The sequence below is a fragment of the Maylandia zebra genome, linkage group LG18 (genome assembly GCF_041146795.1).
Source record: "Maylandia zebra isolate NMK-2024a linkage group LG18, Mzebra_GT3a, whole genome shotgun sequence".
Taxonomy (NCBI): domain Eukaryota; kingdom Metazoa; phylum Chordata; class Actinopteri; order Cichliformes; family Cichlidae; genus Maylandia; species Maylandia zebra.
The window spans coordinates 15757373-15813807 of record NC_135184.1 but is presented as its reverse complement, the minus strand read 5'-3'; the positions used below and the strand labels follow the sequence as shown (position 1 = coordinate 15813807).

Genomic DNA, 56435 nt, shown 5'->3' with positions numbered 1-56435 from the left:
TGTTTATTGAACCACTTAACACTAACCTATGATTCATTCAGGCATACAAAAGACACCTAACTCAAGCGATCAAGCAGTATCTACACCTACCAGAGAATTTAAATTTTAAATGGCATCTTTCGTCGTTTAGCTACTAGCAGCCTGTCACAAAAACAAATTATTGCTTCCCATTTCCTTAGATGAGTCTCTGAAAAAAAATAATGGAGACTGACATGCATAAAACAGAGTTTCTTCACCAACCAAGTGATTCTCCAAGAGTTATTATCCAAAAAACTTGGCGTGGTGTGCAGTGTGGCCTTAAAGGAGGAAAGTGGACAAGTCGAGAGTAAAATAAGGGATAGCAGACCCAAAACGCTCTCTATAGAAGATGAAAAGTGTATGCAAGTCAGGAAAAGGAAGGAACAGGAGAAAAAAAAGTCCTGACACATGACCTGAGAGATGCATCTGGCACTTTAGTTCATCCATCTGCAGTTTACTGAAGCCTCAGCAGGAACGATCTCAGCTGAAAGTTGGCTGTCAAGAAATAAGATAAGGAATAAAAGGCTGAGGTATTGCAAATTACACACTAACTGGACTAAAAACAATTGGCAACAGGTCTTATGGGGCGAAGAATCCAGATTTCAAATGCCTGCATACATAATCAAATGCTTGTCAATATTGAGAAGGTCAGCAGAGAGTACAACAGTGAGTGTCTACATTCATCTGAAAACACGGTGGAGGCTATGTTATGGTTTGGGGCTGCATTTTACCCAGTGGTAATGGGGATCCTTTGAAGGAATTACTAATGCTGGAAAATACTATCAGATTTTGATCCAGCATGAAATACCATGTGGAAAGTATAAGATTGGCAACGTCTTCATTTTTCAGGATGACAATGATCCCAAACACACTGCCAGTGCAGTAAAAGCACAGCTGGATAGAAAAACACACAGTGGAACACTATCAGTCATGGATTGGCCTCCCCAGTGCCTGGACTTCAACGTTATTTAATCAGTGTGGGATCATCTTGACAGAGGACAGAACAAAAGGCAGCCAGCATCCAAAGAAGAGCTTTGAATGTCCTTCAAAAGCCTGGAGATTTCTTTTATATAAAAAAAATCACAAGAAAGCTTGGACAAGAGAGTTCATGTTGTGTTGAAGAATAAAGGGGGTCACACTAAATATCGACTTTCACTTTGCGTGTTTGCAGGTGTTTCCAAGATTCGCTGCACCTATCTCGTGTTTTCATATCAAAATATAAAGAAATGAAAGGTGACTCAAGACGTCTGCACTGTACGGTATATTTTTATTCTCTGCATTTTCCACAGCAACAAAACAATGACTCAGTGTTTTTGCACTACTTTACTTTGCTGCTAAATAATTGTTCAGGATAAATCATCAGGATGATTTAGAGATTCACTTTAAAATTTTACACTTCCAGACATCACCGCTGATGGGTTTCACTTGTGGAAAAGAAACATTTTATTTAAAACTTTGCACGAATAAAGAATTTCATTTCAAAGAGTTTCATGTTGTGCATCAAAGTTTTTTTTTTTCTCAGATAGTGAGAAATATCCATACCTAAATACTTGTCCTTTATCATATCCTGACTTATATTTCTATGATTTCTTGTACTATTGTATAAATCACCCTGAAAATGAACACTGGCTGGAGGTGATTAATTGCAACAGTAGTTTCCTCATGGTGACCCATCGCTAAATCTCCACAATCTTCACACATCCACAAAAGTCTCAACATTAAAACCTTCACTGAAGATAATTTGTGCAGATCTGTCCATAATCTGAGCAACTGCCTCCTTAAATTCCGGCAACAGAACTTTTACTACTTTTTGATATGTTTACTTTGAGGCAGACTTGTTGCAAACTGTTGTACCCGGATGACTTAGAAGGCAAACAACAGAGTAAGATATGAAAAAGAAACAAGAAAGAGAACGAAAAATATTGTATTATTGTATTATATAATTGTATTATTAAGCAGCCATCTGAATGGCTTTCCATTTACGTTTACTGGTCCCATCTGGACCAAGATAAACCACAATACCTAAATCAAAGAAAAACAGAGAGCGAAAAAAGAAAAGAGAGTAGAGAATAAGGCTTTATTCGTGCAGTGAGTTTGTCAGCTTCATCTGTCAAATATTCTCTACTTTTTCACTATAAAAATGTCACATCTCATCCCACAAAAAGTTTGCTAGAAGTTTGGAGTGGAAGTAAAAAAAAAGTAGCATTAAAGCTTTCTTTATTTCAAATGTACTCCATAGAACTAAAGAAAAACCCAAAACAAAATCAAGTCCCAGTTTTACTTTTTACATACAACCACAGCGCAGGTGCTGCTGTTGAGATGTGACAACTGAGATTAGCACAAAAAGTTACAATGCAACTTGTCAACTTCATATTTTATAACTAGATATTGTCCCACAGGATTTAGCCAAGTCATATATCTGGAATTGGAGATAATCCCTTTCGCTGGAAAATTATAGCTTTGGGCTGAAAACAATATTGTCTGTGAACATCTGCAGACAAATAGGCAGAAATAAAGCTAGATAATCTGTAAACTTAAGGATCATAATAATACAGTGTTATCTTTTATTGAATGAGGATATTAAGTAAAAGCAGCAGAATTTATTGGATTGATCATAATATGCATTTACAACGTACCATGTAGGGAGTCGAAAGTACAGTAAAGATCCCAGAGGCAAACGCTAAATCCAACATACTCCCCGGGGAAAGCCAGCGGTAATATCCAACTGAAGGGCTCTTCTCTGTATTCCTTTTCGTCTTCATATCTCACTGGATACTGACAGCTGTGATGTGCGGACAGACGACTAGAAATAGGACAGTAGGGGGTTTATATGTTACACCCCCTCCCCGAAAGCACACACACAAACACGCAAACAAATTTTCATGGCATCATCACGCTTAACAGCTTTCTCCAACACATGCACAAACTTGCGCACACACATACACACATGTGCACTCTTTTTTCTTCTTTTTTAAATAGCCCCCCAAAAATCCCCTCTTTAATCATGTTAAATGTGTCCCTAGAAGACTTATGCCCTCCTGGGGGGCCACGGCTTCAGACGGGATAGATACAGTAGGACTCCAAGAAATGGCCTCTGTCTGGAAGGATAATATGCTTCATGTTTACTTCTGTGATGGGAATATGGACTACGTCTTCACCTATGAAGCATTATGGCCATCTCCGCCTGAGTCAGTCATTTCCAAATCAAAGTAATTTTAAGCTGATGAGACAGAAAGCAGAGCTCGTCTGCTGTTAGTGAATGGAAGATGGCTGCCAAGGGGCAAAACAGGCTTTGCACAAGGAAGTGGGTAAAAATCTCAGTAGGGGCCTGACTCCCCTCTGAGACGAGGCCTAGCAAGGATAAAAACGCTCAGTAAGGGGCTTGGGAACACTGATCTAGTGTGTGTGTGTGTGTATGTGTGTATGAAACAGGCAGAAAAAAAGAATGGGTGTGAGCATGCATACATTTCTATGCACAAGAGATGTTTTATTTGTAATCTCACGAGCCTTCGCATTGCGTTAACTAACTTATTTTGGACTTGGGGTTTTGTGTTGTGGGGTTCCATTAATCTTAATAATTGTGATAATAGTCGCACATTATGAAATGGCTCGGAGGCAACCAATAGACTGCTGTGTGAGTCGTACAAAGGAGTTGGTTTGGCTAAGCAGTGTTGGAACTCGGATGGACAGGCATGGGATACCTCCCTCTGCGTCTCATGTACTGGATTACGGGGGTGTGAAGCAGGAAACAAACTGAACATTATTACAACGACCTGCATCGTTGCCATGAGAGGGTCCATGCTGGCCTCTTCCATTGGCAGCAAGTACGACTGGGCACCTTACCCCACGCCTATCACAGTAGGGGGCGCCACAGAGAGAGACAGGCCGGGGCAAAAGGATAAATGTGCACCAGTGTCGCCTGCCAGTCACCTTTGTATGGCGATTGTCGGCGGCCTGAAAAGGTCGTTAAGGGGATTTACATAAAATTTTGCACTCCGCCCCGGGCATGTACGTAAATGTTCGATTCAATATTGAGTCAATACTACTTTAAGGTTGTTTGAGTATTTCACGGCACAGTTTCTGGAAACAAAGGTAATGAGGTGGCTTGACTGAAATGCATCAAAGCTCAGGTTTGGAAACATCAAATCTTTTTCCCATAAAACGACTTGCCCAGTGCAGAATTCTTCCTTCTTGATGTCAGAAAGTATTTGTAGTTTGGTCTTTTATTTTTAAAATATTCTTTTAGTTTTACTTCCAGTGTGACCCTTTCATTCATTCAGTTACCACTAGTGCAGGATATGTGGGAGCCAGTGGTGTTGATGGGAGATGGTGACATCCGTGACAGATGGCTGAGACAAGCTCTTTAAAGACGCACTTCCTCGGAAAGGACATGAATCCTCTGGCGTGGTAAGGGTGATGTAATAAGAATGGAAATTGCTGGCTCGAGTATGTGGGTATACTGGCAAGGTGTAAGAGTACACATAGAACACAACGTCCATGCCAGGGAACTGGATTTCCTGGTTAAGGATGACTTGGTCAGACGTGAGGTTACCATGGTCCATTTTTCGAATTCTAAGTGCCTTCTGATGACCTACCTCGAACCAGACATTTCATCACCTTCAGTGAAGCCAAAGGGCAGTTTGATGGATGTAATATCTGAAGCTGCCTCTTCTGCTCTCTTTGAAACTCACCTTAAGCATCCACATGGGCTATGACGAGCCATTGTAAGATGAAACAATAGTGAGGATAAAAGTATTTCTTTGAAAGACTTTTTTGTTTCCCTCAGTGGGTTGGTTTGAAGTTGATTCATGTTTGCTATGTATACAAGTTTTTAAGGGTTGTCCCACCCTTGTTCCCTGTTTAAATCCAGCTATATCCCATGTGAGGAGGCATCAAAGATTAGAGTGTGAACCTGTTGCACCTCAGGGTAGATAATTGGTTGGAATGCACAGCATGTTCTAGCAGGGCCTGAAGGACAACCAGCAACAACCAAAATCTGTGGCATCAGAACCGAGGCAGTTTCCAAATTTGGAAATTAATTTTTTATTTTTTTTTTACTTGTCATGTTGATCTGGTATTATTTGCAGTTCTCCGACATTCAGCTATCTGTGACTTTGACAAGTTGATTATGAGTGGCCCTTTGGCCTAACATGCTACCAAGGTGGTCCAGGCAGCATGTTTTGATTGCTACTGACAAGAGTTTTGTAAGCCCCCCCAAAGAGCATCTTTAACTGCATGAGTAATGATCTTGGATGCATTTCTAACACAGTCTTCAAGCATGGGCATTACAATTAATGAAATCATGCGGAACATAATTAATATTTTTGACAACTGATGCTTCCTCATGCATCGAGACTCTTACCAGCGTACCATTTGTCTGGTCACTTTTTTTTTTGATAGAAAGGGCTTCCTCGTGTGTGTATGCTTGGTGTGTGTGCTGCTTGACGGCGCACCTGTCTGCCTTGAGGCTGCAGGTAGAGGTACAGCCTCTCATTTCTGGCTGGCACTCGTGTGGTAATACATTAGAGGGCTTGTCATTGTGCTTTACTGAAGGGCGCTGACAAGCAATTTGACACTCTTGACAGGGTCAGGGGTGTCAGCATGCTCAGACTGACAGGGAGATGGTCACACGAGGGCGCAGGTTGCTGCCCGAGTCAATTGGAGGTTGTTGCCCTAGGGCACTTTACTGCCCTGCCAAACCAAGATGCATTCATGTTTGATTTACAGAAAATAGGATAAAAGCTGGTCATGTTTTGGCATGTACAGTCTATATAATCATGTCTTCATGATTATATTTGATGGCTATTGCACAATTTTTGGCCGTATCAACATCTGAGAGGGTTGCAAGTTGAGTGGATAATGACATTAGACATTTTTTCCCCTCAAATGCATGTTATTATAAAATGCACAAGACAAAAACAACACATTCTACCAAGTAATGTTAAATATTGTGTGTACACTTGCATTTGTAAAGATGTTAAGATGTTAAGATGTAAAGATGTCGGTAGAAGAACTAGAGACTTGTAAAGGCCAAAAAATGGCAAACAATTTAGCTGAAACTGCACAGGATGGAAATAATGGCACAATGAATTCTAAAGTCTCAAATCCTTGTTAAGACCCTCCATCTTTCAAACTAAACTGGATCACACCAAGAATCTCCTATCCCTTTATCCTGTTTAGATCCTCTAATCCCTCAGCCATTTTCCATTCTTTCTCTTTTTCTCATTTCAAATGGTAACTGTTTGGTTGTCCGGCATTGGAACGTTGAGAATTTGTCCTCTCAGTGAAAGGAAAGTAACTATACTGAAGAAAGGAAGAACAGCTTGACAGAGCCAAGAATGCTACGGATCTCTTTAAGTCCCATAATGAGATGTTTTCTCTGCTTGGAGCTTGTATTGACATGGAGACTAATGATTTCCACAAAGTAATAGATTGAGAGAGTAATGCGCAGGGGTGGGAAAGACAACACAAAGTGATTTAAGTCCTAGAATAGCCAAGATGCTCAGCTTCTTGCTTTGTATGAGATGTGAAGAACCTTAATAATATCACTTCTGTGGAGCAAACACTCAAAGAAGCGTTATTACAGAGTTTGTAACCAATGTGGAAGTCACAAACATTTTAAAAAGCTTGTGTTAATTGCTACAAAATAGATTTGGTACAGACACACAAATATGTGCACTCAAGAAATGTGAAGAGATCTTTAACAAATGAAGAAGAAGACATGAGTTGTATGAAACTTTCCTGAGGTTCGGGACCTTCCAATTAGGGACTAATGTCATCTATATTAACCCTTCGCCCCCTCCCTGACTTTGCTTTATTGAGGGAAGGGTAAGGGGGTTGTGGCTACCTCAATAAAAACAGCACTAAAAAGCAATTACAGTGCTGTGAAGAATGGGACTTGTCAGTAATTTGCTGTCTAAAACTGAGGAGATTGCAGGTCTGGGGCCGACAGGAATTCTGAGCCTGCAGTGCAGTGTGGGAAAAGCAGTGGGAAGGCAAGCACCACCCTTTGTGAGGTAATTACTGGAACTACCAGGGGCCAGCGCCAGTCCCTGCTAATGATAACCCCTCTCATCTCCCCTGCTGGTCACCTCGTAATTGATATACCCAATCTCACTTACCCGGGACATGTCCACAATAATGCAGAAAAATCTGAACCTTTTATCCATTTTTGCTTCAAACTGCACTGAGCAAATCTCAAACCCCTCCAATGTGAGTATTTATCTGGAGGATAAACTGATGATTAAATGCACCCAAAAAAAGGAAAGGAAGTCAAATAAGAAACAGAAATAACATTTTTGGCATGATTTACATTCAGATATTATTATACTCAGTGTTACTTGGAACCAGGAAGTAAGCTGGTTTTATTTTTCCACCATTGCAAGAAATGACAGTCTATCCTGAAAGTCTGCATTCATTTCAAAGACTTTCAAGGCACGTGTTTGAAACCCCGACACAAGCAGGAACCAACTCTCACAGTTTGCATGCTCTGAAAGCAGCAACTAACTTACCAACTAACTAAAATCACAGCTTTCAGACTTTAAAGTGACAATAACTGAAAACCATGATGCTGCAATGATTTCTATGCTGCTGTAGATCTTAAAATATGATTCCCCAGAAAGAAATGAATGCCAGTGAGAAAGATTGAGCCTGCAGCTGGAGACGCTCATCCTACCTGCTGAACTGCTTTGAGCTGCAAAGAGGTGAAAGGTGGACTAATGAGTGATTGTGTGGGCCTCCAGCTCACGCTGATCTGGACCCCTTGTTAACCTAGATGCTCAGCACTCAATTACCAACTCATCTTACAAAAGCAGATCTAAACACATGTGGCTTCTTCGACAAGCACTGATGAGGCAAAAGTGATCAGGGTTGGTATCGCATACACATGCCTGTAGTGCATTAGTCTCCCCATATCCCCCCCCCCCCCAATGTTATCAGCCCAGCTTGACTAATGTTCTCTTGTAAGAACAGAGGTGACAAAATTCCTTTGTGAGCTTCAACAATACAAACAGGCACTTCAAAAGGGGATGAGGCTGCTTTACAGCTGTCACATCTCTTCTCGTGAAGGCTGCCCTCTTTAGAAATCTCTCAGATAAGCCATCATCCTCATCGAATGCAGGTGACACGCATTCCCCTTCGGGTGTTGATGTTAGGATGTTTCAGCATGGGAACAAAAACACATTTTTTTCTGTAAAAGATGATTTTTCTCTTCTCGTGATTCGAACGTTTATCCAAAAGTGGCAAAAAGTGACTGCTATTGTGTGATACGCAACACGTTAAATCTTTATTTAGAATTTAGTGGGTGAGGTGTTGGGTGAGGTGTGAGTGCTGTCAGGGTTTATTTATTTAGAAAACAGAAGTGAGAGCCATTATCACCTCCAGGGCATATGAATACATTACTTAATATACATTTCAATAGTCTGTGATATCAAGACGAGACTTATGATGTGTGTCTTAAATTCATTCATTGGCTGTCAGGCCCTGTAGCAGTACACCACAAATGTTTCTAATATCCATACATATAAAATAGTTTAACGTCTGTTCTACATCCGCACGCGCTGCTATGTTAAATGCGTGAATCCAAGGGAGTGATCTGAATCCAGAGAGAAGAACACCCAGACATCAAAAGACCGGCTTCAAAGTCAGTTACATAATGAAGCGCCCACACACTTCACTCTTCTCTGTAGCTCAATTTTGGTCTGTCACCTCTGCTGTGTACGGCCTACAAAGAACAGCTTTGAGAATCATTCTTTAAAGCGACAAGCTTTGCCCCAGAACATTTCAGGTTCAAATTCTGATTTGCTAAGTTTCTAAGATTTAAATCTACCTTTAAATATATTTCAAGACAGATCAAAGATCAAATTGAGCGTATCACAATAAGGAGTAATAATCCCGACTTATAGCTGAGCATTTGTGATTCTTGTGTTGGAATAAAGATCAAACAGATGCAGAATGAGGAAAACAGAAACTGGCTGTAACCAAAGTGTGACTTCTGTGGGAGTATTTGCATTGTGTCATGAGAGTGTGGGCCTTTGCGCTGCTCCGCTGCATATATGTCGCTCTGGTCTCCTCACAACAACATGGCTTTATTGAGATGCATGCAGCGGTCTCGACTGAATGCCAGGGTGAAACTAAGGACAAAAACTAAAAAGAGGACACTGATTGCAATTAGGTCCATTGTCTTCCATTTATATGGTTATTGGGTGGCGGCACTTGCAGTCTGGTCGCGTCAAAGTTCTCACAGTCAGGATGCCATCTCACTCAGTGCAGCTTCTGCAGCCTCCTCTGACAACTATCTGCTAACAATGTTCATCTCACTTGTGTGACAAAGCAGCAAGGAGGGTCTGACTGAAGGGGCTATTTCCTTAAACGAAAGCACACTGTTGCTGCAGGGCCCGAGTTTCTGTTCATCCTGTGATGTGTTTCATGTTCTCTACTCATTCGCCTATTGAGCTGGTGTGAAAAATGTCAAAGGTTGCATTGTGGAATGAGCTGCCGACACCCTCCAGGCCGTTAGATAACTCCTGAACCTGGCTGGCTCCCAGGTTCATACACAACAGAGTTTTCAACTTGTCTTTATTCATTTTCAGTCATGGGGAGGGGTTTAGAAGCTGCAGCACTCTAATGAGTGTCTGAGTGCACCCGCGTAATGAGTTAAACTGGGACAGAAAGCTTAAAATATAGCTCGATGTGGAGGTGAGCACACTAGTAAATTCACATGAATGACAACGGAAGGGTATCACTTTTTTGTGGTGCTTCCACTCTGGAGGGGGTGTGTATCAATCTTTCTGTGTGATAATAGGGTTAGATAGCACTGAGACCTGGCCTCTGGTGGTGACATTGTTGCCGGGCTCAAAGACTATCAGGGGTCCAGCAGCTGAGCTGGAACACTGGTGGGCTCTATTCACACCCAACTCCTAATCTATCTTGAGATAAGGTCTTTCTCCTCAACAAAGCTCCATCTTATTCTAAACTCTCATTACTAAGAATTTTTTTTGCCATTATTGTTTCTTAAAAAGCACAGCTGGCCTCTGCAGTTTCTCAAAGGAATCAAATTATGAGTCCAGCCTTATTTTTTCTTCTTTTGTCCCACAACAAATCCAAAGCCTGTGGTTGGGCATTAGGATCTGAATCTATTGGTGTTTATGACTAACTCAACATACCAATTTTTAATTTTCTGCTTAAAAGATAAATCTATCTATCTATCTATCTATCTATCTATCTATCTATCTATCTATCTATCTATCTATCTATCTATCTATCTATCTATCTATCTATCTATCTATCTATCTATCTATCTATCTATCTATCTATCTATCTATCTATCTATCTATCTATCTATCTATCTATCTATCTATCTATCTATCTATCTATCTATCTATCTTTCACTTTTATCTTTGATAATGGGTTGGCATTTTCCCAAGGGCCAAAATGAGCACATGCCCCAATAAGTCTATGAAGAGATAAAATTAATCTAGAGAGTCCCAGTCCAATCTGACCCTTTGGGGAAATGAATTGGCCGCCCCTGTTTTAGAATAGAATAGCCTTTATTGTAGTTGTACATGTACAACGTAATTCAGAGTGCTCTACACCAGTTGTGCATGTTTTTACAGTTTTTCTCAGTCGCTTTGGTGCGTTCCTCAGAACACCACTAACATTTGCACAGCAGTTAGTGCATTTCCCAAAACAATTAGTGCAAACTGCAAAACCTAGTGGATAGCCTGCAAAAGCACGTCACATGCACAGAATTGATTATCCATACCTCAAAAGCAAGTATCCATGTCAATGAAACTGTCAGTGCCATCAAAATGAAAAGTCTTGACACCATCTTTATGAACAAGATAGTCAAATGGCATTGTCATGTTTCCACTATGACAGTTTATAATTTCAGTGTTTCCCATTGCAAAAACAATTGGTGACACCTGAAAATGCTGACGACAGCACTATGGCCTACCTGTACAGCCATCTGAAATGTGCAGTAAAGTCACTGTAGATGTTATGGGAGTCTTGGGAGTAACTGAGACACTGAATACGTACGTTTCACATTTCCATTGTGTAGAAGTGTTTGTAATCCTACAGAATTGTGCAAAAGAAAAATATGCTACAGTCACTTGTTCACTGTAGAATACATGTAAACATAAAATCACCCATTTGGTAGAGCTGTGCACTAATGTGAACAATAAACAGCACATGTAACAGTACAGTAAATCATTCTGGCACATCCAGACGTTCCTGTCTGTCTGGCCACATATTTTCATCTACATCACAACAGATGTTATCCCTCGCAATGCAGCGAGGAAAGTATCTCCTGGAGTGGCGAATCCATCCTCTGCAGGACCCTGCTGTGATGTCGTCACATGCTGCATCCATGGCTGCTAGCAGGGCCATTTGCTCATGTGGATGCCGGTCATAAACTTTCCACCTCCAGGCAGAGAAAAACTCCTCTATTGGATTAAGGAATGGGGAATATGGAGGGAGATATTCAACCAGAATTCTGTCATGTGCTGCAAACCACTCTCTGACCTGATGGGAGTGGTGAAAACGGACATTATCCCAGACAACAACATACTTGCTGAGTTGGCCTCCACCTCTCTCATTCTCAGGGACTAGGTCCCTGTAAAGAGTGTCTAAAAATGTCAGGAGATGTTGGGTATTGTATGGACCAAGAAGGGCGATATGGGTGAGGACGCCGTTGTCTGAGATGGCTGCACACATGGTAATATTCCCTCCGCGCTGACCAGGGACTTCAGTGGTTGCCCTCTGTCCAATGCGATTTCTTCCACGCCTTCTGCCTTTGGCCAGATTGAAACCTGCCTCATCAACATATATGAATGTGTGCAGTGTTTCCCTGGCTTCCAGCTCCAGTACACGCTTTAGAGAGAGACAGAAATGCAATGTCACAATATGCCTGTGTACAGTAACAAACAGTAATGCATGCATTTAGTAAAACACATTGTAGAGTATGTGCTGTGGAATTGCAAGTGTACTGCATGAAACTACGAAGTACTGTAAAACAGTTTGCAGTGCAGAACATAGAAGACCAGCTTTACCTGCACATACTGGTGACGGATCTCCTTCACCCTGTCACTGTTTCGTTCAAATGGCACTTTATACAATTGCTTCATGTGGATTTCATTTTTCTTGAGTACTCTGTCAATTGTTGAAATTGAAACAGATTCAATATTGCCAAATACCGTGTAATTCTCTATGACAGCGCTTTGTATGTCTCTCAGCTTTATTGCATTGTTTGCAATGACCATTGCACAAATGGCTTCTTCTTGCTGTGGGGTAAAAAGGGGCCCTCTTCCGCCTCCGCGAGGTTATCTTACAATCCTATGTGGTGCAGAGTGAACTTTTTGTGAAATTGCAAATACAGTACAGTAACATGTGATGTGTCTGAGATGGCACAGTACAGTACAGTGTATTACTGTTTGCATACCTGTTTTCCCTACGGAATGTTTGAATGATTGAACTGACAGTAGTTCTTCCAATATTGGGTTGCACCCTTCGACCAGCCTCCTCCATGGTGAGGCCGTGATTGACAACATGGTCCACAATTGTAGCCCTTATTTCATTAGGAATCTGCCTATTTCTGCCTCTTCTCCCTCTTCCCCTTCCCCTTCCTCCCCGCATCCTCACCCCTCTTCCACGGTGCTGACCTTCCATTTTGTGTCACAGAAGTGTAGAAATGGTACACACTAGCTCCTGCGCAGTTTATATATGCTTGCCAATTGGGGATTCACAGGATTCATCCATAATTGACAGTGAACAAGTTGTTTGTCATTGGTTACAACTAAACTTTCACACGCCTCCTCATGAGTGACAGCTGTAATTCACCTGAGATCAATTGTTCAATTTCGGAGACATTTCCAGGAAAAATGATACAGAAAGGTATAGGATTTGCTTGACAGATGGCCAATATTTGGCATGTGATAACTAGTTCAACAATTTTGTGTGTGATGACTCAAGCAATGGATGTATGACTATTAGTTTTATTGGGAACGACTATTCAGCATCCATAGGTATGATTACTTTTGACTGACATGACATAAGCAAATGGAAATGTCAGAAAGCAGCAGGGAAATGTATGGAAGCAACTGATTCATGTCCAAAATCATTTGAAGTTTGTTCAGAGAGAGGAGAAATTGCTACTATGATGTGCACAAATGACTGAGTGTTGTGGAGGTTGAACTAATAGTTATGAGAATTTCAATTCTGATCTGAGAAACGCACCAAAGCGACTGAGAAAAACTGTAATAAAAATCTTCAACCACAGAAAAAGAAACATTGTCTCTTTTTTTTCTTTTTTAAAATATATATTTTTTTTATTTTGGTGTTACAGAGTTAACGTTTAGAAATCTACTACAGGCAGTAGGACAAACACCTGTATCCAGTCAGTGGAACAACAGAGATGAGGTAAAAAGGCTACAAGTTACAAGTCACACAACACCATTTCAAAACATGTATTTCCGCAAATATATACTTTTAATTACTAATATGTACATAGCATAAAATAAATAATTATAAAAAAACATCGGCTTTTAGAAATTCATAAAAACACAGAACTAGTTTGTACAAAACTTTGGATTTAAAGACTTAACAAAAACAAATTAGAACGAACCAAATTATCCATACAGGCGATCACTCACAGAAAAAGTGTACTGTAACAGCTCTTTTAGTATGAATGCTGGTTGTTGCGTAGTTTGCTAAAAATGATCTAAAATGTGAAACTGGTTATGGCTGTTTATTGATATTTTCAGTCGTGACGTTATCGAATCCTGGGTGGGCATTTTTGAATTAAACGCGCACGCCTGAGACGTAGCATTACATTAGCTGTAAACATTAATGAGAAACTCTACACACTCCTCCACAGTGGAGGCGATCAGTGAAACGCACTTTTCATAAACTTTATGTAACTTTCTGTCTCAGCTTTCAGTAGTTTTATATTTTCCACGTAAGTAAAAAAAGAATTTTTATTTTGTATTTCTTCTCAAATTAAGAGAGCACAACGTGTTTCATCTTAGCCCTGGTGTTTTAGCATGACTACAAGGTAACAGATGACTAAAATAACATATTAAACTCTATTCTGGTCTATTTGGTTAAACTGTATGCAAAAATTAGTAAAACTTCACTTTTTTTTTTTAACCCAAACTACTTATAATAGATTTCTTTCACAGAAAGAATCAATACATGCCAAAGAATACACATATTAAACAGACAGACGAGGACAAACTGTGTGTAAGGACCTAAACACGTACACATATTATCGTAGCAGCATTAAAACAAAGGAAGTATTGATAGTTTCAGTGATGCTGCTTGTTGTTTAGTTTGGGAACAAAAAGCCACGGCTGAGGATGATCGCATACACACGTTTTGGTCATCACATTACTGCAAATTACACTGCAATATTGAGAGCTTATAAAATACAGCTTTGTCTGCTTTCTTTTTTTGCTTTTTTAAATTACCATTTGTGCTGTGTTTACCAGGGAGTATGCTTCTATTTGATTAAATATTATATTATATGTGTATATGGGAATACACCTTTAATAAATAACAGCTTTCCCCACACCGAGTCACGTGGCACATCACTAATACTGTTAAGAATAAGGAGAACATGCTTCATATTCATCAATGGTACTGACTATCACAGCCTCATGCGGTGGATGGGGAGGCTCTTTTCTGGTCTTTGGTCATAACTCTTGATGGTTTTTTTGATCCAGGTGTTCTCTGGCCTTTCAGGAAATGTGCAGACTGCGTACTATATTCTCGTTTTGCCGACGCTTGTTGGATGTGGCTTCCTTTCTACTCGCGAATAAAATTAGTGGTTTAAAGCAGATATTAACTGGTTAGCTTAAGAGATTGAGAATGTAAACACATCACAGCAAACAACTACATTCACTCAGGTGCAAGTGCATTCTTACCCAAACATCAGTAACATATAACACTTTGTAAAAGAAACACTCACGCACACAATGATCGTGTTAGTGTTCAAAAATACGCAAATAAAGTAGTCATGTCGAGGAGGAGAAAACATGCTGTTGAGTGTCTGATCATGTGACCTGCTCACAACTCTTGTTACTTTTCACTGCAAAAACAAGCGATGATTACACACTGAAGGAAACGTTCACTTTCAACGAAATGCCTTTTTTTAAATGTTTTTTTTTTTTTTGCCTTGCAGATTTGAAAGCATTGGTAGTGCTGGACTATTCTTGATTAAAAGTAACTACACTGGGAAAAAAATCACCAATATGGTGTTTGTCAAGTTCTCCTTTCCTACATCAGGACACCTTTTTCATGCTCGGTAAGGATATCAACATTATTGCCATCATCACAACTATCCATCCATCAGGGTGACGTTCGTGGACTTTGACACCTACTCAGCTGTTTCAGTTAATTTAGGCAGAGACTCACTCTTTGTAGCATCAAAACAAAAACACGAGGCAGTTGTGTCTTTGTCCGCGCACATGTCACAGAGCTTTACAGTCTCTCTGGTCTTGCAGGTGGGAATCTGCATTTCTTCTTCAACCCAGTGAAGTCATTATGTTTTGGTGAGAAAAGACAAAAACCTCTCTATTTGCAGGTGTGCACATCGTACACCCTCACGCACTCTTGACAGCTGACATAGCAGCACCAGTGGAAAATACAGTGACACTTCTCCTTTCTTTTCTCAGTCCTCGTGTTGTGACCTCTGCCGCAGCACAAGAGGTCACACCCGTCTATGCCGTGGGACGTCAGGTTGCAGATGCGATCCCGAGTGCCAAAGGAGCCGGTCTCAGGATTGGGGTCACAGAAATTGGGTGAACTTTCATAATAAACCAGGTCGCGCTCTGTAGGGGGTTTGAAGTAGTTGTACTTGGGTCTCAGGGTCTCCACCCATCCACGGGACTCCTTATGTTTCTCAACCACCATCTCAGAAGCGCTGTCATACTTGTCCTTCATGTAGTCCCCAACAACTCGGAAGTCAGGCTGAGACCACCAGCATGTCTTGACCTCGCAGCTGCCAGAGAGTCCATGGCACTTACACTTCAGAAACATGTTGTCGTTGAGAGACTACAGATTAAAAAAAATAAAGTTTAGTTAATATAACTTTTAAAAGCAGAAGAACTGCTACCACAGACACAGCAAAAACATGAATAAGAGAACTAACCACTCTCCCTGCTTCATTGTTATGGCGGTTCATTGCTGAGCGTGCGTCAGGCCGATTCTCTCTTGCATCAGCAAACTCCCGGGACACCATGCTTCCAAACTCCAAATCCTCACTGCAGCCACCCCACTTCCAGCCCTCACCAGGGGGGCCTTTGTGACGTGTATCACATCCACAGATGTTGGCTGAACCCTCGGCGCAGGCACGGGTCACCGCAAACGCCACTCCCGCTGAGGCAATAGCGTGAACAAAAGCTGACTCTCGAGTGGCTGGAAAGACAAAGACAGACAAGCATCACTTGGATAATGTATCTCTTGAGTATTTCCAGAATTCAATTTATATTAAATTTAAATAAAAATGAATAAGAAAGATATAGCTTTAATACATAATATATAATATATACAATGTGTAAATTTAATAATATGTAAGATATGCTGGCAGCAAACATCTTCAACCAAACAAAACAAGAAAGCATCAAACAAACTAAGTAGACCTTTACTCCTGTCTGCTGCTTGTATTTGGGTTGTATCTACTATATCGCAACAGTGTGTGGGTTAATTTAACCAGACATCAATCGTCCTGTCTCTAAATAAGGCCAGCAAGGCCTCTACGTCTCTGTCTGACTGATGAGTCAGAGGGATCAGGATCTTCCAGAGAGATGAGAGGAAGAGACGGGCCTGACAGGCCTATAATTAAGAGACTCAATTAAGCTTTTGAAAGGTTAGGAAACAGCCTCACACTGAGGGGACAGCTCATAGACACAACATGGAGATGGGTCTTTAGCGAACAGATATACCATTCCAAAAAGGGAAAGACTTTCCTTCTATCCTTTCCTTGTCAGCTGCTTTAACATGAATCATTAGACGGAGTGTTTGCTTTGAATATATGTACTTGTATGGTCTTGCAAAAACACAAGCAAAGACAAAGAAGGAGAAGAGACAGGATGAAGTGGAAACTTCAGGAGTAAACATGAACTGAACACACTAAAGATAAAAAAAAGAGTAAAAGAAATGGTTTAAGATCAATATTGAAATCTTGCGCTGTCTGCGTGAGATGTGTTTGAGTATGTGTTTGATAGAAACAGTGCACGTTTCTGTCTGAAGAACAAAAAATGATAAAGAAAGAAAGAAAAGAAAAAAAGTAAAGGCATATAAAGCTGAGGGGAGAACGAGCTCCTCCCTTACAGCAGGTTCCAACCAGTTCCAGGACTAAAGGGCATTAGAAACAATGATGCAAGAGAAAAGGTCTACTGGCATCCCTCACCACCCATTTCATTACCACTACTGTATACACACAAGGTTACTAATGTTCAAATACATTTGAACTAATGCTCTCCTTCCTCAAATCCCACTTTGTGAATCCAACACGTTTCTTTTTATTTGGTGTTGTTTCATTTTCGTGAAAAGTCAAAGTAGCCAAAGACTGCGCCATGAAGGAACTGTCTACAGTGATTAATTACACATCACCATGCTTCATCTAAAGCTGACTGAGCATGAGCTTTGTGTTTTCAGTTTGAGTGAATATCTAAGGTGTTTGGCTTACATTAAATCTGAAGTGACTTAGAAAACAGATTTAATTTCAAATGCCGAAAAAGGATTTTGGAACTAACATTTGTGTCTGAAAATATCTTTGAACATACTTCTGTGCTACTAAAAAGAGCGCACAGCCATCAGCATAGATATTCTGTGAACTTGTCATAGAATTATGTGAGGGGAGTGCAATGTTGTGGTAAAATAGTCAGTGGAGAAGGATTGAAGCACACGAAAAATATCCTGGCATTTCTGTGTGAAATAATAGATTTCTTATATAGTATTTACAATTTTTCACAAGCTACTTTACAAGATCTTCACAAAGCCTGGTGTTATCAAATGAATAAGCATTCAAGAAAATGGAAATATCTCTAAAATTTTGAAGAGCTTTGCTGAAAATTTGCCCCATTTGCCCCACCTGCAAGCTTCTAATTCATCAGATTACCTTTTTTGTTGATATTGACTATAAACATACAACACATTCTAAATTTAGTTTCGATGGTATGGTATCACTGTTCGTGTATGGCCCATTTATACATGACAGTAAAAACTCACTGGAAGGTACTAATGAAAACTTAATCAGAACAATCACCCATTTTTTTAAACGCGTGTTTTCATTTGGATTTAAATCCACCTCTGACAGCATTCACTGTACCTGGAAACTCCACCTGTGACATTAGCTCCACTGCTTTTCCTTAGTTTTATGACCAATTTGTGGTATTTCTTCTCAGACAATGCTTTTCCACCAAACTTTGCCAGACTCTGGCAGGCCAAGCGGTCCCTACAACCTGCTGGGGGGTTGAATCCCCTATTGTGTTGCCACTGTCACGCTGTGTTAGTCCCACAATAGCCCCAGATATTTTATATGAAATTTGCCCTGGCTAGTGATTAGTGGGGACCAAGTTAAGTCATAGCAACAGAGAACTATGCATTGGCTGGACCCTGCTTGTCGGCAGACAGGGAAATCCCTATTCAAATGGTTTAATAAAACAATCTAAAGGGCGTGTGAATGGGGAAAAGCACTTTTTCTCCTGCTTAATCTCATGGTTGCGAAGATATTGTGCTCTGAGCAGTGCCCAGCGGGGAGTGGGGCTAAGGTCCCCCCATCAACTCCATTTACCACATCCCTTCTTTCTTTCTTGCACAGAGTTAATGATATACTGGTGAGCCAGCTTCCCTCCCCCAGCATGGAGAGACATACGTCTCATGAAATGCAGGGACCTTTTGGCTCATCCTAAATAGTTACTCTTTCTCATCCTCAGGTCATAGGTCACAACCCACATCCCCTGGCCTTTTCCTGGTTAGTTTAGATGGAACTTAATAATTTAGATCAATTTAGGTATCTGTATTTCCTGGCAAACAAAGCATCCTGCCCAGTGCAAACGTGCCCACAGTGAATGAAGACAAGCTAGAGCTACAATAGTGTCAAACTTTTCAGTATCGCTAACAAATTACATAATAGTTCCAGTGAACTTCATTATCTTCAAAAAGAAAAATGACGGTGCATTGACTTCCTGTACGGGTGTTAAGACTTGTGAAACTGTGACTGTCCACTTTTTATAGCAAAGAAACCTAATCCCATCACATGAGTCATAAACTGGAGACTGATTATACCCATATAGCATTCAGGTTTTCTGTAAATACCAAGAATGCCGAAATAGCTCTGGGATCGGCTCTGCAGACTGAGGAACACCTGTGCAGCTTTCTATTACCTTTCATCACAGGCAGATTCCAGTGGTGCATGTTTTGACACTTTAGTTAATGTAAATTAATGAGCACTGACGCAGACATAGCCTGGAGGCAGGGGTGTGGAGAAAAAAAGAGGTTTAGACCATGTGTAAGGAGAGAACATGATATAAGATATGCTTTTTTCTAAAGTAATAATACTCTTAGATGAGTGTTTGTGTGGTTAACTAATGTATGCTCACATTGAGTAAGAGCATTTTTATGTGCATATAGTTTAATGTAACCCATTAAACTTATCTTCAAAATGCACAACCTGTTCATTTCAATTAATTTTTTAGTTGTAGTTCAACTCCGTTTACTACATTGCCTTCTTTTTTGTAAAGGCTTTACTCCTTTAGTCCCTCTTAATCCACTTCTTTAAAACAAACTTCTAATGTTCTCAGTGGAGTTGAAGTGGACACGGGCAGTGATGCACTGAACTGACAGTAACTAAGCCTCTGTAGCAAATAAAGGTGCCTACTCTTCCTTTCAAATCTGGCAACAAAAAGGAAGGAGGAAACTGACTAACAAGAATCTGAATTTCAGACAAACTGACACCAGTGAGGACAATGGCCTGGTTGCATGGACAAACACTAGCATCAATCAAATCCAATGAAATGGAAGCTCTCTCCTACTAAGTCCTATCAAAGGCCTGTGAGCCCCTGAGCTACTCTCCTCAGCCTTTGACAAAGGCACTTAATCCAGCCACTTTGACCTCTCACATTATTAAGGGCCTGAGTGACCTTAATCCAATCAAAATGATTTACTAGAGCCCAGTAGCCGCCTTCTCTTTCCAGTCAGCACCCCTGCAATTTAGGCCTGGGAGGGGATGCAGAGGGAAAGACGTGGTGGCATTTTGCACCACAATAGCAGTGGGATTGAGAACCCCTATCGTTAGCCACCTACTTCAACTCCAGCCTCTTCTATCAACTGGCTCAAGAGTTTATTAAAAGCAATTGCCCTACGTGACCCCCGGCCCCCTTGTGTTTACATCAGTCTTCCGTAAACTAGATGACGAGTTTGGATCACGACCCTCAGCCACTGGGGCCTGCATGGATTCTTGATTTTAACTCATTTCAGAAATCAGGAAGAAGAATTCATCTATCCAATCAAAGTGTGAATCTGATGTTTTGGGAAACAGTCTCATTTGCTTTCCTGCTGGGAGATGGAATAAAGTAAAAAGATCACACTTATGTCTGCACACTAAATATTGCACTAGCCCCTCATTAATTACTAAGAAATATTTCACTCTTTAAAAATTTTATTATGATCAACTGCATTAACTATTAAATATACACATATATCATCTTTCTTTCTTTCTTGGTTTTATGGCTAGTTTTCTGGGCAATGGGGATTTCTCTTGCCTGAGCTCATGATTAGACACATGCCTGAAAATTATCACTGCATAAGCTAAAATGTATTTTAGAAAACCTCTATGCTTCAGTTCAGTTCATCTCTTGGGTAAAGTACATCAGAAGAAAATACCAGCAATCACAGGGGATCCCCTCCTAAAGAAAACTCCAACAAGACAGAACTCACTCGACTTAGGCTAGTCGTGTACATCGTTGCATGCATGCAGACCCCCGAGACTTGTTCAGTCTAAAGTCTATTTAAACAAGGATTTGAATCAGCATAATGAATGATGCATGCTGGGAGTGCAGCTCTTCTAATGCAAATATAAGACAAAGGGAATATAGAATTGTTAATGGGAGAGTTAATCAGGAGAGAGACATGATAAGTCACTTTTATTGCTTATTTTTTTCAGTCGGTTTAAAGAGCTAAATACTTCCAAGAACTTTGCAGAGATTAAGACATTCTCAAATACATATTCAAAGACAGTGGAGTCATCATAAGCTAATAATACTACTTTACTCTGGTCATCTTTTCCTGTCAAAGAAAGGCATAGTTTGTTTTTCTTTCTGCAAAAAGTGTTGCCTACTTTTTACTGATAAGTGGCATTTCTTCAAGAAAATATCTTTATAGACTTAAGGACTCTACAAATTGTTATTTTTTGACAGAAAAGTAGCAGGAAAGAAAACTCTGTGTGCTTTGTAACATTACCTTTATCTAACACTGGACCAAAAATGGCCAGACTGTCATTGATCGTGGTGCAGTTCCAGCGTCGGCCTCTGAACTGGTGCTGACACTCCTGGATGCCAATCTTCACCCCCTCAGCCACACTCGGCATGATTTCCACATAGTTCCGGCAGAAACGCAGCTGCTTGGGCACTAGGCCTGGTATGCTGCCACAAAGGATAGGTTGAGTGCCCAGTGATGAGTACTGGTGGCCGACTGCTAGTGACCTACAAGCAGAAAGGAAGTCGTGTTGTCAGTGCATTTGGATAATTATATCTTATCTGTCTGCATCTTTATCTACTGATATAACACCACTCAAGTGGGGGACTAATTTCCCTCCTGGTGCAGTGTAATTTTACGTCTGAGTACGTTTGATTGTGTGTGTTTATTTTTCTGTATCAGATGCTACCATTAGACATCCATTCTTTATCCCTTCAACTACCCTCTCTGCAGGCACCTGGCCTTTGTGTGTATTGAAATTGCAGCCCTGCAGTCTCAGAAGCAGGCAGTGTTTCTGTTTAAGATGAAAGTCCGTTATGCATCCAGAGGTCTTCATAGACCTTAAGCTGACAACTTGGAAAACTGCACCTTGTTATTAACTGTCCGCACACTTAACAGGCCTTCAGCTTAGGGTAATAAGAGTGCAAACCCTACGCTGAAACTTCAGAGAGTGTATTAAGAGTAACGCTGAACCTCCCCTCCTTTTTTCTTTTGAGGAAGGTATTCTGGGATACAACAAGTGCAAACTTGGTTCACTGATTACATCTCTCTCTCTCTCTCTCTCTCTTGCTCTCTTTGTGCCTGTATTGCTTTCTCTTTGTCTTTATTTTCTGTGTCCTCTCAATTAAGACTTTTAGCAGGTAGTAATCACAGATATTGGATATCCATTTTATGAATGACCCATTTTTAAGAAGGACTTAAAAAGACGCTGCAGGGTGCTTGCATGGCCATGTTTTGGAATTTCCGCATTGCACAAAAGGCATACTGATTTATGCCATTTTGTTTAAAATTTTATATAGTTTTCTTAGAATTCTAATCAAGCAGTGCAAAAAGTGTTGGAGGCTGATTCGATTTGTCTTTAGCCTAAAAACAGCAAAGCTCTGCCCCTCAATGACTTAAAAAACAGATTTCCAAAGCAAATCAAATATTTACTTCCGGCTTCTAATTCTTCTCTTCTACCAATATAAAAGCAGTTAACAGGTTTGAATTTGGATTCTGAACTCTCCATTTAAATACATTTGATTATATATATATATATATCTATAAAAATTAATAAATTGGCCGGGATAAGCTGGATAGAAGCATGGATGGAAAACAGATGGATGAAAATGACATTTTTTCTTTTAATGCATGAATAACTGGCCTGCAGTAATTGCCTTCTATGGTAAATTATCAAATCAGCACTTTGACTCTTTCATAATGGCACAGAACAGCCAAATTACTGAATAGCACAGTTCCTGTTATCTTTGGCAAATACCTTTTGGAGTAGCTACAAAGTAGCTTGCTGGCAATCAAGACAAGCCCTTAATTTACATCAACTGTCTATTAAGGACTGAACGCTGGAAGGAGTGTTCAGTTTGTCATCCCCTGGGCGATGCTGGAGTCATAATGGTTAATGTAGATTCTCTATAAATGCAGCTTAAGAGCAGGTGTGCAGTGTTTTGCTTTGCAGTTAGCTCACTATCTGCTGACCTGTTCACTGCTGTTCAAGGACTAATCGCTGATCAAAACAAGATTACCAAATTCCTGACTTTGGCCCTCAGGCAGGGTTTTTTTTAACCTGAAGAAAAGAAAGAGCCTCACAGTCAAATGACCCCACATGTTGACGGTTTCTGATGGCTTTCATCGTACCAACCTTTAATACCTCAATTAGGTTTTACATTCAAAGGTTGATTTTCAGCTCTCTGTAATTATTAAGGATGTCTGCCAGGTGTCAAAGGTGCTCCTGAGCCATGAACTGACCCAATGAGTTACTCCTGTTATTTCTCCCAAGAAAACATCAAAGCAATGAGTCACATTGGTTTCAACAGAATTTCTTGCCTAATTTCTACAGACTACACCAGCCTAATTCATCATAAATGAGACAGCCAGTAAGTGAGCAATGGCATGCTAAAAACCTCTTCAGAACATATCGCATTTATCTGCCTTTTGTCTGCTACAAACAACAATACACAAGGCAGTTTCCTACTACAATTGACCTCTTTTTTACTGGTGAAAGTTCATCAGCCAAAGAGAACTGGTACAGATGTTCAGGTTAGGAGCAGAGCTCTCTTTTTTTTAATGGATTTGAAGGGAGTTGTCAGTTGTAGCTCTTTCTCTGTCTCTTCTTGAACCTGCATTCAAATTTTTTTGGCAAGTGTGCATCTCAACAGCAGGTAATCATGAAGGTCAGTGGCAATATCATCTTGGGAAAACCAGCAACTTTAAAGGTCCTTGTACTCACACCAATGAGGGTCAGCAGAGGTATTTCTGCCCTGTCACTGTCTTGAACTGTACCCCACAAGCTCAATGTGAGTCAGTGTGCTTAGGCTGCTTGGCTCAAGAGTCTCCATGCCTGTCTCATTGGGGCTGAGTAATCCCTGCCACCTCTTTTCTGTGTTAGGAAATGGCCCGTGAGAGGCGGCGGGGCATGTTTCACCATGGATGATTTATGATTTTTTAAGAAGTTATTGCACAAAAGACTGTGTTGTTGGATACTAATTCCAACAACTATTTTAAAATACCTGCTGTATTATTTAGATTTTAGGTATTTATTGAGTCTTGGCAACTTTAATCTCTTTAATTCTTTCTAAAAAAAAAAAGAAATCCACTGATTTTCTCCTGCTTTGCAGAGATGTTGCACATGTGATGTTTAGTACAACTAATGAGGAAACACAGGATTCACTCATGCTCTTAAGGCTATTGTTTTCAAAGGAGCACCTTAGTGATAACTGTTACAGATAAATTAAGCAAAATATATACGATGTATATGACTTTTTGCCTCAGTACAAAGTTTCCCCCACTCATCTAAGTTTATCCAGTACAGGTTTAATGCATATTTCAGCAAGCCCAAGCAGGGTGCCTTAGAATTACCACTTTACTTGTGGGCCCTGAGGCCTTGGAGCCGACTTTGACATCAAGAGAATATGTTTGGGAAAAGGAATGTGCGGCAAGCTTTCACCTCCAGGTATTTATCTTCTAAGGTGGGGTGGACCAGTGAAGAAGGTGGTGGGGTGGCGGGTGCAGCCAGGCTATGTCATGGCAGGTCGAGAATAGACAGACATGAACCTGTCTTAGTGCAGAGCCGTATCCCCAAGAACGACTGCGGTGCAGGGGTTGAGAGTGATGCAGCTCCCATGGCTGCTTGAAGGCAAGCTTCTGTCAGCAAAACATCGTAAGCTGCTTTTCACAGAAGGTCTAGATCATAGATGGCTGGCATGCTGTTAGCAAACGGAAAGACAATGCAGGCATGCTAAGTGCAATCCCAAAGGAACCACATTATTTGACTTGGGATGAGTTGCCATGAGGCAGAAAAATCACTCAAGTAATCTTTCAAGTTAAAAAAAAGTTCAGCATTGTGTCAGGAATGAAAGAACTGAAAAGTGATTTCATGAGTTACTTTTGCACTTAGACATTATTTGTATAGGCGGGAGTGATGCAGCAAAATTTGCTTCCATTATGTTTACCCCTGTTGTTAGACCCTTCAATCACTGGCACCCTCCAAAATCAAACAATCAACACAGAAGTTAGCTCTGGGCTTGCTGCAGGGTTTCAGCTATGACAGAATGGAAAACTGTTCTTCCATTGTGTCATTCATAACAAGCTCCACAAAAAAAAGAAGAAAGAAAACTCTTATGAAGGGTGAATTTCAAGGTTTTCCCTGGCTGTGTTTGCCAAAGTACCAAGAAAAAAAATGCAAAACTTTATCTTGCACTGGCATCAAATAAATAAAGTAAACCAAACATTCAATTACACTGGAAAAAAAAAAAAAAAAAAAAAGTAGTTTGTGCAGTCCCCCCATCGCTCCATCCAGAGGGCCCACTTTTATATCAGGATTTCCTTCCAGCTGAGCATGTAATTAGTTTCTCATCAGTCTTACCACCAGGGGACCCATTAAGAAAAGTAGATTAAGCGTCCTCCAAATATTGAATGATTTATTAGAAATCAGGCAGAAATATATATATATATATATATATATATATATATATATATATATATATATATATATATATATATATATATATATATATATATATTTCTGTGCTTTGATAACAGCTAAGACTGATGGATGAAGCTGAAATATTACAAAACAGCACAACATACCAAAATACAATAATCCTGTAGTTTTTTTTTAACTAATTACACTATCGTAATTTTAACGCAGCTCTGCTCTGCTTCATTAATGTCAGCGTCACGCATTTGGTTCTTTTTGGCATTTACATGGCAGAAAGACTGAAAACATGAAGTCGGGAGCTAAGTGCAAAAATGACAACACATGGCAACATACAATGACAACATCACCATCACCACGCTCGCGCGCGCACACAGACACACGCACACACTGGACGCACGAGCACACATAGACACACGCTTCCAAGCACATAAAGTTTGCACCTGCTGCATTCTGGAGATCAAAATTGCTCCCGATTTGCAAAGTTGCACGTTTCGTTCATCTCTTGCGTTTACAATTCAGCCCATCCTTTCGCCTGTATACTTTCGGTTTCCATGGGTTACTAAATGTCATTTTAATGACCCGATTAGAAAGTCACACTGTGCATGTCTTATAATATTATAAAAAGTAACGTTAAAAGATCACCGTCACCACACGCTAAAGCTCTGCAGTTGACAGACAAGCAGTCACAACTATAACAACTCAAAATTACAGGTCATCCACAATCCCCGCATGTTTTTTAATGTGTCACTTCTTGTCCGGGAAATAATGAAAATTAAACTTACCACCAGATAGGATAGCTTGCCATGACATGCGTAAGCCCACAGAGCAACAGGAAACATCCAAGGTATATCATCCTTAAAGTTTCGTAAAACATCTCAAGCAGAATGCCTACATGCGCACTCATCCGCGTACGGATTTTAACCGAAGTGCTAAGAAAAAAGAAAAGAAAAACAAAAGACGAAAACGAAGCTGCACTGGCAATTTTTTATTTCTCTTCTCCAAAAGAAAAAAAATGAAAGAAGAAAAATCAGAGGCAACTCTCTCTTTCGCGAGTGCTCGTGGCAGAACTCTCAGAGCCAAATATTAAAAGTTAAAAGCCGCTTGCTTTTTTTTTTTTTTTTTTTTTTTTTTTAGGACCCAATCAGCAGGTATTGCCAAAGGGGGAATTCTGATGATATGTTCCCTCTGTTGCCATGTCAGGGAGCTTGAACTCAAACACCAGAATGAGCTAATTTTAAGATGTGTTTTAGTGCTCACTGAGAATTGCTCGGCATTAGCATGCAGCGTGTGTGTGATATATAATGTTGTTTAAAGGAGAGAGGGAGGGTCTGAAGGTTTTTAAATAGACATCGGAACCCCTGTGGATTGCGTAGCTATAACAACCTGTCCGGATTTCACTCCCTGGCTTGAAGCTTCTAAAATGCAGAAATAAATATGTGTGAATTGCTTCAGACCACAATTAAGCCTCTCCAGTCCTTTATGTGCGCCTCTTTGTCATGAATGTAAAATTAGAGGTTTGGAAGTGCTTCTAACAAGCTGAAGGGTTGGCTTAATTTAATAAATCTGGCCATAATAAAAAAAAATAGCAAAAACAAAATTTTATTTAAATTCCCTACAAATAAACAGCTAATATCTTTTTATATAGTTTAAAATCTGAAAAATATATAAAACCTCAGGATTTCTGTCAGCAGCATATAGTTTCTGAAATTGTAAAAATGTGAAAACGATGCTCTAATTGTATTATTTATTTATTTTCTATTTCTATTTTATCAGCCGATAAATTAGGCGCACCTTGGCGTTTAAAAGCCACTGATTAGCAACATTTTCTTTTATTCTCAAAAGGTATTACCTCATCCACTTCTAATGCTACACACTTAAGAATATTACTATCTGTATGATGAGCTGTCAGATTGCCATTCCAACGAAAATATCCGATAAAATTGGCCGCAACACTGACTCTAAAAAGCTGACTGTCGGTTTTTCCCTTCTCAGTGTCAAGTGGCTGTTGATAGCTGATATGAGGTGGACCGGTCTTTTATCTACAGGCAGTGATGCTTGTCGTTGGAGTTAAAAAAGGAAGAAAGGAAAAAGCTGCCTGTTGTGCAATATCAGAGGCTGGTGACGCGATACAGAGGGGGGAACAAATTCACTACTTCAAGTTTTAGTTAAGTTCAGTCACTTCAGTGTTTTAGTCAGCACCTGTCGTTGCTATGAAGATGATCGTAACTACGAGAGTAGTGAGTTCAGTTTCAGTAAACATCCACATGCATTATTATTGCTTTTTTTGGAATTTGGGGGGAATTTGTTCAACAACAGGAAAAATTAAAAAACTGGATTAATGTACGGCAGCTTCAGCTGCAGCAGCATCAACACATGCCCAGCCATGGATTGTTTGATAGCTGTGACTACCCTGTACAGAAAATACGCTTGCACAAAGTGAAGGTTTTATTTGCTTTACTGCACAAATGCAGCTGTTCCATGTGCGTCTTGCACACTTTCTTACGGTCTCCACACCGTCATACTTGGTCTGCTGCAAAATAAGTATACCCGGTGCGTTCATTTTGCCGTTCCCTGGCCGGTTCAGTGACTCGTTAATTGGCTACATAGTGGCCACTCAGCTTTGCCTGCCATTATTTTCAAATTTCCTCACGTTGCTGGCAAACCGAAGGCGCAGAAGGCTGAAAGCCAGCGCAGAACGAAAAAAACACCTTTAATGGGGTCGAAGACTAGATGTTACCGCCATCTAGTTGACATCGTTGTACATTGCAAGTCAAGCAAAGGGTAATCACATCTTTTCAAATAAAACTAACTTTACAACATCAACTGCAATACCATTATCACGGAGCACTAAGATTCAGTACAAACTTTAAAGCTCTTACTCACCACTGCACGTTAGGTTGGATTGTCTGCATTGTCGCGTCATAGACCCAAGCACTGGTTTATTCCTATTTAGAAGGCTATTCTTGGTTTGTTCCCATCTTAATTACAGACTTATATTCAATAAGTGTGGGAATTTATTGTCTTATATACCCAAGAGTTATTCCTTCTATCTGCTACAATGAATTTGGAAAAACAGCCTTAAGATTTGCACCTAGCTCCTTCCTCCTGGAATCATCTAAAACTAAAGGAGCGAGTCTCACTTGATGAATGTAAGGCAGCTTTAAATGACTTGAATGCAGTTAAGTCTGTAAATGTTTTGCCTGAATATGATCATTAGACAATTACTTTTACTAAAGTATTCATTCTTTACTGACACTGAAGTTTATACAGTTTCTGCGTTTTGGGTTTTTTTTTGTTCTTTTTACTCCTTGCCTGGACTTAACTGGTGTATGGATTTGTATGTATATGTGCTATTATAGTTAAAACAGGAATGATGCCACAGAAGAAGTAGTTTTTTTAAATTTATTTATTTTTTTTATTTTAAGTACCGCATGTACTTGCTTACAACACATGTACTACAGGAGAACTTTCTCATGTTAAGTAAAAATCTCAAACAAGAGCAGAGGATATATTTCCCCACAGTAACTGAAGATTGCTATTTCCTTGGACATTAATCAAAATCGGATTATTACTATTATCATGTTGTTATTATGTATCATTAGTCATAATAGTAGCAGCATTAGTCTACAGTATGTATTCACTAGTCACTTTGTTATGTTCAACCACTCATTAATGCAACTTTGCAAGCAACTGTGTGCATGTAGACACGGACAAGTTGACCTGCTGAAGCTCAAACCTAGCATCAAAATGGTGAAGAAAGGTGATCTTACTGATTTCGTTGTTGTTGCCAGGCTGTCTGGTTTCAGTATTTCTGAAACTGGTTATCTACTGGGATTTTTCTTAAACACAGTTGGCATAAACACCAAGACAGCACAGATAAATCCAGCCCTGCATCAAGGGTTCAGGCTGGTGGTGGTGCAATGGTCTGGAGGATATTTTCTTGGCAAACTTTAAGCCCCTTAGTACAAAGTGAACACAGTTTAAACACCACAGCCTCAAATGACCTCCACAGTCTCCAGATGTCAGTCCAATAAAACACCTCTGGGAAGTGGTGGAAAATGAAATTCATGTCATGGATGTACAGCCAACAATCTGCAGCAACTGTGTGATGTCATCACATCAATATAGAACATCTCTGAGGTATGATTGCAGCACCTTATTGAATCTATGCCTTGAAGAATTAAAGCAGTTCTTAAAGCAAAACGATGGCAAACTGTCAGATAAATGTTGCGGATCCTACTGTCGTTGCTGCTTTAAATAACTCATCTACTATTACCATAAATATAAATTGTTTGCTAATAAATAAATAAAACCAAACACTAAATAAAAATGAGAAATGCACTGTCCAGTCAGTGGGTTTTAGGCAACCGCAGAGGTGGAAATCTGGAATTTGGAGCAGCTATGGACTGAGTCAGTAGCTGTCAGCACTGGTACTGAGGCCAAGCCAGTGAATGTTAAATACATGAGAAAAATGTGATGCCTGCTAAGCTTATGGCACCTGAATATAGAAGACTTACCAGGAAGTAGAAATAGCTCCTTAAAGATTTGAGTGCAAACATGTTGTTATTTCTACATAGTCACACGATCAACATGTCTTCTTATAATAACCGGCTCACTAACAAAACGTAAATGAGGTTGTGTTCAGTTTCTTTTCTCCATCTTTCACAGCTCTACTTCATTCCCTGCAGCCCATCTAGTCAGGTTTTCCCCCGGAGCGAGCAGAAGGACATCAGGGCACCTCTGTGTGCCCATGGTGACCTCACTCTGATGGTGATGACATTTAGAAAAGCACCCTTAGAAGGGAGTCGTGTCTGACAAGTGAGTCTTGTCATTGCTCTGCATCATCGGCCTCCCCCTGTTTGACAAAACACAGCCACGCTAACATCATGCCATAGAAAAATATCTGAACTAATCACATTTTCATTACTTCACTCAATTTTCCACAAATATTTTCCTGGTGTAACATGAAGCTGTTAATGCTAATTCTTACACTAAAGTGTTTACATAAGATGTAACAAATACAACAAGGATTTAAAGGATTTTAAGGATTTAATGCAGCTACTGCACTCAACTAGGTCTGTGCTACGTGAAAATGCAAAAGCACCACTAGATGTCACCGCTGTAGTGGAATTGTGATCCGCTCTTCTATCACTGCTGAGCTTTTAATAGAAAAAAAAATCTAAATTTGAAGCGTGTATGCACACATTTTGGTTGCTTTTGTAAAGATCTGAAATTTAAAAAAGGCAAGCACTTTTATATCTCTAAGGAAGGGAGGTTGATGTCAAGCAATATAAAAGAAGATAAAATCAAAGATAAATCTATTCAATAAAGTTAGATTAAAAAAAACCCCAATTGGTTGGAAATGCAGTAACAGATAACAAATACAAGTTAAACGTCAGGAAATAAAGAGCTATGTAGCTGCGTCGTTGACATTATTGAATATTTCTATCAAATCAGACTTGATCTGTGGTGGTTCACTTTGATAATGTTTTCTGATTGTTCTGGCGAGCACAGAAGAAAACAAACAAAACAGATGTAAGCTGAGCATTTGCGACAGCCTGCACTGATCTCTCTCATCATCATCATCTGTTGTGCTGTGTCGCAACCACAAATGCTCTTTCCTGTAAATGATCATTAAAAACAATACCACATGTTTGCTGTGTGCTGCCTCAATAAGATGTGACACGCCCCACGAGCTCACACCTGGAAACAACTCATCACTTTCCCTTGTGCTTCTCTGACGATCTCCAGACATGGGAAACAAAGCTAAGGCTCTGCCCCTGCTTTGACTTTATCTTCAGGATGGGCATTACCACAGGCGTTGACGTTTCTATCTGCCCCGCTTGCCTCTTGGCAATACAGGGTGTAAAAAGCCTCCTGATAAGGGAAATCAGGAACTTCAAACTCATGTTGACGTCACATTTGCTGTGTTTAACTACACACCTAAAGCACGTCATTTATTGTAATATGGCATCTTAGCCGATCAGTAGAATGGAGGGCCAAGCAGATGCAACGAAAAGATTAAAGACATTTTTGAAAGGATAAACTAATAGAAGCAAACATGAGTGAGAATACTGTGTGTTATAGCCTTCAGTCACCAGATCTCAACCTAGAAGCCAGTTATAAATATAGTGAGGGAGGAATCTGCTTTGCAAATTGGAGAAAAATTGGACAAGTAACTTCAAATGAATTCAAATTACTCTAGTTATCAGATGTCACCCAGAAAGTTCATGCTGCAAAGTTTGAGGATTTTGACTGAGTGTAGAGTCACAAATCTAAAACTAACTGCTTAGTTTATCTAAAAGACATTATTAGAGCTTCAAAGAGAAGTCCTTTAGAGAAGTATTAGCATAAAAGGGAAACATATCTAATACTAAAATTGCCTAAAAGACAAAAACACATCGGTGAAAGGGGTACTAGAGGATATACAGGGTTCTGTTACACACATATGTAGACATAGAGTTAAAGTCAAGCTGAATTTGATCTAAATGTAATAAAACAACTCCCTAGGAGGTCACGATCTGAAACCTTGAGAAGCAAATAGATGATTGTCTCTCTGTGTGGGTCAAAGCAAGTCTAAATCAGTCTTTGGTGGAGGTCTTTGGTCATAAGATTTTTCCTCAGAGTGACTCAGATAATTGTCTTAGTGGTGAAGTCACACATTAGGGCAGTGAGATGAAGCTCTGGGGGCCAGAAAGCACGAAGAGACAAAACAGCTTTCGTTACAGGAACAGCCTTGCATGTCATATCAGGGAGCAGTGCTTTTTATCAGCTGCTGAGAAAACGACAAAGTCTTCATTTCTCCTCTGTCTTCTTGATCTTCTTCACTCATCTTTTCCCACACATTGACACTTTTTCCTGGGGTCATCCCAGGTTGCAATCAGCAGAGGGGGAGACTTGCACCGGCTGCAGCTGCTCGGCTGGACTCTGTCTTGTTTCATTAATGCTAAGCAAAGCAGATCATACCGTTCCATCAACAACACCTGCCGGTCAGGACCGTGACCCATTCACTATACATTTACCATCCCGTCTGTCTATGTACAGCAACCTGTAGTTTCCTGGCACAGAACTGCTGACATGTCTTGGCTTTTACTGTTGAGACTGCTTTGTGTCATTCTAGGTGCTCTCTTCAGTCGAATGAAGTCAACCTAGATGAATAGCAATGCTTGTTCAAGGGCAAATAGAAAACTGCAATTCTGCAAACACCTCTCAGGCTGGGTGTTTCACACGTGGCTGGAAAACCATGAGGTGGATTGTTTCAAGCTGCTTGGGCAATAGCAGCCTGCGGTCTGATATTAATGTCATTGTTTACAAGAAAGCATAATGTAGGCTTGCGTGAGCAAAACTGTTTTAATACAGCTGTTACATAACAAATTTGTTATACAATGAAACGATCCAAAATATGCCTTTTGGAAGGAAAGTATCCATTATGCAGTTGCATGGCAGCAGTGGCTTAGATGTGCATACTTAAACATTTTCAGGCCACAACACGCTCGCATACAATTTGGTTCAGGTGTGTCATAACACTTCACTAGAAAATGTGCATGGATGATAGGTTAACTGCCACAAATGAAGGACTGGGATTAAGTTCCACAACAGAGAGAGCAGCTACTGTTTTGTTTTTGCACAAGAAATCCAAGAGTGAGAATTAGACAACAATCATGGTGTCTCCTAAATTAAGAGCGGCGTGTTTTTTAGTGGGGCTTTTTGCTCCTTTATTTTTTAACTTGCAAAAAAAATCTTCCTAGTGGAAGAAAAACATGTTAAATGTATTGATCAGTAATCCCCAAACTGTTGCTGTCTCGGATGCGATTGGAGGTTTCCAGAGCTCTCGTGATAGCCCACGAAGACGGACTCTTCCTGTATGTATCCTGAATGCTGAGAACTGCTGCAGATGGTGCGCCGGTTGCCTGAAACAGCAGAGTGGCGCAGACGCACCGTCAGCCTCCAAACCTAAGCCACAAATTATGTCTGGTACATGGAAAAGATCATGTGGCCCTGCAGCGGAGTAGAGGTGGTGAGAACAAGGAGTTTGGTGGTAACTGGGTTGGGATTGGACGGATACGATTTACATTCCTCTCCAGGGATGTGATATCAAGACAAGGTCAGACCAAGGCTAATACACAAGTCTCTGAGGAGAGGGAGGAGGAATCTAATCTTTGCTCTTTACTCAAAATGACATTTTATATAGAATGCAAAACCATATTTCTGCGTGAACTTTGCATACCTTTTACGAGATGCAATCTGCCTTGAATTAAGCTAATTGCCTACATCTTTCTAGATCACCTCCTATTGTCTAATTTGCCTTGTATACCCTGTTTCTTAAAATATGTGCCGTAACACTGAGATGTTTTGAATGCATTCGCCTTCTCAAGGAAATACCCCAGACTCGATTTACATCCTACACTACATTCCAACTTATTTCAATGGTCAGACTAACCTCAAAGCCCAAAGGGAACCTCATTGTAATTGCAAAGAAATGTAACACTGCAGTCTAACACTCTAATCTGAAATGAGTATTCTGGTCACACTTGGAGCTGAAACAAAGTTGGTGGAATTTTTTTGTGTGCTTTTGTTTCTTTTTCTGCATTGTATTACTTGTCTTAATCTATTTAAAAAATGCATTTAGTTCCCTTATATGCATGTTTTCCTCTGAGAGAAGGTCTGTGAAGCAGGAGGAGGCCTAGCTACGGGATCTGCAACAGCAAAGAGAGGAATATTCCAGACAACCTGAAGAGATTAGGGTCTATTACCAAACAAATTTCTACTACCACCTACAACACTTATGACAGCCTTCAGTTCAACTCTCATAGGAGCTTTAGGGGGAAAAAAGAAAGTAAAAAAGAAAAAGAAAAAGCACACGCTTTTGTCCTCATAGCGGTGTTCCCTCGACGCCAGAATGAAACAAGCTCTGTTTTCTCGGTTGCTCGGTCTGAGAAGAGGGGGCGAGCATGTTTTAAGAAGGGTGTGGGAATCAATTATCCCACTCAAGAGACATGCAGGACCAGTGGGTATTGCTTGGGATTAGTGTCCATTCTTGTCATGTACTGACAAACCCTCCCGCTGATCTCCTTAACACCAGGTGTTATTAAGAAGCAAGGCCCTTACAGGGGGCCTATAGGCTTTTGAATAACTGCCCTTTAGGAAGGACTGACAAGCTTATAATGATGAAAAAAAAGCGCATTCCTGTGCTTTCATGTGCTCACCTGTGCGAATTTTCAGATTATATTGAGCACTGTCCAAACTGAAAGGGAAATCATGCAAAAAATAAACTTGCAAGAACTACAGCTTGAGCTGTCTTGATTAACCTGCTTTGACAAAGTGACTAGAAATATGCATTCAGATGGGCAGTAAGATGAGAAGATCTTTTAATCTTTATATTCAGCATCGCCTAAATAAAAAGGGTGGAAACAGGGAGGTATATTTTAAATACAACACAATCTCCTTCTCTTTCTGAAGCTTTAGCTGATTGCAAAAACTAGAGTATAAAAACATCAACACGTAGTTTTATTGTGGACTGTGGTGGTGTTCTTCCAACACATAAATCAATGTAAAATGTCAAACTACCTTGATTTTTCTATGGATTGTTAAACCAATATGTGATATTTAGAGGTGCTGGTAGGTGGATTTAAATTTTTTTTTTTAACCTTTGGTCAGCCAAATGTAAGCTAAGCTTGTATTCTGTTCAGCTAAGGTAACCAGCTGCATATTCTCCTAGAAAGCTAATAAGCATTTAACCCAAAATACCAAAGTTCTGCTCATAAATACTTTTCCACACTAGTTCAGTCAGTGCTTAAAACCTCTGAACGAAAGATTAATTGCGCAAAAAATTTGAAAGATTAATAACTGCTGATGTGTCTTTTTGGGGAGTGATCAGCACAGATCCAATATCACCCAGAGCGTGCAATGATAATTTTAAAACTTGCTGGCTTTAATCTTTAATTTGAGGTGCTGTTGTGTTTACACACAGTAAGTAGAAAGTTGGCTCGGCGAAGTCACTTGGCCCATCTGCGCTGAATGCGCTGGATATTGTTTGAGATTGGGAATGAATAGACTTCATCTTGAATCCTGGCAGGAGTGCTCCCCAGGTGTAGCTGAGCAAAACCTGGACTCGTCCCAAGTTCAGATCCCTCTCTCTGTTTACGTGCCAAAAATCAAGGTGTGTGTGGACACAAAAGATGTTAGTTGGTAGCTGAGCGATTGAAAGGTGTTTACACAGGAGTTAAGAAGGGTTGTCCCTGCCTAAAGATATTCTCAGCTGGCAAACAGTAAGTGGATATTATTTACAAATCAAGAGGTCAGCTATGTCAACCAGTGCTGCTTCTCACTCCCACTGTAATTGCACTGATTGTGTAGAAATCTATGAACGCTGTTGTTTTATCAGCCGGGTGTTTCTGGGAAAAATAAATAACAACCTAATTGTGTATCATCAGAGGATAAAATGTGCATTCATTAAATAAAGCTTTGCAGTTGTATATGTTCATGGGCCATATATGTTCTACAAGCATACATGTTTCAAACACCAGTGAGGCAGAGGTGATCGCATGTTAAAGAAGGCATTCTGTGACAATAACCAAAACTTTTGGTAATCTCAAAATCTTGAGCAATCGGTGCGTAGGAAGAGTAAATATTTTTCAGGAGCAGGCCTGCCAAAAGGTTCACATTACTTCCTTGAATGATTGATAGCTTGCCAATTGATTTATGATGCTCAATATGATATTTTGCAAAGCGATTAAAGGTTTCATCTTCTGCTTTCAGATTTCTTGTGAAATCGCCTACAGTTATATTTGCGGACAAATTTACTTCATTGTGAACTGCGGGTGAACTCACCTCAGCGCAGCTGGTTTAGCAGAACTGATCACCGCGTCTTGCAAAAAGGCAAGACCTGACGGATATTTAACTTCAGTAGACACTCTTTAGGCAAGATCTACAAAACAGGAAGCTGTAAATGTGTGAACTACCCCAAAATCCTGATTACAGAACCAAGGTATGACACACTTTGGAGGATAGAAATGTCTACAGAGGGATGCACACAATCTTTTTCTTATACAAAAAAGAACAAAACAACAACAACAACATTATTGTAAGTAGTAATCTGAGTAAAATTATAGTCAAAGGAGCTTGCAAAGAAAAGCGTCTGGACTTCTTTAAGTTACTTGAAGACGTTTCACCTCTCATCCGAGAAGCTTCTTCAGTTCTAAGGTAAAATTATGCTACGAGTAAAATTATACTTGTAAAGTATCAGAAATGAGTGTGAGTGAATTGCCCATAACAGCAATATAAAACTTCTAACCTAAACAAATCAAACATGAGTTTATAACACAATTGCCATGCAAAATACACTTGTAATAATAATAATAATAATAATAATAATAATAATAATAAAAACTACTCCAGAAGCTGCTCTGGTGCTTTCAGTAAAATCACATGATCTTCCTCTGTAGTCAGCGGTGCCCTTGTGGTAAGGGTTTTTCATCAGCTGTGCATACTTAAGTATACTTATAGTATTTGAGTATCTGAGTAGAGTACTTGTAACAATAACCCTCAGCTAGTTTCCAACACGTGCACATGAAAGACATTTTAAAACACCAAATCCAAAACAAAAACACACCTGGACTTCTATGTAGGGCAGTGTATAGACTACAATAACACTGCTGCGATATTTCAGTGCTGCTTGTGCTGCACTCAAACCAATTCTTGGTTTGCCATTCTGGAAATAAACAGTCACTGAGTGCAGGTATTTTATCACACCGTCCAGTCCGGCTCAGAGTGACTTCAATCTGCACAAACACCGACTGCGTGGTGCTTAAAACGCCCACAGAGGAGAAACTGTCACACCAATCATAAATTAAGACGCACTGAGATGAATAATCTTTCTGAAACATGAGAGGGGAATTGTGAATCAGTTGGGTTGTATGTATCGCGGTGCTGCTCCCTCCCCCCCCCCCCCCCTCTCTCTCCGCTGATGGGAGGAGCGCAGAGCAGCTCCTCTCTGTATAAGAAGTGTTGAACGTTCAACAAGGGATTTTACACAGCTACTCAGGAGAAACGAAATGATCTGCCCTGGAGCCGCAGCAAAATGCTGGATGGACACCTACTCCTGGGATGGTTATCGTTCACAGTTATAGTGTATCTTCTCAACTTGCCTGGACCCACCATAGCATATTTCGGGTAAGAGATGACAGACGCACTGTTAAGTCCATGATGCTACTTTTCATTGATTTGATTGGTTCAAAGCAGGTATTTTTTTTTAAATGTCGTAAGTCACTGAAAACTCTTTAGTGAGTTTAGAAAGTGGAATAAGGAAGTTTATTTTTTTAAAACACTGATTTCGGGTCAGCGAGGTATCACCTGGAGGCCTCACAGCTGGTGTGTGCAGCCGGTTGTCTGCTCAAGAATTTACCTCAGTGAAGGTGCTGCTAATTAAAAAAAAGTAGCAGTGTGTTGGTTATCTTAGAATGACATTAAATCAAATATAATCTAATATAATATAGGTGGAAGTATGTATGATTTTGACCGGTGAGAGCCCCCTCCCCTCCATTCTTTCCCTGACAATTGAGCCAGCGCCCACTGTTCAGTGAGCGCAGCACGTTTGAGTGGCAGGTAGCGGTCAAGGGGTTATTTTGCTGAAACACTTGTAAAATCATATCCTTAGTCGACTCTGAAAACAGCCGTGGAGCCGAAAGGTGAGTGTATATGCCTCAGACTCAACAGCTGGTAACAATAAAGCGATCTGACTGACTGAACTGGTGGCCGAAACGTCTGCTCAGCTTGCACAGAAAAAATCCCCCCATCCAGCAAAAACATCACACAACTTTGGCAGTTTTTTTCTTCTTCTGCTACCTCCATCAGATAAAAACGGGAGAAACGAAAACAGCTGGAACACGTGTCAGGAAACTAATCTGAAAAATTTAGCGTTTCGTGAATCGCGTCCCGCACTTAACATTGTTTCATTTAGAAAGCGCACACGGGTGTATATTTCAAAGTAAGTCATTCCCAGGGAACGCCTTGGATTTTAGGTGTAGCCCACTATGACCTCCACTTCAGAGTGGCTACTCATGCTGCACTTTGCTTACTCGTACACTCTACACTCTTAGCTTCCTTTTCTGTCTTAGTTACAGAAGAACATTAACAGTGCTGGGAAGCCAAGGTCATTCAAATGAGGTCAGCATGTCAGGTGGGACCGCAGCCATATTTCACCTGGAGCTGGAGAGTTTTAATCCGAAAAGAAACCCACAGACTGGAATGTACCTGTGCAAGTGGAAATGCACATTAAACACATTTAAGATCTTGGTGCTTTTCTGTATTATCTACAAATATCTCTGTTGATGGGTGCTATTAGTGCTCCCCTACAGGGTAGGCACACACACAGACACACAGAGACAAACGGTTGTAGACTGCAGAGTGATGACACTTGAAGCTTTGCCAGCAGAGTCAAATTTATGGTAGGTATGGGTGTTGTGCAGGATCCAGGAGTGTTAGGTGATCTGGGAACTGATGTGAATCTGCAAGAGAGCACAAGAACTGTCCCCTAAGGGCCCATTAACCTAGTATGTCAGACCTGCCGACCTGTTGAAGTGGGTTTTACATTCTCCTGGAGGCAAATGTTATCTGAATAGTATGTATTCGCTATTGAGTCAAGGCAAAAGAAGTTTTGGAAGTAGTAAAACGCTATGTATCTCACAGTAACTGTTTTTCAGATCTCTGGGTAATATTTTTTTCTTTGTTGGGGGGTGGGGGTGGAGTGTTGCACAAAGTGTTGGCACTAATTTTGGAAACTGGGTGATGCAAGCAAGTTGTATGACACCTGCAGTAGTTCCGTGTGATGGAAATATCTCAGCCCCTTCTGAGCAAAGCATCATCATGTCTAATACTCATGCACGTGTCAAGTAGTTTCTCTCTCTGCCTCTTGGTCTTTGGTTTCAATTCATTTCTAAAATTGCATTAGAAGGACAAATGTATCACTGCTCTCTGTTTCTGTCTCCCCTCCTGTTGCAGTGTCGCCCTTTGGCAGGCACTTGTATTAAAGATGACGTGCCAAATTGGCACCAAAATCAGCCCTAATGGTTCTAATGGTAATGCATATTTACTTATTCAGTTAGCACTTGCTTTCAATTACCTATGTCAGTCTGTTCTCTATCTGTGGCATGTGTAGTGCAGAGAGACATGTGGTATTACAATACTCCAGATTTATTATTCTGTGGCCCAGGGAGAAAGGAATATGAATGAGTGTCAGTGAATGATTTAGCCTTGCTGCTGAGGAACATGAAACATACTGAAAGAGCCTGCGCAGGTGACACAGATACAAAATGTGACTGCCCCGTGGCCGGCTTCCCAGAAACTCGACACCGGTGACACTCCAGCACAGTCTTGCTCAGCTTTGACCAGGGGGCATACTAACACAAACCTGTTCAAATAAGTATTCCATGAGCACGAGGCATCCCTGGGTACTGATTTACTCAAAATAGAGGGTCAATGTTGCATACCCAATTTCCAAAGTGCGGTGGAGCATAAGTGTAACATAAACACAATCTCTCCTGCCTCTAGTCTGCTGTAGCTGAGGGTGGGGTGGGATTCCTGGCGTAGCCAAGCACCCGCTTAAATTGTCATCCTTTGCCACAAGAATGTGAACACTCATTTTCTTTCCCTCAGCCTGTTGTGGCAGGTGCTGGTTCTGCTAAATCCGTTATCATTAGAGCTTGAATTGGAGATGCTCACTGAGCTTGCCTTACTTACCTTAAGGTTACAGCACCTTGATTAGATATGGCGTTAACTGTCAGCAAAGGGGATGATTTGTTTGCTCAGGTGACCCCGTGAGGGCTTAGAGTGCTCTCTGAGACGACTCTGTTGGTTTAAATTTAAGTTTTGGTAAAAGGCTTGTCATTCTGCGGTCTTGTAAACTGTGCTGGATGTGAGTCCTTACACTGAGTCAAGGGTTTGTTTTTCTTTAGCACACATGCGACATATACAGGAAGGCTGCCCACAGTCATGCAACTGGGATTTACTAATCACAGACGCGCCGCAGCATCCGGAAGAAGCAAATATAGCGGTTGCTATTTAATTGCTGCAATATCCTTAAAATCTCTATCATCGGTTTGATCCTGAAGAGCAGAGCTCCTTTCAGATGCAATTATTGTTTTCAGCGCTCCATTAAGTGAGGCAGTAAGCCAAGAGCAACAGGATAGCAAATGGGATGTGTGTAAATTTATTGAGGAGTGATGTTTCTTTTCTTTTTTCTTCAGTGTGCAGCCCATCTGAGGATTTTATCATTTTGCTGACTTAGTTCCTGGCATGTATCAAACGGCATTTTTTTTTAAGTTTCAAAGGAGCCTTACTTCTTGAGCACAGTGCAAAAATGTTAAAATTTGTTTTTTAAGCAGCTCCATCTAACCATTTCCTTTGGTTCCCTCCTCCCCCCCAACCCTCCTGTCTTCTGGCTTGCCTGCCTTATGTGCGTGCTGGCATCCCTGCAGTGGTTTGTGGGGAGCTTCTGGGTGATTACCACTCATTAGAAGGAGCAGAGTTAGTGCGGGCTCAGGCTGGCGTTGCCTGGCAGACAGTGGTGGCAAGCGTCTCATTACCAGGCCTTAAGGACTGATTAGCCCTGACGTGCAGCAGGGCGGGGAGCACCGTTGATAGAGGGATTTCCCAACTACATAGGATATCCTGTGGCCAAAGCCACACCTCAAAGGGTATCACTTTAGCATGAGCCAAGAAGATAGGATTCTCATGACAGTGTAGTGTAGTGAGATCACGCGAACCTGGAAGCTTAGATAGCTGACCGCTCGTCCCTCTTAAAAGAGAGTTTTGTTTTCTTTATATTTCTGTTTGATACATCCAGATTTGAGCTAAGCCAGGCTTTGCTTTGAGCTCTGTACCCTGTTACATCCTTCTGGAGTCCTGCTATGTTAGTGGGTACCACATGGTGGTGCAGTACTGTCTGAGAGTGCAGGATGGTCTTCCATCAGCTCTTTCTTGTGTATAAATAGGAGACAAAACGTGAAAACATTAAATGTAAATGTAGTGCAACATTTACTTGGCTTATGCCCACTTGTGGTCATCCTGCATGATGGGTTCAAAATGTCTTTGAACTTAAGCTTATAGAGCAAAGCTGTACTTTTTTTTTTTTTTTGCACAAATTTACATGTCTTTAAACTGGAAGATGCATAGTGTAGCTGCTGATTTTATGGGTTGAACCATCAGTAATTACAGAGCTTGGTACTCACCTTTGTTAAGAAGAGCTCGGTGGCCCCTGATGTGGGCTGTTATGGGGCTCATACTGTGTAATAACATGGTTGTGATGGATATTTTTGAAGATTGAATGGTTTGGAGAGGCTTTCAAAATGCGTTTGGCGTGCTCACATTTGAAGGAGGTACAGTTCTCGTGTCATCAGGATGCCAAACAAACCACAATTAAGAGACGCTTGATTATAAAAGGGCAGCAGGTCCAGGCGTACATTTCATTGATGGATTGCTTGAAGATACGGAGAGGAAAATCTTCTTGGTTAAAATGCAAACATATGATGATCTTTGCAGATGGAGCTGGAGACATGGGCAATTTTCAAAACAGGAAAACTAATATAGACTCAAGATACTTTTAGTGGTCAGGCATTGATGAGATGATGCTAGTTAGTGTGACCACTATGTCCTGTGTTTTCCATCCTTGACCACAGGCGAGTTTTCTCTGCGTAGTTTGTGGGGATAGAAGAGACATGGCACCTCACACGTGACAAGATTAGCAGACTGTCAAAACCCTCACTTAAAACTTTGGCCTTCCAGAGAATATCTGCTTTTATCACATCCAAGAAAAATAGATTTTGATACATTTAGTGTCTTTTAAAAAAAAAAAAATCAAACAGATTATTTCTGCAGCAGTCAGCATAAAACCCTTTTTTTAGTATCATCCACCTGTTTGCAGGGTAACCTGAGTTTATCTTGCATAAACACGATCATATAGAAGACTAAGCTGATGTGCACTCAGATGCTTCACTGGGATGGGTGTGCTTATATACTCTAAGATTCTCCCAAAAGGCTTATTTATCCATAAAGGCAGAATATTAGTTTGAGAATGGACACAGTGAGACACACACTGATGTGAACAGGCCAAGGCACGGAAGACGTTCTGCGATTCACCCTGGGGCAGATTTCATTTCACGTTGAAAGTGGCCCATTTGCATGACGTTCAGCTGCTTTTTAAATCATCAAGCACTTGTCAAGAGTCAAACTTTTCTCACTCCCGTTAACATACGAGTCACGAGTGAGCACAAAAACAGCCGAAAAAATCGTTGTCAGACGCGGTTAATCGACACTTCGCGTCTTTAACTTTGAAAAATGCTGTGACAAAAGGTATTTGGGCTTTAATATTTGAAATGAGATTTAAAGGAATAACATGTTATATGTGGGAAAAAAAAGTACTGTGTTTGTATCTGCTTTGCTGAATTTCTCTGACCTTAAAGTCTCACCAAATAGCCACAGTGTGGTTCAGCACGTGGAATCGGTGAGAGCCGAGTACAGTATGTGTGCCTGAGTGTGTTTGGTGTGTCGGTGCGCTGGTACAGGGCTACTCTGTGCCATGGTGTGGGCTAGAACTGGGGAGTCATGCGGACACTGCTGCACGCCCAATCTGTGCCAGTCACACAGTGACTATAACTGAGCTGCTGACCTTAGAAGCCTCGAGTTCTCACATAGCAGTTAAACCTCTTACCATGCCCCGCACTCCCATTCCCAGGGCCAGATCCTATAGTGCTGCCACTCGGCTACCAGTTTCCACATTCACAGTCGTGGATTAAAAAGTTAGGCTGGACACTAGATTTTTTCCCCCCCTTTTCCTACTTTTTTGACCTGTAAAACAAAAGTATTTTCTAGTGAAACTTATTACCCATGCGTAGTATCATATACATTTAAAATATCAGAGTCCTGTCTCCTTCAGATACTTTATGGGAGTAGTCTGACATACCCTCTGTGGGTTGTAAATGACCAGAAACGACAGCAGATGACATAACTTTGGGTCATATCCTGTTAAGTCATACAAGATAGCGGACTTCCCCCCCTAGCTTTGTGAACAGCAGTACTTCTAGACATTGCACGACATTCCCACTACGCAGAAAGGCTCATTACTCAACTAATAATGACTTACTTAAGTCCCAGGCCAGTACCACTTTGTTTTGTCGTGTTACTGCACTGTGTCAGTCACAGCTTGTTAGAAGCAATCACAACACCCAGCGCTTTCAACTAGGGACTTATCTTATCTTAGCCATATACACAATCGTTTACTCTTTCCCCCATTTTTTGTTTTTGTTTTAATGATTCGGGGAATTAACAGTTTCTTTCACCATGGAGAAAACGCCTGAGGTCAGTGTAGGATTTCTTCTCTTACACTTCTTCTTGGAGGTGAACAACAGCAACCAGAGAGTCATTCGACACTGATACATGGTTTCTCCAATTATTCATGTCTAAGCTGTGGAGCAGATTGTCAGCAATGGTTAGAGAGGGCCAGTGGGAAAACACTACACACGCTCACATTCCTACTACCTCTGGCATGGCCTGGGATACACCAGATGGGACTTGGGCAGGGTGGTCTGAAGTTCATCCAACATTTCTGAGAAAAGCACACAACTTTCTCCCCCCCCAAAAGGAGGATTTTTAAATGCTGTTATGGCAGCAGGAAAAAGTGAAAGGAAAAGAAAAAGGGATCGCCGATGGTAAGCCTAATTTACTGCAAAAACTCAGAGTTTCAGAGTAATATGCTTTCTTACATTGCACATATTAATATCAGGTGAGCACGGCAGTTTGTCTTCATCACAGTTAAACTTTTCCAGGACACATGTTCACGTCTATCATTGTCTTGTGTAGGTTAAGGTCGTAGACGGCAATAGTTTTGTCTAGAGACCGTTTTGTTTTGAGCCAACAGCTGGGTTGGAATGATTGACATTCGTTTAGACTAACTGACCAGTGGGAATAGGGGAAGTTTGGAGAAAAGGGGAAAAAAGGAGGAGAAGAAGGAGGGGGGTTGGTTGTGATCTAGGAGACAGTAGACCACACAACCTGCAAGTTGAGGCTGATGGAGAAATTGTGGCTTTTGTGCTTTTTTTTTTTTTCCTGTCTGGGCGCATTTAGCCACAACTTGTAGGTGTTGACTTAAGGTTGTAAGACTCCACGTGCGTGTGCACATAGATCCATGCGTGTAGCTGCGTGAATTCTTACCCCAAAAAACAGAAAACTGAAAGTTTTTTTTGTTTGTTTTACTGTATTAACTTGTTGTTTTATTTAAGAAAACATATTTTCAATGATATTGTTTAGCAGGTGGTTTTCTTATCTCCAGGGGGTGATTACACACTAGGTCAGCAATCTGTAATATCATGTTTACTGAATATGGATATCTCCTACAGAGGCTGCAGATCCTAACATAGAAAGCATCCATACAGAGCCGCAGCTCAAGCCCTGTACGTTCTCTTAATTCTTTAAGACTCATCCCTTCTTATGTATCGTCAGCAAAAATTTCTGTTTGGCCGCCAACTGTTCAAAATTCAAACGCACATTAACAAAAAGGAGAAAATAACCTCTTATTCAACAACCAGATGTTTGGCGTGTTTGCTTGATTTAGATTTACTTTTTCTAAGGTTTTCAACTTTAGACTCTCGAGATTAATGTCTATACAGAGACTGTTAATATATGTCTCTGTGGGCACATGAGCACCACGAGTAATTAACAAGCTGCGTTTGTAGTCTGAGAAAGAATTTGTTTAGGCCTAGCACATTTAAGTAATAGGATTTTTTTTCTGACTATGACAGATAGTAGGTATTCTTAGCTGTCTACATACCTTACTAATAAAGAAAGAGCAGAATTACCAGCTGAGGGTCACTTCCAGGAGTGCAATGTAAAGTCAGAGAGCGAGTGATGATGGCAAAGTTTAGAGTTAGTCAATGATTTCCTTGAAGGATTGACTGTCGTGCTCCGCCGCGTGAAATGGGCCGTTTTCGCTGAACCCGCTGCATTGGAAAATGTATATAAAGTAAATGTCACGGGCAATGGGAGGTGCTGACAGGTGGAGAGAAAGGACTAAACAAACTGCACTGTTACCAAGTGAAAGACAGTGGAGGAGGTGCAGCGTGAGAGTAGGTCAGTGATGTCTGCACAGTGTGTAGAGGCAAGAGTGTGAATGGAAAAAGCAAAGCTGAGCAAACATCAGCAGGAATCCCACCTCACATGGGATAATAATGAGTTTTATATGTTGGTGTTATATTCCGTGTGTAATTGGTGTTGCTGTGCCAACACCTCAAACAAAAACACGACAGAAAATGGACCGTGATGTGAAAACACATGTTCGTGCTTTCTTATTCACTGTGGGGAAGATACTGCGAAGATGCATGCGCGTTGCTTTGAAGCGCGCACGTTTCGTGATAATCACGTGGATTCAGGATGGATGCTTTTAATGGACGTGATATAAACGACATGTAGGAGTGAAAACTGTTGGATGTGTTGATGTGAACACGAATCTGACAAGGTTAATTATAGGTAACTTTAAAAAATTGGATATCTACACGGTATATTAGCAGCTGTCTTTGCGTCGTTCACCTTTGACCTTTTCTGTGAATTACATTTATTCTAGAAAAAGTGGTCCCATATTTTTTTAAGAAACGCTCTCATGGAGCGAGCGATTGTTGTCACCGTTGCAGGAAGACTCCAGTTATTCCTTTTTGTCCGAGTCTCAGAGTCGACTTTATGATTGACCCAGGTTAACTCTTATCCAATTCTTTTCCTCTTAGCGAGTTGAATGAGTTCATTCTTCAGCAAACAGCAGTGTGATTTATTTATTTATTTATTTTCTCAGATCATCTTATTGGAATGTGTGCGACCCTTTTGTGTGATAGCAGGGGTCACTGTCCTTCATCCAGGGAAAATATTATCTTGAATCCAGCGAATTTGAATCGGATTAAAATGAACAGCTCCTCTCATCAAGTATTAAAAAGTGCATCCATTTGTAAACATTTTTTTTTTAGAAGAAAATAAAGCACGGTACATCTGCGATACTATTTGACTGCGTTCTCGTCTGCCACAGAGTGGAAACATTGCACAAGAGTGAGCTTTGGCCAGTAGTTTCTTCTCCAGAGATGTGAAGAAGTATTTCTCTGCTCGAATGTCCCTCTCCTCCTCGCTTTGCCTTCAGGCTTTCTTTGCAGCTAGCTAGAACCCCCCCCCCCCCCCTTTCTTTGAAAAAGAGACAATGGTGCTGAGATCAGTGTCGTGTCATCTTTGGCTTCCCTCCAGCTTCACGCTTACCATCATTTTTGTCTCAGACAAGTAGACGTTGCCGAGGCATCTGAGGCCTGTCGTTCTAATACTTGCAGGCATGTAGGGGTTTGGGAAGGTCTGAGCTGATACGTGTTACTGTGCATGTCTTTCTGAGGAATGTCCACAGCATATTGGTATTCGTATATTTCAGCTACCATTAGCAGTCTTTCCAAAGCAGTACACTTAATCGATGTCTCTGTGTTCATTTCCAGACATTTGCATGAGCAAAATGTTGTGTGCATTAAAAAAAGTCTTACATGTTCTTTAACATGACAGGTTCTTTGCTCTGCAGCGTTATTCAATCCCTGACATTCGCTTGCAAAAGAAGTGCTGAGGAAAGGTTGGCAATCGTACGCGACACGCCGGGCCCGTTGGATTTGTTTGTTTAGAGACTTTATGTTTGTTTCCTTGACATTGCAATCAGAGTGTCTTAACAAAGCGTGAAACAATTTAGAGGAAAATGTCAGTTGTTCAGAGAAAGACACCCTTTGCCTCGCTGCGTACGCCTCAAACCATACATTTTTCTTATTCTCCAAGTGTGTTGGGAGGGCGATCTCTGTCAAGACGCAGCTTGCCAGGTTTCCATTTGAACTTGCTGTCAGACAAGTTAAGAATAGGCAAACACACTTTGCAAAAAGAAAACCGTTCGACCCATTCTGAAAGCAAACCCCGAGGACTCCTTTTTTGATTTGACTACACGGATTCTCAACCAGACTATGAATTTATTGTAAAGAAAAATATCAAATAACATCTGTGAACTATTAAGTTCACTGATATTAAATTGAGCACTCGAGGGGAAACATTTCAGTCGGTTATTGGACTTAATAAAACAAATCTTGTGTTGAATAAATCCTGTGACCTTCTGTTCGTGACTCAAGTGATCATGAGTGGTGACAGAATATTCTCTGAAAAATAATAAAGAAGTCTAAAATGTGAGTAATGCGAATCAGCGCTCATCGCTTCTGGTACATTAACTAACCAGGTGTAGACAGTGAGCAGGTGCTCTGCACCTTTACAAAAATATTGCAGAATTTATTTCCATCTTCTTTTCAGACTGCTTGGCTGTAGTAAACTGTGAGGCAACGTTCCCATTTGCTGCGGTTACGCTTCACAGTTATAAAGTTGGACTTCTTTTAATTGGTTTGGCTGTATGCATACTTTTAGCAACCAGGAACGGATGGACAACAATTTATGACTGTTGGTATATTAGTGCTGTGATAGTGGAAATATGAAGGATTAAAGTGTTAATCTTAAATGCTAAATATGTTTTGTCATCACAGCTGAAAGCAGCAAACATTGGCCCAAAAAATAAATGCAGTTCCGATTGCTCTCTTTTCAAAATAAAATAATTCTTCACTGTCTCTCAAGTACGCTTTTTCAGATGTTGTGCCTTGGTGTTGACATGTGCAAGCTGTAATCCTTAGTGCACTGGAAAATTCAGCCTACACTGAATGCCAGAAGTCCAGATCATTGATAAATAATCTCATTGATAAATACTGTGTCGCTCCTTGCACGAGTATCCTTCAAAAGTCTGAAGTCCGGCTGCAAAAAGCACACAGGCCAGAGAGCTTGTGCATTTTGTGAGTTCAGTAAATCCATTTATTCTTCAGTTTCACTTTAACAGTGTAAAGGAGGCCAGAAATTACACATAATGAACAACTAGGGTGCCAGTCCTGTCAGTTGGTGTGACCAAAATGGTCACAGGCTGACAGTCATGTCCCCCGTGTGTGTTTATGAAAGTAATGCCCTGCGCTCTCCATCACAACCTCAGAACGCTGGTTATAGGTTTTGCCAGCTATGTGGCAGTCCCCGCTTTGTGTGTTTTATATATGCATCCCTTAAATAAACTGACGAAAGGAGTGCAAGTCTGCCACATGTTCTCCATACCATGTTTAGAATTGAAATTCTTACTTGCTGTATTTAAAGTACAGCAAGTAATACAGGTGCCTCATTTATGCAGTTGTTCTTAGAGTCTTAAGCTCATTCCTGATGGTCTGCCTTTGTTTGATTCATAAATGTTGCTGAGCGTAATAATAAATAACAAATTTTGTTTAAGCATTATTTAAAAATATAATTTCTAACTTGTACTCGCTTCATCAAGAGCGCTGGGATTAACTTTAACCATTGGCTGTCTGGAGCACCGTGTCATTTCCCAGTAGCCTGAGGGCCACTTTGGGCTACTGTGAACAGTCATCTTGACAGTTTGCTACATTATATGTAGCAAACAGGAGTGAGTTGAAAGACCTCTCAGACACCCTTGACTCCCGCAGACTGCATGCATCTCCACAGCATGCTTAGCATCAGAGTTCACACCCCAAAGACTTGCACAGATGTGCACTTGAATCTGCTCATTCTCGCTTTCTGCAAGGGAGTGCTTCTTAACAGGTAACACCTGTTAAGAAGGTCTTCTTCAATATAAAAGGTTAAAAAAAAGGTCTGGGTCTGGGTGGACTGTAGCTTAAACACACACCCTTCTTGTGGCGGTGTATCTTAAGTTCAGTTTCGGGGGATTTTGTTTGATACTTTTGTTTGTCAAAAAATAAAGCTGCAGAGTTCAAGGTTTTCTTTGTGGGCATTTTGAGAGCACTGTTAGCATACAGTGGGGCAAAAAAGTATTTAGTCAGCCACCGATTGTGCAAGTTCCCCCACTTAAAATGATGACAGAGGTCAGTAATTTGCACCAGAGGTACACTTCAACTGTGAGAGACAGAATGTGAAAAAAAAAATCCATGAATCCACATGGTAGGATTTGTAAAGAATTTATTCGTAAATCAGGGTGGAAAATAAGTATTTGGTCAATAACAAAAATACAACTCAATACTTTGTAACATAACCTTTGTTGGCAATAACAGAGGTCAAACGTTTACTATAGGTCTTTACCAGGTTTGCACACACAGTAGCTGGTATTTTGGCCCATTCCTCCATGCAGATCTTCTCGAGAGCAGTGATGTTTTGGGGCTGTCGCCGAGCAACACGGACTTTCAACTCCCGCCACAGATTTTCTATGGGGTTGAGGTCTGGAGACTGGCTAGGCCACTCCAGGACTTTCAAATGCTTCTTACGGAGCCACTCCTTTGTTGCCCGGGCGGTGTGTTTTGGATCATTGTCATGTTGGAAGACCCAGCCTCGTTTCATCTTCAAAGTTCTCACTGATGGAAGGAGGTTTTGGCTCAAAATCTCACGATACATGGCCCCATTCATTCTGTCCTTAACACGGATCAGTCGTCCTGTCCCCTTGGCAGAAAAACAGCCCCATAGCATGATGTTTCCACCCCCATGCTTCACAGTAGGTATGGTGTTCTTGGGATGCAACTCAGTATTCTTCTTCCTCCAAACACGACGAGTTGAGTTTATACCAAAAAGTTCTACTTTGGTTTCATCTGACCACATGACATTCTCCCAATCCTCTGCTGTATCATCCATGTGCTCTCTGGCAAACTTCAGACGGACCTGGACATGCACTGGCTTCAGCAGCGGAACACGTCTGGCACTGCGGGATTTGATTCCCTGCCGTTGTAGTGTGTTACTGATGGTGACCTTTGTTACTTTGGTCCCAGCTCTCTGCAGGTCATTCACCAGGTCCCCCCGTGTGGTTCTGGGATCTTTGCTCACCGTTCTCATGATCATTTTGACCCCACGGGATGAGATCTTGCGTGGAGCCCCAGATCGAGGGAGATTATCAGTGGTCTTGTATGTCTTCCATTTTCTGATGATTGCTCCCACAGTTGATTTTTTCACACCAAGCTGCTTGCCTATTGTAGATTCACTCTTCCCAGTCTGGTGCAGGCCTACAATACTTTTCCTGGTGTCCTTCGAAAGCTCTTTGGTCTTGGCCATGGCGGAGTTTGGAGTCTGACTGTTTGAGGCTGTGGACAGGTGTCTTTTATACAGATGATGAGTTCAAACAGGTGCCATTCATACAGGTAACGAGTGGGGGACAGAAAAGCTTCTTACAGAAGACGTTACAGGTCTGTGAGAGCCAGAGATTTTCCTTGTTTGAGGTGACCAAATACTTATTTTCCACCCTAATTTACGAATAAATTCTTTACAAATCCTACCATGTGGATTCATGGATTTTTTTTTCACATTCTGTCTCTCACAGTTGAAGTGTACCTCTGGTGCAAATTACTGACCTTTGTCATCATTTTAGGTGGGGGAACTTGCACAATCGGTGGCTGACTAAATACTTTTTTGCCCCACTGTACCTGAAAACCTCAGTGTTGAGATTGGCTGGTTGGTCCCATTGTGTTTATAATGTTGTTAACATTTATTCCAGATAAGTGGGCCAGTTTCAGTGACGGGGTTTTGCTACATACCATAATTAATGATAACTGTGACATTATGTCAAATCAGATAACGATATTATGTCAACATCACAAAATACAAAAGAGCACATGAATTAACTTGTTGTTCTTTTGTAGAGTTTATTTTATTTCATTTTTTTCTTTGTAGATACCGACACTTTCACCATCAACATACTTTCCAGTTTCCAAAGTGGATGTCCAATAATCTTTTGACATAATAATTATGTAGTAAAAAGCCTGATGACCAGGTAGTACTCGATTACAATTTGCATGAACAGAGTGGCGTGGGATGGAGTCAAATTGCTGTTCCAGTCTGCCCCTAAGTGAAACCCCTTGATGACATCATAAATGAGAGTTTAGCCCAGAGTGAGGTGGGACAGAAACACAGAACTAAAAAGATCACCACGTTTTATGTCCCCTACAGAAAGTCTAGATTTTCAGATGTAAAGACTTTTATACGATATATAAGACTTTTTATAATGACAGCAGCAATACTGTGTGCCATGTTTAAATCTGTACAGCGAGGTACAACCTGCCACCCATCTGAAGGATCTGGTATAAATATTTAACCAACCATTTGCTGGCTACTGTTTTACTGTAACACGACAGACACGATCACAGAGTACAAATGTTTAAAATGTCCCCACACTAACTGAATGCCTTGTCATCTGCACATTATAACCTCGTACTGCAGTATTAAAGTGTTCAGTATGCAGCTGATGCTGTAAGTTTATTGCTGTAAAATGGAAAAAAAATTGATTTCAGGAACCTTTGGTAGAACGTCAATATACAGCCCATAACCTACGGTCCAGTTGCCCATGTAAATCTTTGTGAATAGGTTGCAATTTTCAGTACAAAGACTTGTGTTCCTACTGGTACTTAAAATGTCACTACAGTAAAAAAAACATAGTAAGTAACCTTTTTTCAGTTTTAAAGGAGAGGAGAAACTAATTACAACTACAGGTATTTTTAAAGCCCACACCACTAATAATACTGTGTACTTACATTGTAAGGCAGAGATATTGATTTCCCTGCTTCTGAAATAAAAAGTTACTGAGTACATTTTCTTTTTTTAAAGTACTCCAGAGGCACTCTTACATTAAGTGCCCCGTTTCTTTTAAATTTCCCCGTGGATAAAAACTTCTCACAAAAATGCTAACAGTATAATTTGTTTCTCCTTTGCTTTAAAACAAAAGCTAATTATAACTCCATTGTTCTACAACGGGATTTTTAGGTATCCAAAATTCAAAAGAATTACATGGTAAACCTGACTTTTCCACCACTGCAGAGAATTTGCTCTTTACTCAGACACACCTCCACCGAGAGTTGATCTCAATCTCCAGCAAATGTTGAATTCCCCTGAACATTAACCACTGAACAGCTGAATTCATTTGAACATTAACCAAACTTTTGAGCATTATGTGAGCAGCTGTGCTTCCTGTGCTGTTTATGCAGTATAGCTTTGTCAGTATCCTGTTGTTCTGTCTGAATACTTTATCAAGACAATCCCAGTATCTTTCTGTTTCCAAATGGCTTGTGATGCTTTCTTCCAGGTTGACAGGTAATGAACCGTTGTCTGTCCTGCCACTGAACTCTTTACCAGAGGAGAGCATAGGCAGGGCCCACTTCAAGCTGTGTGACCGGCTCAAACTAGAAAAGAAGCAGCGCAGGATGTGCAGACGAGACCCGGGCGTGGCGGAGACTCTAAGAGAGGCCATCACCATGAGCGCCCTAGAATGCCAGTACCAATTCCGCTTTGAGAGGTGGAACTGCACCTTAGAGGGGCGCCACCGAGCCAACATATTAAAAAGAGGTGATTATTACTACTTTTCTTCCCATTTGAATATGCATTTTATTCTTGTGCACTTAAAACCTAATGTGTGAGTGAGCCAACTCTTTAGAAAACCCTTTATTTTCCTGTCTCCCAATTGCCACTCTCCATCGGGCTTCTCTAGGATTTAAAGAGACGGCCTTCTTGTACGCCATCTCCTCAGCGGGTCTAACTCATGCCATGGCCAAAGCTTGCAGCGCAGGACGCATGGAGCGCTGTACATGCGACGAGGCCCCCGACCTGGAGAACCGTAAGGCGTGGCAGTGGGGAGGCTGCGGAGACAACCTCAAATACGCAAACAAGTTTGTCAAGGACTTCCTGGGCAAACGCTCGAACAAGGATCTACGTGCACGTGTGGACATGCACAATACGAACGTGGGCATGAAGGTAAGTGCGTCAAATGGTCATGACGTACCGACCGATAGCACTATTTACTTACTTGGTCTATCCAATGACGCGATCTAGCTGCACCATGGGAAATGGGGGATTCATTCGTTCTGGAGCTTGACCCGTGCTTCGAGCCAAAAGTCAGCCGACGCAACAAAAGCAAATATCTCAACATCTGCTGCTTTGATCTCAGATCTCCAACTCCTTCTACAACATTGTTGCCTCTTAGAGGTATATGATGGTCTGTGACAGCAACAATATTAGCTAATAATTTATTGAAAACATTAAATTCGACTTCATTTTAATTTGTGACAGTTATTCATCTACATGTCAGCGATGTTGGAAAACTTTTAAGGAGTAACAGTCAAAGAAAAAGAAAGATTTATCAAACTCTAATTTCATAGCAGTATATTTACCCAAAGTGTCAGCTTCACTCGCCTTTTATTAACGCTGCAATTTCTACAGACTTTGAGTTATTCCATACACATGAATCTAACTAGGAAACACACTTCAGTTTGAAGAGGGTCAGAGTTCATATGGCGAGACAGACATTATGTAAACAGAAAGGTTTGCTAATTGCTTGTATGAATCATTTAAACGATGGGAAAATAGCATTAATACAATATACTCTGAGTTCTTTTTGTCGGCAAACATCAATGTGAAGTACCGATTCATTTTGCGCCATATCCCGGATACACTGCATTTCCATATCTTGGCTTTTGCTTTTGTACTGGAGTTTAAACATTACAGCACTGCTGTTTGACTCAAACTGCTCCATCTTAACTGTCTCCAAATATGTAATTAGGATCACCAGATGGGACCTGAACTTCCCTACACCTGGATGATGTTAACTGGGGCATTTTGGGAGAGCAAAATCAATTGAAAATTGTGAAGTGTTTCAAAAATCCAACACACAAGTTTAAAAGAAACCCAGAGTAATGCTGCTGTAAATTTTAGTGAAATCTGAAAGTGTTCATTAGTCAATATTTGGTTTTCTCTCTCAGATTAGATAGGCTAAGAGTCTCATTTGTGCTCTGGTAGAATTCAGTGATTGTTTGTGGTGAGCAAATACGGGTTTTTCATCTTGGAAGTGTTTTTAATAGCAGAATAAATGCTCCTAATATGTCAAGCCAAAGCAAACTAATGGTCTGGAATATATTTCTTTTACTGTGCTTTGTGCCTGTTGTGGCCTTTTTCATTTTGGTTTCAAAATGAATTACAGCTAAAGCACACTTCCCAAATATTAACAGATATAAAACTCTCCCCCAAACGAATGCGAGCTCTTCCTTTTCAACTTGGCTCTCCTAAATCCAGCCTCCTTGGAGATTTTATTTGTGATAAAAGATTTACAACATTGTTTTGGCTCCTTCTTTGTTTTTTTCTTTTCATAATTTGCACATGTAGCGAGGTGTATCGCATTCGCTCAGGATGAATTCCCACGCCGAGGACAAAATTGGAATGTGCGAGCCTCTGCATCCCCCCGACATTTTAAAGGCTGACCTATCAAATTTTCTTGACCTGCTGGTGTGATGAATATGCACTTCCTGCTCCCCGATCTCACTCACAGTCTGAGAAAAGATTTGTAAATTGTTTCCAAACCCTGTATAAGACAATATGTTATTGTCATTGATTCTCGCGGACACACTCTGCTTTACACATTGTGGTGGATGCAGAAATGAACTCTGGCTGACTGCTAGGGGGTCAAGTGATATTAAAGTAACGTGTTGTGGTCTCTTTAGCTGATAATTCCTCTGTTTCACTTGCAATTATGTGTGATTTTGTGTAAGACAAAAAACGGTTTCTTCGATATTCTTTCTCTTCCCAAACGTTTGCGTGACTTTGCTCTGGGTTATGCCAAAATGACCGCACTATAGCGCTGGGTTGATCAACTCTGGGCTTAAAAAACACATTTTAGTAAAGTACCCAGTACAGGAGGAGGTATGAAGGGTTCCCATAGTTGACTGAATGGATTGTTTTGTGGCTTCTTCTTACCCATAACCTCCCCTCACTTATCATAATAACCACAACTGTTTAATCAAAATTTCATCTGTGGTTATTATAACAAAATCAATCCTCCCACAAACTATAATTCTCTTTTTCTTTTATACAAGAAGCCTCAGACGCCATTGTTCTCCTTTAGTTCACAAGTAATAAGTGAAGTTTTTCCCCTTTAATTATGATATGAAAGAGAGCAATGAATGTAAAATATATGTCTATAACCTTCCCAAGCCGCCGTACTCCACCCAGTTCATCTAGTTGTGAGAATACTTTAATGAATTGGCTCTTTCAAGTTCTGTTTGCTAAACAAAAGCTTGTTAAATTGCATACCTTTCATTGTGTGCCTTCACTGGTTCTCAGTGGTTAACAGTATTGCTCTGTCTCTGGTCCAGGTAATCAAGGCTGGAGTGGAGACCACTTGCAAATGCCACGGCGTATCTGGCTCCTGCACCGTCCAGACCTGTTGGAGGCAGCTCCAGCCCTTCCATGAGATCGGCAAGCAGCTGAAGCAGCGTTACGAGACCTCCGTCAAGGTCGGCAGCTCCACCAACGAGGCCACCGGGGAGGGAGAGATCTCCACGGGCCGCAACCAGCAGCAGCAGCAGCAGCAACAACAACAGCCCCTGCCCGGCCTGAACGATCAAATCCCCCGCACTATGGACTTGCTCCACATCGAGGACTCACCCAGTTTCTGTAGACCCACCAAATATTCACCGGGCACCGCAGCCCGCAAATGCTACAAGGACAAAAACTGTGATGCTATCTGTTGCGGGCGAGGCCACAACACTCAAAGCAGGGAGGTGACCAGGCCTTGCCAATGCCAGGTGCGCTGGTGCTGCTACGTTGAATGCAAGCAGTGCACACAGAGAGAGGAGGTCTACACCTGCAAGGGGTAAACGGGGCACCGTTCAGCCCTTTCAGTCTGAGGAAGGTGGTTGTGTTGAAGAGGAGCATTTTTTTTTCTCATGCAGAGTTTTGC

At 40.8% G+C, this 56435-nt stretch overlaps 2 protein-coding genes across 2 annotated transcripts in view; one reads left to right on the top strand and one right to left on the bottom strand.

Annotated features, from left to right (window-relative positions):
• Nucleotides 1-13347: 13347 nt before the first annotated feature.
• wnt3a (wingless-type MMTV integration site family, member 3A) lies at nucleotides 13348-26728 on the bottom strand. The gene is made up of 4 exons (XM_004542830.3): nucleotides 26428-26728; nucleotides 21478-21719; nucleotides 16166-16431; nucleotides 13348-16068 (listed from the first exon to the last, which is right to left on the bottom strand). The coding sequence occupies exons 1-4, from the start codon at nucleotides 26547-26549 to the stop codon at nucleotides 15589-15591; spliced, it is 1110 nt and encodes a 369-aa protein (XP_004542887.2). The 5' UTR covers nucleotides 26550-26728; the 3' UTR covers nucleotides 13348-15588.
• Nucleotides 26729-37679: 10951 nt separating this feature from the next.
• The window catches only part of wnt9a (wingless-type MMTV integration site family, member 9A), a 22250-nt gene continuing 3494 nt past the window's right edge, over nucleotides 37680-56435 (top strand). Inside the window, exons 1-4 of the mRNA XM_004542831.4 lie at nucleotides 37680-37816; nucleotides 52794-53053; nucleotides 53196-53458; nucleotides 55849-56435. The exon at nucleotides 55849-56435 is cut by the window's right edge and continues 3494 nt beyond it. Coding sequence (XP_004542888.1) covers nucleotides 37725-37816; nucleotides 52794-53053; nucleotides 53196-53458; nucleotides 55849-56352 — 1119 coding nt within the window. The 5' untranslated portion in view covers nucleotides 37680-37724 and the 3' untranslated portion in view covers nucleotides 56353-56435. The remainder of the gene's footprint in view (nucleotides 37817-52793; nucleotides 53054-53195; nucleotides 53459-55848) is intronic.

Bases quoted from the DNA above. Each gene is read 5' to 3' on its own strand.
- wnt3a (XM_004542830.3), bottom strand. From the start codon at position 26,549: ATGAGTGCGCATGTAGGCATTCTGCTTGAGATGTTTTACGAAACTTTA. The intron at 21,720-26,427 runs GTAAGTTTAATT...TTCTGCTTGTAG, and splicing joins GCAAGCTATCCTATCTGGTG to GTCACTAGCAGTCGGCCACC. The intron at 16,432-21,477 runs GTAATGTTACAA...TTGTCTTTCCAG, and splicing joins TGGTCCAGTGTTAGATAAAG to CCACTCGAGAGTCAGCTTTT.